The following is a 72089-nucleotide window of genomic DNA, read 5'->3' as shown; positions in this document are numbered from 1 at the left end:
ACCGTAGCGATCGCTCGGCTCCAGACTGTAGCGCCTAGAACCGCACGACCACTCCGGCCGGCAGTCCCCCATGACTATTAGATTTTCATCCCCCTTTACATGCTGTATTACCCTTTCAATATCCTCATATACTTTCTCTATCTCTTCAGCTTGTGACGTTGTCATGTATACCTGAACTATCGTTGTCGGTGTTGGTTTGCTGTCGCTTCTGTCTATATTAGAGGGAAATAAATCTCAGTTTATTTACGGGAAAAAAGCTGGCAGTTCTTATACTCCCGATTAAGAAAAGTTTGGGGGGTGAGGATAGATGCACAGATTGGGTGCGAGACCAAAGTGTAAGAGACGGAATATGAGTTTAAATCATTGTCCGAAATTCTAGGTCATGTAGTACAGTCTCAGACATAGGTGAGAGCAGGGCTGGACATTGTAAAATTGTAACTGGGTGGACTGCACAACGCTACGTTGAGGGAGGTGGAGATCAGGAAGAAGGAAATGACATCTGTAAAAAAGTACTTTGAGTAGTTACGTTATGATTCACGGAGGGGTGGAGGACTTAAGCTTCGTATTTTATGCTGAGTCTAAAATTAAAATATTTCAATGTCGAGAGTAAGTATCACGTGATGGACTTAGTAGCATCATGCAAAGATTGCCTCGTCGAAGGTTTGACAGAAGACGTGAAAATTAAGGTCGTCAATCGACAGCCTAATGGCAGAGATGGGCAAACTTAAACGCGGAGTCGTTTTGTGGTTACGCGACCTTTGAAACACTCCTATTGAACAGATAATTATGTCACGTTTGAAGCACTGCTGTGCTGTTGAACAAATACTGGAGGGTAGAAAAACAGCTGCAGTTGCGGAACGCTTTTTTTTGAGCTGCCAATGCTACAGTAAAAAGCACGGGATTATGTGTGATTTCTGCCAGGCTGAACTGCTTTAACTAGTGCATATGGACACTCTGATGGAGATATCAGCTTTTAACTGTAAAGAGTCCATAGCCCCACTGAAACAATAGACGATTTTATTGACTTTTTAGAACACATGGAAAACGCTATGTGCCACCGAATCAAGGGAAAATGGTATCAAAGGAACAATGGGAACAGTTGGGAAGAGAGAAACTGGCAGGAGGAGCAAAACGCAGCTGGAGAGCGTTTCCAGCGAAATGTAAATAATTACTAATAATGTTCCAACAAACGTGGTTATCACTGGAGTAATAATAGTAAGGAAACTATTTTTTTTTTTTTACAAATGGTGTTCGAAAACGGATCAAGGCGAAATTTCTAGGAATAGGGTCAAAGATGGGATGTGAAGAATGAGTAGTAGTAACTGTAAAGCAGAAAAAGAGGCACGAGTCCTACTGTAAAGCACTGGGCGGCGAATCTTTAAGCTCGTAATGAATGAAATTTAGTCACGTTTTCAACAACTAATGCTGGGCAATCACGCAAGTGGTTCGGTGTCCACATAAAACGGTGAAGACAATCTTATTTTTGGTGTGGCTCTGACTGAGGTAGTTCTGACGTCACGAAGTTTAACTGCTGGCGAACACGAAGTGGAAGCTGTGGCTGCAGAAACGGTAGTCAGGACTGCGAAGGAGTTTGTGCGCACTGACGCAATTATCACTGTGCAGAAGGTTGTTGCCCAGAATCTGACTGCAATACAGTGAGTCGCACACTGGAGCCTTATTGACGAGGTAGTAGTTTAAACACTGCCGACAGCCAAAATGAAAGCAGAACATCCGGCACTGATAATGAGAATGAACAATTTGTTGTTGACGATGCACACACTGAATGGCTCGGTAAAGATGAAAATAATGTCCAACCGTGTCATTACATTGTGCAAGTCATATTGGAAAGATATTGATACTACAGAGGTCGTTAACAGAAAAGTACGAAACAGTCAGAAAGTTGTGCAGTTTCATTGTGAACCAGTCAGAGGTTCAAGCAGCTTTTGATGGATTTTATTTAGGATGGCGAAGTTAAGCCTCCAAGCACGGCTTACATGAATAACATGTATATTGATAGCTTTACGGAGGCAGAGAGTAATTTGCTAGCTGAAACAGAGTGAATAATGGTCAGGAGAGAAAACTCAGCCGATAACAAGTGTATCTGTAAAATATGTTGGACTGTGATGCGTCAAGGGTTCTCCCTTTAATCATGACCGTAATAAAGCTAGTGTTGATAACCTTATGACTAGTATGAAAATTAAAACGGCCACTGGGAGCTACAGCAGACTAGTTAAGAATGAAGTTACTCTAGAGATAACGATTGATGGTGTTACCATGTACAAGATACTTTTGCAGTTCCACATCTGTGAATCACTATGTCGTTAGGAAATGATTTTATAATAAAGCAAGCCGGTGAAATTAGTTACCAGCACCAGTTTATTGAGCAGAACGCTGGTGCCAAGAGCAATCGAGCTACATTTAAAAATGCCCTTGCTGTAGAAAGAATGGTGGCGAGATTGTATATAGATATGCGATAACATTAATTATTATTGTGTGCTTATTTTGTGATTGATCCACAAGATGACTTCTTGTGTGCGGAAGTGGCGTTGGATTTTCATGTATTTATATGTTTCTGTAGTATGTGATATTATCTAGTTTTGCATTTAAGTTAATTTCTTATTTCGACAGCATACGTGTCAGGTCCTGTGTTTATGTTTACATTGCATATGGGAGTGCTTGATGTGAAATTCCGTGTCCTTACATAGGCAGTGTTGCGGCTGGTGTACTTTCATAGCGAAGACGTAGATCACAGCATGCTAGGTAAAAAACTGCGGTTGTACGTTCTGTTCTTCGTACACCAGTTGTGAACTTGAGACGTAACAGTTCATTGAAACCCATTTAAGATATATAAGTTCTGTAGTTGGTAGGAACATTTAGGATTAACGTAATTAGGTGAAATCTGGAACAAATGATCGAGTACATTGGTCAAAGTCATTTCTTTGAAACTGAGATGGATTTGTGTTAAAACAATAACTATATAAAAGTCTGTTCTATTTAAACGACAAACCAACTGAGAGAATCAGAACTGACTAGAAAATTAAAATGTAATCATCGAAAATATTATAGGTGGCGTGTAAACATAGACAGTTCTTTAGGTATTTTGTCAATAATAAATATAAGATCTATCTTGTCACACTGAATGGGAGACTTGAAAACATATATGTTGGTAGGGACATTTTCCGATCCCTGTATCTTTTGCATTTTATAAAAATAGTAAAAGTATTGTTAATATTTCATATTTCAATATTTTCACACTTCTGAAATATTAAATGCGTAAAATTCGATAAACGTATTTGCTCTATAAGTGCCAGTGCAACTGTTGAAATTTGTCGTTAATGTTTTAATTGTAATTTTATTAAAAAAACCTTTATAACAATACCGAGAATTGTTCGGATTTATGTATAAAGATGCTGCCATGTAGGCATGAGAGAGGAGTGCCTTATTAATTTCCGTGCAAGATGCATGTAATAACTTAAGGAAGATTTACGTCAGTGTTGTAAGCATGTCAGTATAATTATGAAGTGACAGAATAAAAGTTCTGTAACATAATGTATGTATTTATTATTCATGGTATAACAACCATTTGCAGTCGGCAACATGAGCCTGAGGCAGCAGCAGATTTAAAGAAAATGGATGAGTACACCCTACAAAATTATAAGCTTTGTTTAGTAATAATTTCACAAACTTATTTGTTTGCTCTCCTAATGTTTTTGTCACGTGGATTTGGGCTGCCAAGGATGGGTTTGAATAGCCTCGTCTAAGGAGAGAGTGATGGAGTTGTTAAATAAGTATCTCTGTGGCAGTATTTCTCTCTTTTGGAAGAGAATGATCTGGGTAGCTTCTGAAGCTTACTACTTTGAGTTATCTAGATGAGTTTAAAAATTGTTGAAAGGAAATTTTCGACAATTAGGTTCCTAATATTGCCAACGCCTGTTTCTACTATCGCCCCCCTTTATTAGGAGCACCGGTTTAAAAACGGAAGAGCACATAATTATTAGCGTGGTTTTATAAGTGAATTTGAAACTGGTCCTCTGAGAAAGGATTTAAGTTAAAAGACAAAAACCAAATGCCTTATAATTTATTGTAAAATTGAAACAAACTTGTACCTTTACGTGGGATTATCTACATCAGAATTAGGTAAAATAAAATTCAAGAGTTAGTTATTCAGACAGAAATAATACATAATCTTTTCCGCTCGCTACTCGTTGCATCACAAAATTCGGGATTCCAGTTGAAACATAAAGACCACAAAAAGCATTGGTGTCCACTGAAACCACCAGAAAATTCCCTCTTTCCTTCTTCCTTAAGTGTCCAATGAAATTAATTGTGACGTAATGGTATGCGCAGTGAACATTACTAATAAAATATGAGGGAGACCGCACAGCTAGACCGCACCAGTAGACCTAGAAGAAGGCCGCTGAAACAGTGGCCGAAACGTTGGTTTTCTCCAGCAGTAGTTTTATACAATATGACGCAGTACCACACCCAGAAAACTCTGATGTCGAGAAAACTTATTACAAAATGCATGGCGGCATCGGCAGAATCGTCATCAGGATCCAGACTGAGGTCGTCCCCGGTGTCTACTCGTGAAGGTGGTTCACTAGCAACTCACAAGGGAAGGCCACGACGTTGGGATCACGGATTTACTTCAAAGTTTGCACGCCTTTAGTAGGCTATTAAAATAACATAATGCGCAAATAGTTAAGTGCACTACTGTTCCAATTCGGAGAAAGCTGCAAGGGAAGGTTTGCTTCTATTATGTGACTGACGTATCTGTACGTTTGTGCCAGATGTTAGACTTCATGGTGGTCAGGCAGTTAGCGTTCGAGCTTCGCAAGACGAACGTGTACTAGGCGACGTTTCGACTTCCACTCAAACCTTCATTTTTGTAACACAAGTGTAAATTCTGTGATATGCAAAAAATTTGCACTTACACTATTCGTTATTGCTACGTTAGCAAAGTCTCACGCTACGCAGCTTAACTGTCAAATGGGGCCTGCCTCTGCGTTTGCTGCTCGAAGCGTCGAGGTGCAAATTAGTTCTGGGTGCCTTAGGAGAATACACGTATAAGGTATTTTGCAAATCAGGACAGGCACACATTTTCAGGAAAACTCTATGCGTTTATTTATTTACTTGTCGATAGTATAGATATGTTTGTTCCAATAATTAAATTTAACTAAAAACAGTAAGTAGGCAAATAATATGAACGGAGGTGAAAAAAATATAGATTAAAAAATACGTTTGAGTGTGAATCGAACCGACGCCTCGTACACGTTCGTCTTATGAACCTCGAAAGGTAATTACTTGATCACCATAATCTCTAACGTGTGGTACCTACGCACAGAAACATCAGTTACGTAACAGATGCGTAAAAATGCTCTTGCGATTTTCTCGGAATTGCCAGAGTAGTTCACCTTACTACTTGCACATTATGTTGTTTTAATGGACTATTAAAGGTTTACAAAGTTTGAAGTAAATCCGTGATCCCAATGTGTGGTCTCCCTTTGCCAGATTGAGGTTCACCTCCACCACCAGATTGAATTTGGCTGTCAACACTATGTGAAATAGGCCTGAGTGCTAGATCAACTGTGGCCGCATTTGCAAGTAATTGAGGCCCACACTGACCTTCAGAAGTAGGTTTTGGTAGGTTATCGTTTGGCTCGTGAATAAAATCAGCGTCAATAAATACTGAATCGTCCTAAGAATAGATACCAGTACCACGTGAACCACTTGATGCAGTACTCATGGTTAGTGTCCCAATGTAAACTTTCCCAACAGTTCAACGACTTCATATTGCAACACAATTTTATTCTCATTACTGGGAATTCACTTCACTGTGTCTTCATTTTAGAAAGTTCAGAATGGCATCATGAAATCAATATCCAGTGGCTGCATCCTATGTATGCCATGATTTGTAAGACAGATCATTATGTAAGTAGGCTGTTTAGGTTTTTATATTAGTAACGCCATGTAGCGCTCTGTATGAAAATCACTGGCTGTGCTGTGTGCAGTCTGTGGCAGGGCGGCATTGTTGCAATATTCGCTATTGTAGTGTTGGGCAGTTCGCTGTTAACAGCGCGTAGGGTTGCGCAGTTGGAGGTGAGCCGCGAGCAGTGGTGGATGTGGGGAGAGAGATGGCGGAATTTTGAGAGCGGACGATCTGGACGTGTGTCCATCTGAAAGAGTAAATTTGTAACATTGGATATCATGGACTGATATATATATATATATATATATATATATATATATATATATATATATATATATATATATATATATATTATGACTTTTGAACACTATTAAGATAAATACATTGTTTGTTGTCTATCAAAATCTTTCATTTGCTAACTATGCCTATCAGTAGTTAGTGCCTTCAGTAGTTTGAATCTTTTATTTAGCTGGCAGTAGTGGCGCTCGCTGTATTGTAGTAGTTCGAGTAACGAAGATTTTTGTGAGGTAAGTGATTTGTGAAAGGTATAGGTTAATGTTAGTTAGGGCCATTCTCCTGTAGGGATTATTGAAAGTCAGATTGCGTTGCACTAAAAATATTGTGTATCAGTTTAAGCGCAATCATTTATAATTTTGCTAAGGGGACGTTTCAATTATAATGTGATTTTCTCTAGCAAAGCTTATAACTTCTAGGTTACTTTTGTGTCTGTAGTGTCCACCCAGGATTAGAGCCAATGGGTATCGTACCTTAGCCTCTATTAAGGAGGCAAAACGGTTTAACCACGTACAAAATAAATTATAGTAGGGAGCACGTTGAGAAACAGAAGAGGCTTTCCTGGAACTGCAAAATATGCAGTAGGAGCATTTCGACTGAGGAACAGAATGAAAAATTCTGTGCCCTTACGGTACGGTTGGACGAAGCAAGGAAGGGACTATTCAGAATAGAGGGAGACGGAGGTGATGAAGGTGGTTGGGAACAGGCAGTTGATAGGAAGATCGGGCGACAGAGAACACAACCTGATAGTATTATTATCAACACTAAAACAGCTATCTAAGTGGAGAAGAGCCTTGGCTAGGATTAGGAGCTAGAAAGGGGCGGCATACTTCAACAGAGATCAGAAAGCCAGGGAGAAGGAAGTGATGCTACTAGGTAGTAGGCATGAGTGAGGTGCAGGCCATAGAGAGCTTAGGAGCAGCATTTTCAAACAAAATGCAGGGCTAAGTCAAGCGATAGAGTACTTAGGGTCTTGATGCAAAGGCTTTTCAAAAGAGGACCCTTTAGCGATAGTGTGTGGGCTGGAAATTTATTTGAACAGGTACAGAGCATATGACATAGGTGGTGAGCTGGACAAAATAGCTGCCCTGACTCGTGACTCGTGAACTAACGTACACTTCGTTGAGCTGTTCCACCGTCATGATACGCCACACCGTAACTGAGCTGTGAGGCGGATTAATGTAGACTTGTACACTGCCGAAAAATAATTAGTAGTCCTAGAAATCGACGTCGATTTTGATTCGATGATGGCATATGCCACCTGGGGGATAGTAGGTGTATTGGCAATGGTTTCAACGAATAGCGTAGTGCCATAGGTGCCAGAGCACAATTTGTCTCTACCATTTAATAGGGAATGCTCATAGCCAGAAGGCTCAGTGTAGTGCAGACGTGTGAAGCAAGCATGCAACCATGTCACAGAGATTCACTCTTGTTTCCTGCAGTCAACTGAGCGATTTTGGAAGCGGTCAAATTGTGGCCTTCCGAGTGGCAGAACGATCCTTTCGAAAAACTTCTGCACAGGTTGGACGTGCTGCGTTAGATGTGCAACAGTGATGGTATCAGTGGTCACGTGGACATTCTCACACCTGTAGACGAGGTTCCGGATGTCCACACAGTACAGACACGCGCCAAGATCGTCGTATTGCAAGGGCGGCAGTGGCAGATAGTACAGCTACCAGAGCACAGGTAAGAGGGCTTAAGAGCTGAGACACGTGACAAGGAACTGTCGCGTGCCAGTTATTAGCAGTGGGACTACGGGCACACACACGTCTAGTCCGTCTCCCAGTCGAGCCACAGCACCGACGTGACGGCTTGACTGGTGCCGTAAGAGGATCCCTTAGAAGATGGAAAGGCGTGCCGTAGTCTTCAGTGACGAAAGCAGATTCTGCCGTCATACAAATGATGGTCGTCTGTGAGTACAACGTAGACCTGGGGAGCGCTGTCTCGTAGGGCGCATTCCTCCAAAACCGACTGGCCCAACCAGGCCTTATGTGTTGGGGTGCTATAAGCTACAACTCTCCTTCGTCTTAGAGCTTCTGGATTGGACGCTAACCAGTGCTCAGTATGTGCAAAATGTTGTGAGACCTGTTCTTTGGCCGTTCTTGCAACGGGAAAGTGTTGTGTTGATCCAGAAGGATAATACTCACCCACACACTTCCTGTGAAACTCAGCGTGCTCTGAAAGACGTCCAGCAACTTACTTGGCCAGCACAATGTCTAGACTTGTCTCCAATCGAGCACGAGTGACATGGTGAGACGAGAAGTTAGTCGTGTGTCTCGTCAGCCAACATCTCTTACAGAACTACATGAGAATGTGCACTTTGGTCAATACTGCAACAAGGCTTACAACAGACACAGCAACAGTAATTGACCATGTAGCCACAAATACAGACAGGGAAGAGTGTGATGTAGTAGTAAAAGATCTTAGGGTATCAACCATTTCTGTCAAATAATAAAAGTAAAAGGGGGTATGGAAAGCTCCATAAACTGCAGGCCTACAAAAGACGTTTAACAGAAATCAAAACACAAAATTGTTCTAAAGAGATAGCAAACCAAAGGTGGGATGAAGTGTGAAGAGAAATCGATGTGTATGTCAAATGCCCTAAATTCTCAACTTTATTTAAATAGAACTATAAAAAGGCATTTCTAAAAGTACCCATATCAATATCAACGTCTCGCAAAGATGAATCGATAAAGCAGATATTAAGAAGTCGTCACAAACTCTGAAGTACCTTAGTTCCATGGAAAAGTCATAAGGCCCTTAAGTTCTGAAATTACTATCACAAGAACAAAAATATTTGCGAACTTCCAGCGTGCTACAGGTGAAAAATAGGTCAGCAACTTGTCTTATGATTGAAATAAATAATTGTAGCTCCGTCACAAGTTGCATTGAGAGGCATTTTTTAATTTCTTAATATTAATATTATAATCCCTCATAAACAACAGAACTCCTTACTGAGAAAGCATATGAAACTCTCAAAGAAGTTACCAGTTAGTCAACCGGCAACAAAGCGACACTAAACATAAAGGAAACTAATGCCATGAATTTCAGTCTGAAGAGGAATAGTTACACTGTTAAATTAAATGTTGCTGACACCTCTACCGACTGTGTAACAAATGCAAAATTTCTGGGAATGAGTATTCATTATCAGTTGAAATTATGTTAAGGCACAAAAATACTTGCAAGCAGAAAGTCATTATCGTCTTATGCGTTTAGAGTCCTGTCATCAGTGTGTAAAAGCCAGTGACTTTTAGTTACATTCTATTCATATGTACACTCACTCCTTCGCTATAGCATTCTTTTCCTGCGAACAAACACATAAAATATGAGAGCAATTTCTAAATTGCAAAAAATGGTCATAAGAACAGTAACCAAAAAATTATTTGAGCTCCTTCTAAAGATATGTTCAATGGGGATTTTAACTGCAGCATGCACATACATTTACCAATGATTTTTATGCATCGATCGATAAATCTGCACAGATAGCTCTGTCCATGATCATAGAACAAGATCTAGAATGAAGTTACATTTACCAAGAGAGAATTAAAATAAAACTCAAAACAGCATATTGTACCAATTGCAAATTGCCAAAGGAGATTAAAGAAATAGTTAAATCAAACGTATTTAAAAAGTCAGTTAACCTAAAACTGCTGTGCTCGTTTAGCAGCCAACACCTTACCTAGTCGCAGTGTCAAACACTGACTACTTGGCGCACTGGGCGCTCGACTATCGGTAGTACTTACTGCGACCTTTGTAGGGCAAAGATGTATCGTACTCAATACGTAAGGCGCGGTTGACACCTTACATCCCACCCCAGAAGGACTTGTTTGAAACCGGAGGTGGAAAAGAATGTAGACAGAGTTCACAGTGATAGAAAGAGAATAACCATATAAATACAAGAACAACGAAATTTACAAACTGAATGGGAAATCCTCTGACTCTGGTCGTAATCTGCCTCTACTCACATCTAAACTACGAACTATCCTAATGACACAACTCAAAAATTGTAATTTGCTGAAACAATATTATCACATACAGATTATATCAAAACTCTTCTCTACCGCATTTGACAAGCTATACAATTCTGGATATCTACTGAATCATAGGGTAACAGAACTATTTTCATTTCGCTTCATCTCAGCGAGATTTGCCGCTGAGTACACAAACAAAAGTTTATTATATTAGCACCACACATGACAGGAAATAACTATCTCTAATTAGACTATTACCTACTTAACCTAATAAATAATTATCTACAACATAGTACACAACAAATAATACTTAATAAAAATGCAGATAAACGCCAATAATTTACTCTCTACTCGATAATTTATATATGAATCTACTGTCAGTGTGGTCATTACAAGATCAATCTCTAAAGAAATGTCTAACAACATAGTACATAACAAATAATACTTAATAAAAATGCAGATAAACGCCAATAATTTACTCTCTACTCGATAATTTATATATGAATCTACTGTCAGTGTGGTCATTATAAGATCAATCTCTAAAGAGATGTCTTTCTTACTGGTTACAAATTGTGTTTCCTGCTTTTCAGCATCTATTATTAACACAGTTGACAGAATGCTCCGTATCTAGATCATATTAATACACATTACAATTTTCTAAATACTAATACTCCACACATTACAAAGGATAATTATATCTCAGTCCTTATAAGCAGTTCATCCCTTAAATATGGTTGAGCCTTTTCTCATAATGAAAACCCATAATCCTGAATAGATACAAATATAGTAACTTAAAGATAACAACTGACACTTGAACATCAGTTCTCATGATCTTTACTCTCCAAATGCACATAATATCCATGAAACATCCGTACATATTTATGTTTATGCCTGGCTAGGCCCTACTTCATCGTCCTGATTACTTCTCTCCTCTGGGTTGCCCTATCTTCACGCAGATAGTATCTCTCTATATTTTCAACATGCTCCTTGCCATGCACTCAATTGGTTTGAACATATACCAGCTCCATAGTATTGGAGTGTTCGATCTTCATAATTCTGTATGGTCCCTTGTATACATGGTTCAATTCATGTATTTCGGAATCTACACTCCTGGAAATTGAAATAAGAACACCGTGAATTCATTGTCCCAGGAAGGGGAAACTTTATTGACACATTCCTGGGGTCAGATACATCACATGGTCACACTGACAGAACCACAGGCACATAGACACAGGCAACAGAGCATGCACAATGTCGGCACTAGTACAGTGTATATCCACCTTTCGCAGCAATGCAGGCTGCTATTCTCCCATGGAGACGATCGTAGAGATGATGGATGTAGTCCTGTGGAACGGCTTGCCATGCCATTTCCACCTGGCGCCTCAGTTGGACCAGCGTTCGTGCTGGACGTGCAGAGCGCGTGAGACGACGCTTCATCCAGTCCCAAACATGCTCAATGGGGGACAGATCCGGAGATCTTGCTAGCCAGTGTAGTTGACTTACACCTTCTAGAGCACGTTGGGTGGCACGGGATACATGCGGACGTGCATTGTCCTGTTGGAACAGCAAGTTCCCTTGCCGGTCTAGGAATGGTGGAACGATGGGTTCGATGACGGTTTGGATGTACCGTGCACTATTCAGTGTCCCCTCGACGATCACCAGTGGTGTACGGCCAGTGTAGGAGATCGCTCCCCACACCATGATGCCGGGTGTTGGCCCTGTGTGCCTCGGTCGTATGCAGTCCTGATTGTGGCGCTCACCTGCACGGCGCCAAACACGCATACGACCATCATTGGCACCAAGGCAGAAGCGACTCTCATCGCTGAAGACGACACGTCTCCATTCGTCCCTCCATTCACGCCTGTCGCGACACCACTGGAGGCGGGCTGCACGATGTTGGGGCGTGAGCGGAAGACGGCCTAACGGTGTGCGGGACCGTAGCCCAGCTTCATGGAGACGGTTGCGAATGGTCCTCGCCGATACCCCAGGAGCAACAGTGTCCCTAATTTGCTGGGAAGTGGCGGTGCGGTCCCCTACGGCACTGCGTAGGATCCTACGGTCTTGGCGTGCATCCGTGCGTCGCTGCGGTCCGGTCCCAGGTCGACGGGCACGTGCACCTTCCGCCGACCACTGGCGACAACATCGATGTACTGTGGAGACCTCACGCCCCACGTGTTGAGCAATTCGGCGGTACGTCCACCCGGCCTCCCGCATGCCCACTATACGCCCTCGCTCAAAGTCCGTCAACTGCACATACGGTTCACGTCCACGCTGTCGCGGCATGCTACCAGTGTTAAAGACTGCGATGGAGCTCCGTATGCCACGGCAAACTGGCTGACACTGACGGCGGCGGTGCACAAATGCTGCGCAGCTAGCGCCATTCGACGGCCAACACCGCGGTTCCTGGTGTGTCCGCTGTGCCGTGCGTGTGATCATTGCTTGTACAGCCCTCTCGCAGTGTCCGGAGCAAGTATGGTGGGTCTGACACACCGGTGTCAATGTGTTCTTTTTTCTATTTCCAGGAGTGTATCTTCCTCGACTTAGCGTGCACTTGCACCAACACTAGGTCTCCTACCCTGTAGGTTACAGGTTTCACCAGTTTATCATGTCTTTCCTGTCTCCTTTCCCCCTTCTCCCTCATGTTCATGTCTACTAGTTCAAATTTTCTCTCCCAAGTTAGGTTATATCCTTGTGGATGTTCCACCAACTCATGAAAAACACTGTCAGGTTCCTGATTAAGTAAGATTTCGCATGGTGCTAATCCTGTTGAATCATGCGGTAGGTGGTTCCGAATACACATGATTTCTTCTAGGTATTCCTTCCAAGTACCGTGTTTCCTGTGACAATATGTCCGACAGAAACAATTTCACTCCTTCATCATCCATTTGGCCAGGTTCGAGGCTGGTCTGTATCTGCAGATGGCGATCCGTTCTATTTGATAGGATCGATTATCACTTAGTATTCGTTTCGGTTTCCATACATATCTGAAGTAATCTTTTTCAAATTTATTCATGATGGCGTTGCTGGTCGCATTCTTCAATGGATAAAACTTCACAAATTGAGATACTAATTCTTCTGCAACTATAATTTGGGTGCAATTTCCTTTTGCTGCAGGCAAGGAATCAAACAGGTCCACAATGTCTGTAATTGATTCTGATATGACTGAATGCAGGTAACCTTTATGTTGAACAGTGGTAGATTTAGTTTTCTGACAGGTGTCAGCAGTGCTCAGCAACTTGCGTATATGTCTTTCCATGATGTTGAAGATGCAGCCCAATTTCAGTTTCTCAAGACATTTTTTAGGTCCATAATGGGCATTTCATAATGTGTGTACCACATAAACTTGTCTATAATATCCTCTGGTATACATGATCTCCAGCTCTCTTCATCCTTTCTTCTTCTTCTCTTGTACAGTACTCTATGGTGGATATAATAGTATGTCCTAATATTTTCTTCACCAGCACATCTATACTTTTGATTAATTTCAGTGTTTCGTCCTGCTTCTGCTCTCTACAAATGTTCCTCAAGAACCTCTTCACAAAATCTTCATGCTGTACTCCCTTCATTAAATTTAACCGAACTTTTCCCCTTTCTGGTCTGCTCATAGCTGTTCTCCAAGAATCGAGTGGCAGCCTTGATAACGCATCAGGTATAATATGTAATTTGCCAGGCTTATATATCACTTCGAAGTCATAATCTTTTAATGCCAATGCCCATCTTATCAAGCAGCTGTGTCTCAGTTTATTCGTAGTTAAGAATGTTAGAGCTTTGTGGTCCGTGACCACTGTTACATGTCGTCCTGCTAGATAATATCGAAATCGTTTAAAACCCCACAGGGCAGCCTGTGCCTCTTTCTCTGTAACGCTATATATCTCCTTTCTCGTGCATTCAAGCTTCTGCTACCAAAGGTTGCAGTCTTTATCACCTCGGCATCTCCTTCTTTCTCGATCTGGTATAAGTGTACGCCTGGTCCATAATCTGAGTTATTTTCTCCCAAATAAAAGTCTCTGGAGAAAACAGGGTGGCATAATATATCTGCATTACACAATCCTTCTTTAATCCTTTCAAATTCTTCTTGACATTCGTCATTCTAGTGCCAGGACATTTTGGCTTTAGTAAGTGTCCGCAATTTGGGGGTAGTGAGTGCAGGTTCCTTCAGGAATTTTCGATAGAACTCACAGACGCTGAAGAATGCTCTCAGTTACGAGGAACTGGAAATTGCCTAATTGTCTCGAGCTTACATGGGTCGGGATAAGTACCTTCTTTTGTATTTATGAAGCCCAAGAATTTTATCTGGGATTTACCAGATTCTGGCTTATCCAATTTTGCTGTCACCTCAGCTTCCTCAAATGCCTGCAATACTCCCTCTAGTGTCTTTAAGTGTTCTTCCCATGTCTTAGTTGCAATTAATTTATCATCTCGTAAACAGTAACCTTCTTAAGTAATACTTCACCCAAAATCTAGTCCAACGCTCTAATTAATTCTGAGACCGACACTTTAAGCCCAAATGGCAATACTCCAAAATGGTAGCTTCTGCCAGCATACATGAGAGCAGTATACTGATGTGACTCAGGGGCCAGAGGTATCTGCCAGTACCCATCAATGAGGTCAATGCTATTAAGTATCTTTGCACCCATAAATCTTTTAACTAACTCTTCTATCGTTTCTGGCTTGTCTCACTCTCGTTCAATGATTTTATTTACCGGAAGTGTATCCAAAATTATTCTCACCTTCCCATATTTTTTGTCCGACACAAATAATGGACAATGATATTGGCTCTTGATTCTCACAGTAACCTCAAGGTCAACCATTCTTTGTATTTCCTCTTCTACCACTTGCCTTTTAGCCTGATGGATGGAGTATTGTTTAACACTGAAAGGCTTGTGTACCTTAATTTTCAATTTACATTCTACCCTTTTCATGATTCCTGGCAGCTGAGAGAAGACTTTTCTGCACTTATGTAAGACCTCTGCTAATCTCTTCCAAATCTCTTCATTCAAGTGTGTCATATCTTCTAGTTTGTTGCCTATAGCATCTTCACTAGGTAGATCTGCTTGTGACGATTTCTCAAACAATATCAATACTTCCTCATCATCCGGTTGTTCTTCTGTAGGCCCTTCCTCATAACACAAGTTTACCCATCGGAACTTTTCTTCCTCTTCTGACTTCTTGCTTTCTACCAAGATCAATTCTCTCCTTTGTCCCTCTTGTCCTCTTACACTCGCTGTGCCTTCATCAAAATTCATGATTGCTTCTACTCCGTTTAGCCGGTCAATTCCCAAAATAACTGCCATGTTAAGCCGTGGTACCGTCAAAAATGTCGCTTCATATACTTCTCACTCTACTTGAGATGCAATCAATGCTTGTTCTTAAATGGGCTTACTTTTAGCACCTACAGCATTTACAAATCAGACACCGTTTACGGGAGAACTAGGTACACTCGCCTTAGTATCCACTATCTGTTCATATAGCTATCGAGACGTAGCACACTCTTCACTCCCAGCATCAACTACGGCATCAACATCTAATCCACACAGCTTTATCCTGACTACAGGTAATCTCGGTTCTTTGGAACTCTGTTCCTTTTCCCTCCTGAGGTCTTCTCTCAGATCACCATCATTATGCCTAATCAGACTCATATGGGTACTCCATTGTTTCATTCCCGACCGGACCTCGTCAGGAGCGTGGTCTAGTTTACCGAACTCCCTTCCTCCTGATTTTGGGCCTCACTATTTCTTCGCATGTCACCTTCTTTCTCATATTCCCTTTTATTTTTATTTCTTCTAGAGTTACTGATGTCCGACTCCATGACCCCTACTCACATAATAGTCTCCTCTTCCTCGGTTGAACGATTGATTATTAAACTGATTCCGTTGGCAATTGTCTCCTCTTTGGTCCTGCTCACCTTCTTGAGTGCTCTCTTGCCCACATGTGGACTCCAACTGCTCCAGTATCTCCATTAGAGCTTATCTATTTTTAATCAGACTTCAGGACAAGGTTTCTTGCATCCTGACTCAGTCTCCTCTTGATTGCAGGAATCATGATCTCATCATTTAATGGTTGCTCTAAAGTTTCATTCAGTTCCTATAAATGCTCAGCAAATTCTCTCAAGGTACCTCTACAATTATTAAGAGACTTGCACTGGAGCAGGTTTTCCAATGTTGCACATTGATGGTTCTTTGACCAGTACTTCTTTAGGAACTCTCCTTCGAACTGCTCATAACTACTAACTTCGTCTTTCTTCTTAACCCCCATGTAAAAGCATCACCTTCCATTCTGTCTACTGTAAACTGAATTTTGTCTTTGTCTCGAAAATGTTTTGGAAAAATGCCTCTCAGCCACCTCATAAACATCGTCGGGTGCAGTGATCCATTAAGGTTATGTTTTTCTACCACATTAGCTTGCGGATGCCTATTATCCTCACTCATTAGCGTTACACTCTACCTTCCCCTATAGCTAGTGTTGCATATCCTGTGCAATCCTACAATTATCCTCTTCCCTGTGCACTGCTATTGCTTTTTGTATACACTCCTGGAAATTGAAATAAGAACACCGTGAATTCATTGTCCCAGGAAGGGGAAACTTTATTGACACATTCCTGGGGTCAGATACATCACATGATCACACTGACAGAACCACAGGCACATAGACACAGGCAACAGAGCATGCACAATGTCGGCACTAGTACAGTGTATATCCACCTTTCGCAGCAATGCAGGCTGCTATTCTCCCATGGAGACGATCGTAGAGATGCTGGATGTAGTCCTGTGCAACGGCTTGCCATGCCATTTCCACCTGGCGCCTCAGTTGGACCAGCGTTCGTGCTGGACGTGCAGACCGCGTGAGACTACGCTTCATCCAGTCCCAAACATGCTCAATGGGGGACAGATCCGGAGATCTTGCTGGCCAGGGTAGTTGACTTACACCTTCTAGAGCACGCTGGGTGGCACGGGATACATGCGGACGTGCATTGTCCTGTTGGAACAGCAAGTTCCCTTGCCGGTCTAGGAATGGTAGAACGATGGGTTCGATGACGGTTTGGATGTACCGTGCACTATTCAGTGTCCCCTCGACGATCACCAGTGGTGTACGGCCAGTGTAGGAGATCGCTCCCCACACCATGATGCCGGGTGTTGGCCCTGTGTGCCTCGGTCGTATGCAGTCCTGATTGTGGCGCTCACCTGCACGGCGCCAAACACGCATACGACCATCATTGGCACCAAGGCAGAAGCGACTCTCATCGCTGAAGACGACACGTCTCCATTCGTCCCTCCATTCACGCCTGTCACGACACCACTGGAGGCGGGCTGCACGATGTTGGGGCGTGAGCGGAAGACGGCCTAACGGTGTGCGGGACCGTAGCCCAGCTTCATGGAGACGGTTGCGAATGGTCCTCGCCGATACCCCAGGAGCAACAGTGTCCCTAATTTACTGGGAAGTGGCGGTGCGGTCCCCTACGGCACTGCGTAGGATCCTACGGTCTTGGCGTGCATCCGTGCGTCGCTGCGGTCCGGTCCCAGGTCGACGGGCACGTGCACCTTCCGCCGACCACTGGCGACAACATCGATGTACTGTGGAGACCTCACGCCCCATGTGTTGAGCAATTCGGCGGTACGTCCACCCGGCCTCCCGCATGCCCACTATACGCCCTCGCTCAAAGTCCGTCAACTGCACATACGGTTCACGTCCACGCTGTCGCGGCATGCTACCAGTGTTAAAGACTGCGATGGAGCTCCGTATGCCACGGCAAACTGGCTGACACTGACGGCGGCGGTGCACAAATGCTGCGCAGCTAGCGCCATTCGACGGCCAACACCGCGGTTCCTGGTGTGTCCGCTGTGCCGTGCGTGTGATCATTGCTTGTACAGCCCTCTCGCAGTGTCCGGAGCAAGTATGGTGGGTCTGACACACCGGTGTCAATGTGTTCTTTTTTCCATTTCCAGGAGTGTATTTTGAGCTACTTCCGTCTGGCTGTTGCCTAGTCCCTTACTAGCTACTACACATTGTTGTTTCTTCTGCGTTATCTCTTCGATTCTTCCCCCCAAATTCTTCCTTAACTTCTTGAACTTCTTCCTTTCTCTGGGAAAATAGGACGAATATTGAGGAAACACCGAGTAGGAACTGTCTTTCGCTCACCAAATACAACACGAGCGTTATTGGGAAGTGTTAAAGACGATCTCGATCTGCGGAAGGCCGGCATATACCAGATTCAATGTCAATGTGGTAAGACTTACATTGGACAGACAGTGCTCTCCATCAAATATTGTTGCCGAGAAAATCAGAGGCACACTCGACTTGGGTACCCCAACAAGTCGGCGGTCACAGAGCACTGTTTGTCCGAAAATCACGAAATGGGCTACCAACATAACAGGGTCCTGGCACAGACATCCAAATACTGGGACAGCGTCGTTAGAGAGGCTATCGAAATTCGTACCAGAGACGGGCTCATCAACCGAGATTGTGGCTACAACCTCAGCAGGGCATGGGAACCAGCATTGAGTCTAATTAAAAGGACGCTCAGCACTGGAAACGAACGGGTGACTAGGGCAGACGAGGCAGTTACACCGACGACACCACAGAAGCCGACGCCAGCGTCTCGCCGACCGCTGACGCGCGGGCGCGGACAGCGGAGAGAACGCCCCGCGACGGGAGGGGGCTTAAGACAGCCGCCCGCCCTCAGGAGCTCAGTACTCCAGCGCACCTGACGATGGCGACGTGTCTGATCGCCGAAATATTGTGCCCGTCGGATGCTATGGACCGGCAGTACACCCGTGGACTATTCGAGCAAGAAATATGCCGGGAGGAACTGAAGAATCACATAATGTGAAGTTTTCGTTACCATTTTAACTTCTGCCTATAGTATTAACACTGCCAATGTTCTTTCGCTAACAGCGCAATTAAAACATTTATTATTATCCCCCTCCTCTTATCGTCTGTCCGAAAATTGCACTATGTCCATTCACCAAACGCTAAGACGAAACACTCTCTAAATTAAACCCACCGTTATTGACTACTGGAATATAGCCTAACAGTTTAGAATAGTTTGGCCGTGTGTAACTGGTAAAGGCTGATCGGTTAATGTTTTCACGGGAGTTATTTCATATCAAATCCAACAAAAGTAATAAGGATGTCGGGTACCAATGATCGGTAGATACTTCGTTGTTAAGTTTCTGCATATACTGTCTAAACAGCGTGAATGAGGCAGTTACTCCCTTCGTCTGACAAAATCATAACGGGTAACTCATCACAGGTCGCCTATTAATATCGCCACACGCCAATATTCTTCATGTAGAACTTGAAACGTCCCCTTAGAACAATTATACGTGATGTGCTTAAACTGACACACAATATTTTTTTGCGCAACACAATCTGACTATCAAAAATCCCTACAAAAGAATGGCCCTGACTAACATTAACCTGTACCTTTCACAAATCACTTACCTCACAAAAATCTTCGTTACTCAAGCTACTGCTATACAGCGAGCGCCACTACTGCCAGATAAATAAAAGATTCAAACTACTGAAGGCACTAACTACTGATAGGCATAGTTAGCAAATGAAAGATTTTAATAGAGAACAAACAATGTATTTACCTTAATAATCATAATATATATGCCATCCAGTCTTACAAATTTCAAATCTCCGCCATTTCTCTCCCCACATCCACCACTGCTGGCGGCTCACCTCCAACTGCGCAACGCTACGCGCTGTTCACATCCAGCTGCCGCTGCCCAACACTACAATGGCAGACAACAATGCAAACTAGCCACAGACTGCACACAGCACAGCCAGTGATTTTCATACAGAGCGCTACATAACGTTGCCAATAAGAAAACATAAACAGCCTACTTACAAACTGAAAGCAAGATCCTCACTGGAGTCCAAATCGTGGGTGCCCGGCGCGGTTGTTGCATAATCACAGTGCAAAAATAAACCCTTAAACACATAGACAAATCACTCAATTAGTGCCATTTTCGTCTTTGCTGAAGGTCCAGCCCACGGCGTTGGGTGACACACACAGTCCTGCCGGAAACTGCTCTGCTCGCTTAGCAGCCAACAACTTACTTAGTCGGAGTCTCAACACTGACTACTTGGCGCACCGGGCGCTCGACTATCGATCTTACTGCACCCTGCGGGAGGCAAAAATGTGTCGTACTCAATATGTAAGAGGAGGTGGACCCCTTACACACTGTATCATCCCACTTTCCCCCAAATTTCTCTTTAGGTCTTCTGCCTTGTTTGCGGAGGGGGAGGGGGGGGGGGGAGTAGGAGGTGTGGCATGCACTAGGCCACCACAGCACCACAGAGCACTGAACTGCCTTGTACCTGATGGTGGGGTGCTGTTGGGTGTTGATGATTTCAGGGACCTTCGTTTCCAACACTGCTCATAAAGCACAAAATCAGGTATCCATATCTCGATACTCCACATTAGTGTCTTCAAAGTGGGATTTGCAGAGATCTTATCTCCAAAGGCACCAGCAACTATGGAGTAGCTCGACGCAGCTGCGCAGTCTACCTGGCACTCATTAACGAGGCGGGCTGTGGGACTACTGCTGCTGCTGCTAGACTAGAGAAGAGCCGTGATGACCAGTTGAAGTGTGAAGCTGCGTTCCAAAATTACAGACTTGCCACATATTGTGTCGGCGATGCGGTCATAAGCATAGTTTGACTTTCAAATGTAGGCGAAAGGAGTCGCAGGCGGTGGCCACCAGTTTGGTAGTCTGGGCTGTGGTGATGATGGGTGCATCACACGCGGCTCCAGTCAGAGTATTGTAAGCCCAGCCTCCATAAGGCACCAATGCTTCTGCAAACACACACACATACACACACACACACACACACACACACACACATATATATATATATATATATATATTTCCCACGTGGAATGTTTCCCTCTATTATATATATATATATATATATATATATATATATATATATATATATATATATATATACGCACACAGGTATGCACATATGTAATAGACATATACATCCGTCATTAATAATAATTTCTGGAGCTTACATTGTGGTTCACTGGCGATAAGTGATTTTATCCACTGTCACCTTCATCATCTGCTATAGTGCATACACAGTCCGATATTTTATGCTAAAATTCAGCCTTCACATCACCCACTATCTCTATGAAGCGCATTTAGAACAAACACAATCATAAGTATTACATGGAAGGGTAAAAATAAAAGAATATGTGTACAAGTCGAAGTAATACTACTTATGCATTAATACCTCTTATGCATCCGAATCTTCTCAATCGAAGCAAAACTTCAGGAACTTTGGGTTGAGAATTGCGAATCCCAATCGCATGTTATAGAATCTGGAGCACGACCACCTTCCTACAAATGGCTATGTGGGAAGCCATTATCTGATCATTGTAAAGCAGTAATGTTATGCTCGGAACCACATGATCAACTTCCGACAAACGAGCGTCTCGCCACTGCCAAAGTCAAACTGTCGCTTCATACTGGTGCAATAGTCAATGCTGCCAATGAAGTGGGATTGGAGCAGTTCAACACACTTTACTTATAGACGACACCAGCAGGTGTGTCTCGACTTGGTGTCGCATAACACCCGCGGTACACGTGATTGTACTGCGTCATTTCCCTGGCTTTCGTGCACATGTGCTGCAGATATTACGTTTACGCATGCTCTGTGCATTATCTCGTTGAACTTGAGATGCGATGGATTGATGGCGCTTTTATCGCCAACCAGGACAGCGGAGTCTGCTGCTAAACATAGCCTAAAATACCTATTATGTAAGCGCTGAATGATTATATACACGATATAATTTATTGATAAGCCAGAGTAGCGGAACATGGAGGAGAAGAAAGTTCATTTTCCTAATGAGTAGTGTAGCAGTTCACATATTAAACGATTGGAGTTCAAACTGCTTGTTTTTATACATTGGTCAGAAGAAGCAGTAGACTGATATGAAGAAAGGGATATAAACTAAAATCTTCATAGGGTCGAAAATTGTAGAACACCCGGTTCTTGTTAGTAAAGTATCCGCGCAGTTCTTCGGGTGGTCTCAAAGAACGGAACAAGTCACTATAGTACTTTTTTTTGCGTGCACAACCTAATGAGTGCCATATTGCCCTGCGACGTCTAAAGTGACAATCCCACATTCCCTCTATTTCCACATCGTCTCTGGCAATGTACAGCGCATAAACACCACTCCACGAAATCTCGGTATTTAGTTTTCTTACGAATTTAAGCAGATCTGTATCAGTAAGGGATCCATCCGCTAGTATAGTGAGGAGGCATTTTTATAAACACGCCACTGTTTTAAGCAGAGTCCTGCAGCGATAGTTATAGCACCCTTTGCCCTTTTATGCCTGTTAATTTCCTGTAGTTGGTGCTCTGCGTTTTGTGCTTTATTCACTGTTCAAGCTACGACGACAGTTCCCCAAGCCCAACATTCAACTGCTGACAGCCCTATAAGCGATGGTATTAGAAACAGAATGATTCAATCTAATGTAGGGATTGATGGAACCCTTGTCGCTTTAACTCGATTTCTTCTTCTTCGTCTTCTTCTTCTTCCTTACTGCCTCGAGGCCTTTTTAGCCGATAACACCGTTGACTTCATCGAATTATGTTTTTGGTTTTTTAAAACCTTACAGGTTTCTTGTTTAGTGCATGACAAACTGCACTCATATTTTGAACGAAATTTATTCCAGCACCCAATTTAATTTTGGCACACATCGGTCTGTCATCTACAAATGCTGCAATATGTTGTCCTAAGCCTGTGTCCTTTCTTCCTCGTATTTGCCTAGCTTTATCCGCTAATACTCGATCTACAATGTGAGGATCTTTACTTGTAGAGTAAGCTATCTTGTACTCCTTGCGGACGTTGTGCACTATATTAATTCTCGTATTACCACAAGGTAGCCGCTTTTTCAGTTTCGTTCCAGGTTCACGTTAATTATATCAGGAATATGCATTTAAGTGGTAATTTATCGAGCACACTGCCACCGCCTCCGATGTGCTTCCTAGCACTAATGTCGCGTTACTGAGTGGTTTGAGGTTTATGTGCCCTGTTTATATACCAAATTGTGAATGTTCACCCAGCTGTTGTGGTTTTGTGGGAAACCGAGCCACTTCGCTAAAGGCTTGTTCCCTTGATTTCTTATAACACGCTCTGTGGGAAAATGTGTATTTGAGAGTCTTTCTGTAATTCCTCTGCGTAAAAGCTTTCAACAATTTCTACACCTTCGCTGTCCTTTAAGATGTAAGTTCTGTTTGTGTGTTGCGCCTTAGAAACTGTGAATATCTCTGTTGACCAGTTCGTTACGTAAGACATCCCAAACGCAGTTTTTTATTTCGAAATACGCACCAAACCAGCCACAATGAATTTCTGCTGGCATAGATCCACCATTTTAATACGAAGCTGTATTGAGAAGTCCATTACCATGAACATCACTAGGTTTCATCTTAATCGTAACATGTCTAGTTCGATTATACTGCTCAGTTATTTGTGGGAGAATGTCAAACCATTTATATGATCCCATGAAGATTACATCTCATCCACTTAAGTTTTTGCCTTCTGCTTCCATCCATAGTTTGTGAGAGCCTTTTCAGGTTTGCTGTTAATGGGATGAGCATTTCTGGAAGAGATTGCTCTCATTGATACTGTCCTAATTTCAGCAATCGTAATTTCCATGAAATGGTGTTTCTCACTTGGGTAACTTGATGTTTCATTGTCAATATGATGTATATTAAACCATTTTCGAGATAGTGTAGAACATACATATATACTCTCAGACTGCTAGTGATTTTCAGAGTCAAGTACCATAACTATTGCTTTTATATATTCATATATATCGATTAGCCTTGTGTTGACCTCTTCAATTTTCTCATTGATTCATGCATTCTGGATTCTACCATTTAACTGCTCCAACACCTCAGCACTTCTAGCTACTGCCTGAGTTCCATTCTTTAGCACTGATTGCCTCAACTTTTGTGTCAACGTATAGATGTATGTGCTTCACACCCTTGGAACGTGAAATGTGACACACATGGGAAATTGTCTGTAGTCCACAACGTACTGGCCTGAGCTGCCAGAGCTGGCGGTCATGTGTGTGTGGGGTGTGCTTGCTTGTGTGAATGAATGTGTATGCTTCTCTTTTTCTGATGAAGGCTGTGGCCAAAAGCTTATCTGTAAGTGTCTTTTAGTTTTTCCCATCTGTCGCTTAGCGTGTTGTCTTCAGGGTAAGTAGCAATCTATCTTTTCCTACATTGTTGATATGTCTACAATATGTTGATTGAGCTGCTTGTTAGTACACTGCCTTCTAAGCAGAATCTTCAGGCACTTTCGTTTGTGTCGACCTTCACTCACTTTCTTCGTTTCATCAATCACGAGAAAGCCATACTGTGTGTGATTCCAGCAATCCCCATATATGCTGACAAATTCATTGAACGTCATGTCAGTTCCTACATGCGCTTGATTATTGTGTTTTAAATTCGTGTTTTCTTGTTTCAATGTAATGATACAAGGTGTCCAGAAAAGGACTCCCTGATTTCAAAATTAAATATCTCGAAAACAAAGATCGATAGAGGAATGCAGTAACCGGTATGTTTATTGTGAAAGCTGTAAGAAGTTTATACAGCAGTTTGAAATAATAGTTACAAAAGCTGCTAACAGATGGCGCTGTACGCTGTACACCCCATATCAGCATACATAAGTGAAATAATCGTATGAAAACAATCTTTGCAAACAATCACATCACAACGTTTTCAAATTGTTCACCATTGGCACTACAGAGGTGGCGCAAACGAAGAATGAAATTCGCCATCACATTTCGTAGTGTTTCAACCGAAATGGATTCACATGCCACAGAGATCGCCGATTCAAGCTTGTCCAGCGGGGCGGGATGCTTCGGGTAGACCATGTCTTTCACTGTGCCCCACAAAAAAAAGGTCACAGGGAGTCAAATCCGGTGAATATGGAGGCCAATCCATGCCTGCACCAGTAAATTTGGGATATTCCAAAGCAATGACTCGATTCCCGAAGTATTCCTCAAGAAAGCGAAACACTTGTTCGGTCCGATGTGGTCGGGCTCCATCTTGCATAAACCATTCAGTACCTTATCGATCCTCTAACGCTTGCTGTGTGGCGACAAATTGTTCCAAAATTGCAACGTAACGTGCACCAGTGACCGTTTCTCGAATGAAAAAAGGGCCAATAATGCCTCTGCTGCATACTGCAGCCCATACAGTAACTTTAGGAGAATACAGGGGTTTCGCTTCACACCAATATGGCTTTTCGGAACCCCAAAATCCCCAGTTCTGCTTATTCACGTATCCATTCAGGTGGAAGTGTGCTTCATCTGTAAACCAGATGCAGCCAACATCAAATCCTTCACTATCAATCATTGTGAGCATCTGATTAGCAAAGGCAACCCTTTGTTGCACAACTCTTAAAGGGATGGCCTGGTGCGTTTGAATTTTGAATGGAAACATGTGTAGGCTCTTTCTCAGTATTTTCTGCGTGCTGGAACGCTTCAAACCAGTCTCAGATGCAATTCTACGGACGGATGACATCGGATTTCGCTGAATAATTCCAGAAACTGTGGCGATATTTTCAGGCGTAACTGCAGTTTGCTTGCGGCCAACATGCCCCACTAGATCATCAGTTACGCTGCCTGTTCGTGGGAATTTTGCGAAGAGCGTACGAATGATTTTCGCATCGGGTCCTTTTGGAACATTAAATCGTGCTTGAAAACTTCGCCTTGTTGCCGTAGGACTCTCTTCTAACCTGTGTACTCTAGCACCAGAAAAACGCGTTGTTCAATGGAGTATATGGTTTTAATCTCTTCCTTCGGTACGCTAACCTCCTTTCACGTTTCAATAGTGGAACTGATCGCTCTGGGCTTCGGATCACTAGGCATTGCGTATGGCGATTACAGCGCCATCTGTTAGCAGCTTTTGTAACTATTATTTCAAACTGCTGTATAAACTTCTTACAGCTTTCACAATAAACATACCGTTTACTGCATTCCTCTATCGATCTTTGTTTTCGAGATATTTAATTTTGAAATCAGGGAGTCCTTTTCTGGACACCCTGTAAGATTTGCATTATCCTGCTCCAACTGCTGTGGAATCCTAGAAAATATCTGACTCAATTACATGACATCGACTTCCATATGATGCTACAAACAATTCTGTTGGCGCTCGGGGGCCACAGCACTGTTGCAAAACCTGAGGATGGGCTTATGAGAGCCCGAAACCGATCGTGATAATAAAACAAATTTACAACTGAAGCGGTATTTTCAATCTCTAGTTTCATATGATGACCAAAACAAAAGTATTTGCATATTTGATCCTGGTATCCCACTGAGACAGCGTCAAGTACGAAGTCACTGTTCGGCTTTACTTTCCCAGGTGGTGGAATATCAGTAATTTCACCAAAACTGTGTAAAATCTCCTGTAATAGCTGGTGTATTGGGTTGACATATAGAGTTTTTGGAAATAATATATGCATGCTTGAAATGAACCCCCTCAGGGTGTTTTAACAGTCACAGAACGAGATTAGTCTTTTCACAGTCAGAAGACCCATCAATCAAAGCATATACGTTATTGAGCGATATTGAACCATTCTTTGTCCCTTACAGTTTCCAGTATCATTGTAGGATTAGTAGGTTAGTACAATGCTCTTGTGATGAGTCTGCTTCATCCGTTCAGTCAAAGAGACGACTATACAAATACATTAACATGTAAGGGGCTTTTATAGCTACAATTCTTTGTTTGTAAACTCTTACACATAGCAGAATGTATGAAGGCCTCTTTTATGGGTCTATGTAATGAATAATCAATCTAATATAATCTAAGATTGTAGTTCTGTGCCTATATGTACGTAATTCATAGATTCCCTTTTCTTCTTGCATCAATGTGCAACATGAATCATAGAGTTAAGCGATGGTTTCTTCTGATAGATGAGGACTTTTGCACGCCACCTCCAACTGTTTGCTCTATATCCTCTCGTAGAATCGATAGACATGTGGTTGCCAGCTTTGCCTATAGTCTAGAGCATGTTGAGTTACTTTACAGGAACACATAAAATTCTTGCAGGTATGCTCGTGTAGATGAATGCACTCTATCTTGTTAAATAGTTTAATTGTTCATGGGAAGCGTCGTACTGTGATGGTCTGATCAGCTAGTATTTCTGAGGACAAGAGAGTATTTACATGGAATAATGGCTCTGAGCACTATGCGACTTAACTTCTGAGGCCATCAGTCGCCTAGAACTTAGAACTAATTAAACCTAACTAACCTAAGGACATTACACACATCCATGCCCGAGGCAGAATTCGAATCTGCGACCATAGCGGTCGCTCGGTTCCAGACTGTAGCGCCTAGAACCGCACGGCCACTCCGGCCGGCTTACATGGAATAAAGCAGCAATCTGCACTGAGACACAGCACAGACGATTCCACTTATCTATGGTTAATATAATACTAATGTCATCATATCACAGTGTGTCGAATACCACCACTGGATACAACTTATTATTTGACACCATCCCTATGCTGATACTTTCACGGACACTATAAGTTGCGACTGGCCATAGAGAGTGAAGAGTGCCTTTTGGTAATGACCACTTGGACACCACTCTAGAGGGGGCATTGGTACTCATGGAGGTGAGTAAGTAGCGATGACAGGCCAAAAGGCCTAGTGGAAACACTTTTGGCAGTAAAGAATGGCTTTGTTTGACTGTAACACATGATGTGTCACAGCTCAGCAAGGCAAACGTATGGATGACAGCTTCCACCCTGGCTGCTGGGTAGACATCCTGTGATGCTGACGACAGGCATGTGGTAGGCTGACAGCATCTGGGGCCACAGATGTTGACGTCAGTGGTGTGCTACTTGCTGGGTGGCATGGAGCCCCGCTGGCCCCTCTACACTGCAAGCATCGTCTGCCGCGGTACGTGGAGACAACTGTGTGCTGCTTTCGACTTGCTTCTCTCTGGCAAGAGTCGAGCAGATGGCTTAACTCTGTCCAGTGGGGCTCTTGCGTTGTGGTGTTGCTGCCGGACTCTGTAGATAAGAATGCCGCTGCCTCAAAATCCAGATATATTTATATCGCCGCAAGGCACACATGTTTCACTAAAACATGGCACCTTGTTACATTGCCCATAAGAAGAGACTTGCGCTGGTGTGGTGACACGCCCCAACTGCTACTGTCATTACCACTGTGTGGTACAGATTTCCGCTGAGCTTGGCTAGTCTCATCCATTCAGTCATAGAGACGACTACACAAATACATTAGCATGTAAGGGGCTTTTATAGCTACAGTTCTTTGTTTCTAAACTCTTACATATAGCAGAGTATATCTCATTAGATGTAATTCTGACCCTCATGTCACCACATTCGTAGCTACCAGTCTGCAGCTACTAATGAAATATGTCACAGTGTCTTTCTCACTACTTCATCTTCCTTTTACTAAATGACTTATTACGTTTGCGGAAAGAGTGACCAGCGACTCCACACCAACATTATTTACGATATGGTTAGCCTTTGAAAGTTCTCATGCGACTAGTTGAGCGATTTATCGATAGCTGTTAACATATAATTTAGCAATGTTTTAAAAACATTTGCAGAAAATTATGGTATCGATTGAAATTCGTTATTAATGTAGAATAACTTCATTCATTCTCACAGAGATGCTGTAATACACGCATTGGAAGATGCATAGCGAAGCGACCTTGTCTCTTTACCCAGCATGTTATCTCACATCACATATCGGGTGTCAAGGATACACGTGCCGGCAGCTTTTCAAAGGTACGTTGCACGGTACTATGTTTGTGAGAAAATCGCAACACGTGTACCCCAAGGTTAGGGCGCACAGCAGGAGATATGCTTCTGAAAAATGATTCAAATGGCTCTGAGCACTATGGGACTCAACATCTTAGGTCATAAGTCCCCTAGAACTTAGAACTACTTAAACCTAACTAACCTAAGGACATCACACACACCCATGCCCGAGGCAGGATTCGAACCTGCGACCGCAGCAGTCCCGCGGTTCCGAGATATGCTTCTCATACAGCACTGGCCTCCAGTGGAGAGCAACAGTGACGTCGGCGCGAAGCCAGTGATACACCGATGCAATCCCAGCAAAACCCGTGTGCAATACCCTCTTACTGTTTAGACACTTTTGGAGAACGTAGAACTTAAATGGTTCCCATTGGACGAGAGCAGCGCGGAAGGGGGGATGGAGCTTGATTCCCATTGGATGTCCCCCTCAACCTTCTCCATTCCCTCCCCATCCATTCTCTTGCCACATGTCACTAGTGACGTTCAATATGACATGCACGATTGCATCAGCTGTAATATGACACCGAAGGTCATTGAAGTATATCTTATTTTATCTTTGACCCCGTGCTGTCAACACTTAGACTTATTTTATTTGAGATTCTGTGTAACTTGTAATTTATGTGTTTTCAACTGGTTCAGGTGTAGATCAAAATTATACAGAGTTGATGCTTTTTCGGATTGTTTAGTGGAGACTCTCAGTATTTTATCAGTGGTTAACACTTTCAGTAGTTTTACTTTTATTTTGTCATGTTTAGTGTTGATCTGAAGTCCATTCTGCTATTCAGATCGTGAAATTTGGAAATCTTTGGTAAGGTCTTATGGGACCAAACTGCTGACGTCATCGGTCCCTAAGCGTACACACTATTTAATCTAAGTGAAACTAACTTACGCTATGGACGACACACACACCCATGACCGAGGGAGGACTCGAACCTCCGACGGGGGGAGCCGCACGGACTGTGACAAGGCGCCATAGACCGCGCGGCTACCCTGCGCGGCTCAGATTCTGACAAAGCTAAATAAACAGTTCACATTAACTTTAAAAAGGACAAGTTTGCAAACGTTATTCTGCATACTCACCTATCTACAACTCAAAGCTTATTTATTTTGATTTAAGCATCAGGGATAATTACTTATTTTTATTTAATAAAGCGACAGGTATGGTTTCTGCATCTCCTACGATAATGACGACGAAGTCACTAGTTAATGAAAACATACGGTCGCAGCTGTTAACTACCATGGCAAATATTTGTGGTCAACAGCAACATTTTTTTGCACGAACGCCAGGTCTAATATTGCAAACCACATTTCTGGTTAATCAGTTAGGAATTTCGGAATTTGCACCGTCATTCGCAGTGTGGAAGCCGTGCGGGTGTCGGCGGGCGTTTTGTTTGTCATATTTGCGGTCTGCACAGCTCGATGTCACAGCATGTAGATATTTGAGTTTGGAGATCACTTACCCGCTGTCGTAAAAGTTATCTCTGAATTTTAGTCTACTGGAAGTCATGATGTGAAGTCGTTGAACTTTGTTCATTAACCACGATTTCTGTGTTCCTTTTGAATCCAGAAAATCACCAGTTTACAGCAGGCTTCCATAACACACACAGCAATAAATCACTTATACTCCCGTAATCGAATAAACTGGTTCCATTTCAGCCACGTGACTTGCTACAGCTTTACCGATTTAGATCGTAGCAAACATCATCAGGAAGATAAATCAATACATCAGATGGAATGCGATTCATCTTTCCTTTACATGATTTGGAAGTCCTCAACATTACTGGATATTTGCATAACTGTATGTAATAAACCCTGATCCTAAATAGTATGAGACTGGCCTCACATTAACTCACAACCAAGTATGCAACAAATAAGATGAGGACTGATCTCATTTAAATATGGTTCTGTTTAAATGTTATCAGTCCTCGCTCTTCTTGTTTCATAATGGGCTGTGAATCCATGTGAGGCCAATTTTATACTTTTTAGCGTCATGGTGAATTACGTCCGTAAGTACAGTCCTGGAAGTCTTTAATTTGTCCAAACGAAAGATGAACAGCATAGCCATCTGATGTACTGCTTTTTCTACCTATGATGCTCGTCACTACTACCAAAACCGGTAAAAAAAAAGCCATCACATCAGCAAAATTAGGTCAGTGAAACAAAGCCCAACACAGACTTTTTATTCGTTGGGACAAGTCGATGTTTCCCATAGTGTCCTATCACACGAAAGGCAAGATCTCTGTAAAACAAAAGCAGTAATTTCGGGAGGGGCGGCGGTAGCAAGCAGGCGCGGACTGAAATAAGTTTACTATGTATGTAGCCCATGCAGAAATCACATGAACCTCGCAAACAGCCGGTCTCAGCCATCCTTATAACAGAGAAAAGACGATGCAACGACGAATTGTTTACGTCGACCTCATGTAATGCAAATAAAAGAGTGCGTATTCCAATGTTGTCACTGTTCTTTAGTGTTGGACCACGAAGTATTTATTATCACGGATTCAAACAGCTTTAACTACTACACACTTTATTCTAGCTTTTGCGTGATGATGTTATTTTTCATATTCTTTTATCTCGTTATTACAATTTGGAAGGTACAGATGAAATACTGGGGGAGGTAAAGCTATGAGGACGGACGGTGAGCCGTGTTTGGGTAGTTCAGTTGGTAGAGCACGTACGCGCGAGAAGCAAAGGTCCCAGCTTTGAGTCCTAGTCCGACATACGCTTTGAACCTGCCACGAAGTTTCATATCGGCGCAGTGCAACAGAGTGAAAATTCATCCGGGAAACAAGTGATTATTTTACTATCGACTTTTTTCATAACTGGAAGATATAAAGAGATAAAAAATTTGCTTCAATATGAAGAATTTATTCTGAAAGGATGCATATTTTAGTGCTGTGATTTCTGATAGAATTTTACGGTACATGTTTTAGCGACCAGTGCTTCTCTTTTAGTTCCCCGGGATATTCTAATGCTGTTTATAGATCAAAGTTCATTTACTCCCTCCTTTAATCTATTAGGTTTTTAAGACAACAGTTTTGCAGAGTATCTTAAGTCTATGTTTCAGGAAGTGTTATGAACGTTTTAGTCAGCTGTGATATACTCCATCCAGTATATATTTCAAAAATCATTTTTGAATTCATTTATTACCTACCATATACAGGTTGTGTCATAATCATTAACGGTAACTGGCGTGGGTGAAAGCAAAAACGCTGCTGTATAAATGGCTCTGCAAGCGACCAACCTGCGAGATAACTTCGAATGCGTTGTTACGAGCTGCCACTGGCTTCACTATTAAATACAGGTGATGGAGACCGTGCAATATAGTACATCTTGTTTGCTCGTTGCCACCAAAGCGAACATGTAAATAGTGCGACGCAGCTGCAATGCACTGTTGACATGCTAAGTCTCGGAGGTTACCTTTCATTATAGGTATCCGCTTTGTTCTGCGACGGTTAACACAAGCGATCAGACTTCCTAAAAGAGCAAGTCGTTCGTGCGCGGCTAGTGGGAGCTTCTGTAACGAAAATTTGATCGCGTTGGAATGAAGTCTTATCCGTAAAGAGAACATTTGCACTGAAATGAGGATTGACACATTGTTGGATGAACCATTCGCAGAAGTGTACCCGTGGAGGCCAATCAGCTGCTGACAGTGCCTGCACACGCTGTACATGGTACGGAAACAACTGGTTCTCCCGTAGCACTCTCCATACAGTGACGTGGTCAACGTTACCTTGTACAGCAGCAACTTCTCTGACGCTGACATTAGGTTTATCGTCAACTGCACGAAGAATTGCCTCGTCCATTGCAGGTGTCTTCGTGGTTCTAGGTCTTCCCCAGTCGCGAGTCATAGGCTGGAATGTTCCGTGCTCCCTAAGACGCCGATCAATTGCTTCGAACGTCTTTCTGTCGGGACACCTTCGTTCTGGAAATCTGTCTCGATACAAACGTACCGCGCCACGGCTATTGCCCCGTGCTAATCCATACATCAAACGGGCATCTGCCAACTCCGCATTTGTAAACATTGCACTGACTGCAAAACCACATTCGTGATGAACACTAACCTGTTGATGCTACGTACTGATGTGCTTGATGCTAGTACTGTAGAGCATTGAGTCGCATGTCAACACAAGCACCGAAGTCAACATTACCTTCCTTCAATTGGGCCAACTGGCGGTGAATCGAGGAAGTACAGTGCATATTGACGAAACTAAAATGAGCTCTAACATGGAAATTAAGCGTCTCCGGACACATGTCCACATAACATCTTTTCTTTATTTGTGTGTGAGGAATGTTTCCTGAAAGTTTGGCCGTACCTTTTTGTAACACACTGATCTCTTCAGTGCAGATGCGCGCCAGACTCGAACTCTTACAGGAATCAGCGAAATGCCGGTAGTAATGAGGATAATGGACAAGGGCACTACATTAGTAGTCTGTGGATAAGTTGGGAGTTTGGGTCTGCCAGGAAGCATGCTAAAGTGTTCCGTGCTGTTGCAATGACCACTGCGTCCAAAAGAACAGACCCCGCCCCCCCCCCCACACACACACACACACAGAGATATATATACACTCATGTTCAGAAAAAAACAGTACACCTTGGACGTAGGACGTTCATATTCACAGGACATGTACATCAGCATGTTTTGCAGAAATGATTAGCACTACAGGCACCTCGGTTCAGAATGTATCCTGTTGCCTAGTAGGCACAGGGACTCCCATGGGCCCTGAGAATTTGTTCCACGCGCGGTGGCATCGGTGTGTATAAGGTGCGAATGGCTTCCCGTGGTATAGCCATCCATACTGCATTTACCTGGTTCCAAAGTTAATATGTGGTTGTTGGTGTTAGGTCATATCCCACACATTTTCGATTGGCGACAAGTCCGATGATCTAGCGGGACAGGGCAAAAGGCTGAGATCCTGTGACACCAAGAACGCAAGTATTCATGCAGCAACATATGTTCACGCATTGTCTTGCTGAAAAATGACGTCTGGAGTGTTGTCCAGAAGGCCTATGGCTAACGGCTGCAGGATGTCATTCACCTAGGTCACACTCGTCACAGTGCTCTGGACACGTACTAGTTGTGATTTGTGGTTGTACCCAATAGGATCCCACGCCATAGGGCTGTGTGTCTTGTGCAAGTGGCAGCCGCTGTGATGCCGCTCCCCCTGTCTGTGATGAACCAAAATGCGGCCGTAATTTTCAAGTAAACACAACCTGGATTCGTCCGAGAACATTGTCTGACCCCAATCCTGTCTCTAGCGACGTCATTCCATACACCACTGCCACCACATTCGTCGATGGTAGGTGGAGAAGTGAATGACGCACACTTAACTAGAGATGGGGGATACGCTCTTGAACTAATTCATAGAGTTGAATCTTTCAAAGGCGTGAACAATCAGTGATTCAGAAAAAAAGAACGGTAGCTCCAAACTATGCCGTGCTGTCTCTGCGCGTCGTCTGCCGCGTGCAGTGTCTGGCGCAGCTTAACTTCGCATCGCACTCTGTCGGCGATCGTTTCAGTCGCACGTCCTGCCCTCTGGGCAGTTGATGCGAGCAACAGAACAGAAAGCCACCTAGCGGATAACATAGGAACTACTTGCAACAACCTGCTCGCAAGGGAACGGACGATTTGTCTCGGAGCGGGTGAGTTCACCGCTCCCCCCACCCTCGGAACTCGCCCTCTCAACGCTCACCCCACCGTTCTCGACTCTAGCCAGAGCGTTGAGCAAAGCAACTCAAGTGTCACTCTGGTCTCTGCGGTCTTAGCTCACACAGTAATACAGCTCGCGGCTCGACCTGCTCGACTCAGTGCTTCTGCATCGGAGTTCGTCTCTACTGGATATTGTTCTTCGTAGTAATACCGCTATGTATATTACATTATTATGTGATCTATACATCATTTGTTTTTATTTTATTTTTATTTGGTTAAACTGATCAGATTAGGTTCCTGACGACTCCTTTTACTATAGGATTTTTATTATGGACACTCGAATTTACGCTTTAATTACGAGCGAACCGATAAACGTATCGCAAAATGTGATACACCAGTATTTTCCTTGTTTTATTCTGCGTAAGGCTATATGCAGCACTTTCGTTTTACAGTCAAATTTATATTTTTTTTTCTTATTCTAATACGGATTTTGCGATTTTAGGCGTCTTAGGAAGGAAACGTTCACTTTAAAAATATATGGCTTGCGATGTATTTGTATGAGGTTAATGAAATTTTAATACATTATAGCCAAATATATTGTTAATGTAAATCTCAAGTTACAACATTTTCCGATCACCCAAAAAACCACGATAGTGCAAAATAAATCAATAATCAAAAACTTTATCATATCGTGGAAATTTCAATAAACAATACAAAATTCTTACTCATTATCTGTGTTACTTCAAAATAGGATCAAATAAGATCAAAATACAGGTATAGTACTGGAATAAACCAAGTTTAAAGGGCAATGTGCCTTCCATTTATTTTCTATTGTAAATGAGTGGTGAGTCATGAAAAAGAGCTAATTCATTTCAGGGAGTGAACAGTTCTGATGCGATCTCTGAAAAGAACAGTTTTGCCCATCTCTACACGTAACCCATGCCTTAATAAATGGCGACGGACTGGCACCCCTGATAGTGTAAGATATGTTACACTGTTCCACTGTTGCGCCAGACCTGAGGAGAACGCAGATCTGTCCTGCAGTGCCATTCGGATGAGGTGTCGATCTTCTCGGGGGTGGTCTGGGTAGTGCGACCTGACCCATTTCATCATGTTTTATGGCGTTACATGAACCATTCTGCACACACCTGTTGCACTGCCATACACTTCGTCCCACATGAGCTGCAACTCCCCTGATGGATGCATTACATTCTCTCATGCCAATAATGCGCCCTTTTTCAAACTCACTGATTTGACTGTACGATTCGCGCATACATCTTTGAGGCATCCTGCATGTCTGCTCAAGTCACACTGATCCATTACTTTCAGTTTATAGCGACAACGAGAGCCGCAGGCACATTCCACCGGTAGATGGTGTTCCGCTGTGATATTGATGTTGACCTCAAACCCTTGGGCCGACGTGGTTAAGATGCCAATCATTTCTGTATAAGATACTAATGTGCATGTCCTGTGAAGATGGACGTCCTGTCTCAAGTCGTTCGATGTGTTCTGTTTGAAGCGAGATGACCATTGATCTCTTCAGTGCAGATTTACACCAGGCTCAAACACCTACGGCAATCAGCGAAATGCCACGAGTAATCTGGTATAATGGGCAAGGGACACTACATTAGTAGTGTGTTGATAGTTTGAGAATTTGGGTCTGACAGGAGGCGTGCTAGGGTAGTTTGTGCGGTTACGATGACCTCTGTGTCAGGATAACATAGTGGACAGAGCATCTGCCCAGTAAGCGGGAGATCCGGGCTCGGCTGCCAGTCCGGCACAAATTTTCAACTTTCCCCATTGATTTCGAACAACGCCCACTCGCAGCCAATGTCTGTAATTCCCTTGTGTCTTAATGTGGTGATAAATCATCGTTTACATCGTTTCCTACAAAAGGCCGGTTTCATGTAAGAGGAACCCCAAAAGAAGCCCACAATTCGGCCAACCTGTATCCTACAGTCAAGCATGGAGGAGGTACCGTTGTGACTCGGGCGGCTATATCGTGGGATTCAGCTGGTCCTGTCAATACCCCGGATTACTGCGAATGAATATCTCGACATCCTCGACAATGAAGTGTTCACTACACTAGCACATTCTCCGCCAAGCATTGCCTTATTCCAAGATAGTAAAGCGCCCATACACACAACCAAAAAGGGTCAGGCGTGGTTTGTGGATCATCATAATACCTACAAACATCTTCCTTGGCCAGCACTATCTCCAAATCTTAACATCAATGAACCGTTGCTGGGAGTTAGAGCAGAGAGTGAGGATCAGATTTCCAGATTTCCTCCTTTTGTTAAAGCAATTGGTGGATGTTTTGGTACAAGAATGGGAGAACGTTTCGTGGGAAACTATTCAGACACTCTACGAACCGGTTCCGCTAAGCTTTGCAGCAGCTCTCAAAGGCAGTGGTTGTCCAACTGCTTGTTGTTGTTGTTATGGTCCAGTCCAGAGACTGGTCTGATGCAGCTCTCCATGCTACTCTATCCTGTGCAAGCTTCTTCATCTCCCAGTACCTACTGCAACCTACATCCTTCTGAATCTGCTTAGTGTATTCATCTCTTGGTCTCACTCTACAATTTTTACCCTCCACGCTGCCCTCCAGTACTAAATTGGTGATCCCTTGATGCCTCAGAATATTTCCTACCAACCGATCCCTTCTTCTAGTCAAGTTGTGCCACAAATTTCTCTTCTCCTCAATTCTATTCAATACCTCCTCATTAATTATTATATCTACCCATCTAATCTTCAGCATTCTTCTGTACCACCAAATTTCGAAAGCTATTTATCGTCCACGTTTCACTTCCATACATGGCTACACTCCATACAAATACTTTCAGAAATGACTGACACTTAAATCTATACTCGATGTTAACAAATTTCTCTTCTTCAGAAACGCTTTCCTTGCCATTTATTTTGCTCTCCAAATAGCAAAACTCATTTACTACTTTAAGTGTCTCATTTCGTAATCTAATTCCCTCAGCATCACCCGAGTTAACTCGACTACATACCATTATCCTCGTTTTTCTTTTGTTGATGTTTATCTTATATCCTCCTTTCAAGACACTGTCCATTCCGTTCAACTGCTCTTCCAGGTCCTTTGCTGTCTCTGACAGAATTACATTGTCATCGGCGAACCTCAAAGTTTTTAATTCTTCTCCATGGATTTTAATTCCTACTCCAGATTTTTCTTTTGTTTCCTTTACTACTTGCTCAATATACAGATTGAATAACATCGGCGATAGGCTACAACCCTGTCTCACTCCCTTCCCAATCACTGCTTCCCTTTCATGCCCCTCCACTCTTATAACTGCCAACTGCTTAGTAATAAATAAATATTGTGTACCCGCCAGGTGTTCCTACTATTGTGTACACGCCCTGTATTGTCCTAGTTAGTACAAACATATTTGAAATGTAAACTTTTCATCACGTCCTTACCTAAGTACTCTTTCATTATGAGGGCAAAAGGAAGGGGTGTTCCATCCTGATGAAACACAACAGTGTAAGCAATGCCTTCTTTCTTCGGCTGTGCTCCCAGGGATTGCTCTTTGACACTCATTTGTAGAACGAGGTGGCTCCTTACCCTATCCATGGCCTACCTTAACAATAAATACAGTACTACTGCAGCACGCTAGTACTGTACTCTCTTACTCACTGAAGGACCTGTTCCATCTGCGGTCCTCACATTTTACTGAAATACTCGTCTCTTCTTTATGTTAAAAATTCTTTCAAACAACACCAGACTGTAACGTACATCTCGAGAAAACGGTATAATTCGCTGCTCCAGTTCTTCAATTGTTTCAACGGGAGTGCTTTACACTCTATGCTTGAGATGACCCCAGACAAAAAGATCCAGATGATTGACGTCGTGTGATGTTGGAGGCCAAGATACAGACCGTGTTCGGTATCTTCAACTTGAACCGTATTGGCGCGTTAGATGTCACCTTACATCACGAGCAAAAGTGTCAGTGATGCATGTACAACAGTGTCTCACCATGAGTGTAGTATGAGTCCAGATAATTAGCGCCTTATGTGAAAAGTTCACATTTTAAATACATTTGCCCTAACATGTGGTGGTTATAAAGTCTCGATCCATTACACCAAAAGCATGTTTGTATATTTTCAATAAAATTCTAAGCTTCGCCCGAACAGCCTATGAAGGGCCAACGGTACCGACCGGTCGCCGTGTCGTCCTCAGCCCACAGGCGTCACTGGATGCGGATATGGAGGGGCACATGGCCAGCACACCGCTCTCCCAGTCGTATGTCAGATTAAGAGACCGTGTTTATTCTCATTGTATATATGAATTTCCATCGTACTTCAACATTGACTCCAACCATTTCGAAGCATTATTCGAATCGTTGAAGAGCAGACAGGAATACAGTCTGACTCGTATCTTGTGTAGTAGCTGACGGTGCATCCTGGATTCGAGCACTTAGATCTTGCCAATCACTTACCTTTGTTTTCTACGGTCTTGAGTTTATGTATCTCCATGCCGGTCGGAGTGGCCGAGTGGTTTTAGGCGCTACAGTCTGGAACCGCGCGACCGCTACGGTCGCAGGTTCGAATCCTGCCTCGGGCATGGATGTGTGTGATGTCCTTAGGTTAGTTAGGTTTAAATAGTTCTAAGTTCTAGGGGACTGATGACCTCAGAAGTTAAGTCCCATAGTGCTCAGAGCCATTTGAACCATTTTTTTATGTATCTCCAAGGGAAAAAAAAATCAAGTGTGTCAAATCAAAAGTCGATACAGTTACAGTCTTGCTAAACCTCTACTAACCACCTCTTAGCGATTCTTAGATTTAGATACTCTTTTAATATTAGGGCAATCTGACTGTGGGCTCCATCCAGATGGAACACAACAGTGTCAGCAATGTCTTCTTCCTAAAGTTGTGGTTTCAGGAATTACTCGTTGACATTCAGTAGTAGCGTGAGGTGGCTCGTTACCCCATCTGAAGCAGATACGTTTCTTAACAATTCCGTACATGTCGCATGTGGTTTTATCAGTAAACAAAATGTCATATATAAGCTGTGCAGCTACCATCAAATTTAACGCGCAATCTAATTTGTGAAGCATCTGATTGTCGCACACTTTTTTCTTTAGTGCAATGTATAAAACTTCCATACTCGTTGATTTTTTCTCGTCTAACTCATTGCTTAAACTACTAGTTGATGCCGTCACACTTCTTTCGATTGCTTCTCTGATTCGTTGAACAGCCTCTTGTGGTATAGGAGATCTCCTTGTGCGTGATTCCTTGGCAGATGTTTGTTCTTGTTGGTGCTGGCTTCCGAAATTTCCGAGTAAACTGCTGCTGCATCTCAAGATAAGAAAAATCTTGAAATCGCACACTATCAACAGCGACACGTGGTTATATCTCAAGCATTCTTATTGACGATCTTTGAAAAAAAAAGAATTATTATTTAAATTCATCCATTATTTTTTGGAAATGTATCGAGACTTTATGACCACCCTCTATTTCGCACTGAAGACAGTAAACATGGATTCGCAGTTATCAGGCAGCTGACTCTTTTGCGGATCCGTGTTTATTGAAACCGTTTTGCTTATATTATCGTATAATTTCACCCATTAAAGTTTTCGCTTTTAATTACGATACATCCCGTATTACCTTTGTGGTTTTTGACTTGCTAAAGATCATTATTTAAACATTTGCTGTATGATTTACACTACGGATTTCTAAAGTGAGTGTTTAAATAAAAATGTAGTCAACACCAGTGCTGCTGGTTCCCTTAGCGTCGGTTACAAACAGTACGAGGGGAGTTGGTTAACATGTAATTGCAAGTAACTCTAATATATCTCTAGGAGTGATGTCCTGCAGAAAACAGCAGTTTATGGATCTAATTAGAACTATTTGATACTATGCAGAAACTAAAATAATTAAGTGATTTTAAGAGTAACGCAAAATTAACAGTGAGAACCCTACGTGGTGTTACGTATATATTTGTCATTTCTTGAATTTTTACTCTTGTGGAAGATGCTTCCGTGTGCTGATAGTCACGAAAGATGAGATGAGGAGTGCCTTTACATTTCTGTCTCTCTATAAGGTAAGCATTTTCACATCCTCTCTCCATGCATATCTGTTCTCTGTGAAGATATGGTTTAACATCCAAGTAAATTAAGGCAGAAAATAATCGAAGAAGTCGACTGTGAAGGTAATATATGAAATATCAGGCAGAATGCACTTAATGTTCTTCCAGAGGATTATGTTAGGCATTTTCGTCGGTGGGAGTGTTAACATTTAGCTTATACCACCGTCTTGTAAGGACCGTTGTTTATGGGTGTACAGTGAGCCGTCTGCAGTGCTTTTAGAAGAGGTCAGCAGCGGCCGCTTTCTGCAGAAGTAGCGAAGAAGCCGGCGAGACGTGTCCAAACAGGCCGGTCCCTGGAGGGTCTGCGCAAACAACGCGCGGGATGGAGGCAGCAGAAGCAGCCGCAACACTACACCACACTACCATTACACTACACAGCACTCTGCCAGACTATGCCACACGCGTCTCTCTCGCAACAGAGTTCAGGATCTGAAAAACTGGCTGCTTCTTTTTGCACATAACACGACTAAAAATTGGATATCTTGCAGTGATTAAATCGTGTTAAATATATCATTGCATTCAGTGAACAATGAGCAGTCGAGTCTCTGCGTCGTGTTGTCGCAATGTTTCGACGAGTTTCCTACATATCATCCTCAGATGAACCTTCGTCTGAAGATGACACTGTAGGAAACCCCTCGAAACGTTATGACAACACGAGGCCGCTATTCGGGTGACTGCTGGAGAAGCTTTCATCCATAACACTAGCCGCGAAAGCCTACATTCCCAAGTAAGTAGCAAATATTTCCATCGATTGGCGACTCCATGTTGTCTTGTGCACTACGACCAGATAACAGGTATACTTGAAAAAAGAGACAGCATTGGTCGTATATTTTTTACTATCGCAAAATCGATTTTCTGTCACTGAGTGACCATCTTCAGTGCTATATTGTATAACTTAAATTAGGATGCACTGTTGTCACTAAGCTTACGGCAATCACATAGACCTCAGATGGTCACTCAGTGACAGAAAATCGATTTTGCGATAGTAAAAAATATACGACCAATGCTGTCTCTTTTTTCAAATATTCCATCGTTATGACATCAAAAGTTATTTACGGCTGCCACCGCTTCTCACTCGCCATTTGCCTCCGAATTGTATTTGAACAGTCTTCTTACAGAAGACTTCTGTCTCTCATTGCCTCATGGACAGCTCATCTGTTCGTCCTCCATTTTAGAGCCCAGTTACAAATCCCTTTGTCCACCTGTCGTCGTCCTTTCTAGACGGCTGAGCCTTAGCAGCTTTTTTGCTTCTATTGCAATTTTCGTCAGGCTAGCTGTTGTAATTTATCTTATTGCATTATTCATCACATGGTCCATCCTCAAAGAGCCGCATATTCCTGTCCTAAAGTCTACTGCTGATGCCAGTAGCCTCTCTCTCTCTCTCTCTCTCTCTCTCTCTCTCTCTCTCTCTCTCTGCCTTTCATTCAAGTCCCATGCCTCTGCTGCATATATAGCAATTGCTATGCCAAAAGACAGGGTTGAGCTCTTTAATTCTTCTTTCCTCTTGGTTTATCTTGTTATTTATGTCTAATGTGCTTCTGCTATTAGATGAGGTAGATACGCGCAAGTGTATGAACGCGTCATATCCTTTGAGTTCTGACAGTTAAATGCCTGGTCGTCTACATTTATTTCTCTTGCTGCTAAGTACTTAGTTTCCTGCACGTCAATTGTCAGTGTCGAGTCTTCGTGTTCTTCCTTCAGCTTACACAGTATGCAGCTTGTATCTCTATCTACAGTAACCCGATCGTCACCAAAGAGATGGAACTACGAAGTCTTTCTGTCGGTATTCCCATCCGTAGCACCTTTTTCTCGACCTCTCAAGAGTTTCCTCAAGTTATATTTCAAATAATTTTGGCACCATAGAGTATCCTTAACGCATTTCTTATAATACTGTGGTTAATCTAAAACGCACTTTTCCAAAGACAGAAATTTCGTCTAGGATAAAAGGAAGTTTTGCAGTGCATATCACTTTCCTCTATAAATGCGTGAAATCTTTCGCACAACAAGCAATGTCACTATCTACACGCACATTCGCAACACTGTGAAGTGCTTTGCAGAGAAGGTTGGCTATAGGAAAGGCATCTAGCCACTCTACACCAATAACATTTCCAATTCCAAACATTAACATGCGGACTCCGTAAAGATACGGGGCAATGGCCAGGGAAAACAAGTATATTCTAGCTGCAAAATGGTTCAAATGGTCCAAATGGCTCTGAGCACTATGGGACTTAACATCTGAGGTCATCAGTCCCCTTTAACTTAGAACTACTTAAACCTAACTAACCTAAGGACATCACATACATCCATGCCCCAGGCAGGATTCGAACCTGCGACCGTAGCAGTCGCGCGGTTCCGGACTGAAGCGCCTAGAACCGCTCGGCCGCAACGGCCGGGCATTCTAGCTGCAACTTGTGTCAGTATTATCGATCATACAAGGAATACAAAGGGGATATCGTCACCTGTTTTGGCATACAGATTGTGCTCAACCACCAATGACCTCGTCGTCGATGGAAAATTACATCCTAATCTTCCTTCGTTCCCATGTTAGAAAAACACCTTCAACGTACTGAATACAATGCAATAGCTAACCATGTTAGGACCTAGCAACAACAGGTTGACTATTGTCTGTCGCTCCCAGCCATTAAGTAACTATAACACATATTTATATATTTTCTAGAATAATGACTCATTCGCCTGCAAAAAACATAAAAAATAATGAAAAAACGTGAGAGGTTGAGCATACCTTCTTCGGTGGCGTATAACGAGTTACAACAACGAATTACTGTTAGAAATCACGAACAGCAGTGATATAAAAAGGAAAGTTTGGCAGTAACTCTGTGATTCGCAACAAGATACACTCGACAGCTTGAGAAGGAATAATTTTGTCAACAATGAGCAGCAAAAAAGAAATAATATCCCAACTCATTCAACCTATATTCAGTGAATTCTCAGTATTAACGTAGGTTTTGCCCTGCTGAAAAACAAAATCGCCAATGTTCGGTCAGCTTTTCCGTACCTCTGCTTGTGGGTAGTCTACAGTAAAACTCCGTGGAATTCGCCGCTTTAAGTTCAGCGTCGACAGCTTTCTGCCACACAGTAAAACAGCAACTATAAAACTTGGATGTGCTGGAACGGTTACTGTCCGTGAAATAGCTTAGTGATACTTTGATGACACTACGCATACCAACAGACTATTTTATCATCTTGTACTGACAGTCGTGTGTAATATGAATGACGCTGTGATAACACAAATACGAGTACATAACGGAAAAAAAGTGTTTGTCTTTTTCCACCAGTGGACGTCAATAATAACAGCCCTATGCGCTGCCTTTAGATCATCTCTAAACCCGAGGATGTGCTACATTCGACAATATTACTGAGAACGTAGGAGCTGCACCGTAACCACGCGCTTATATCGTCCACACATCGGGTCCTCTTAGCTTTGGGTCTCCCGACGTGGCTGGTGGACGGCTGCCGTAACAATGCGGTACTGAACCTAAGTTTTACACGTTTTTGCTGCACTTTTTATTTATTTACTCATAGCGATACAAGTTACACGACGAGTTCGTTTCGGCGTTATCAAGTGTACGTCTTAGCTGGTATGATGTGGTCCATTTGGCATCTTGGAGCGTAAGTGTCGGTCGTCGTTTTGTTATGATATGATCACGTTACTTATATGTTTACTTATTATTTGCGTGAATTTGTAAAGTTATTTGTTTGAGAGCTTTACTGACAGCTTCGGCTCCCGCGACGATTTACAACGGAATTGTATACGTATAGTATCGTTATACACTGAAGAGCCAAAGAAACTGAAGCACCTGCCTAATATCGTGTAGGGCTCCCGCGAGCACGCAGAAGTGCCACAACTCGACGTGGCATGTACTCGACTAACGTCTGAAGTAGTGTTGGAGGAAACTGACACAATGAATCCTGCAGGGCTCTCCATAAATCCGTAAGAGTGCGAGGGTGTGGTGATCTCTTCTGAACAACACGCTGCAAGGCATCCCAGATATGACCAGTAATGTCCATGCCTGGGAAGTTTGGTGGTCAGCGGGAGTGGTAAAATCAGAAGAGTGTTCCTGGAGCAACTCTGCTGCAATTATGGAAGTGTGGGGTATCGTGTCGCATTGTCCTGCCGGAATTGCCGAAGTCCGTCGGAATGCATAATGGACATGAATGGAAGCAGGTGATCGGACACGATACTTACATACGTGTCACCTGTCAGAGTCGTATCTAGACGTATCAGGGGTCCCATATCTCTCCAATTGCACGCGCTCCACACCATTACAGACCCTCCACTAGTTTGAACAGCCCCTGCTAACATGAAGGGCCCATGGATTCATGAGGTCGTCTCCATACCCGTACATGTCCATCCACTCGATACAGTTTGGAACGAGACCTTTCCGACAAGGCAACATGTTTCCAGTCAATACTCCAATGTCGGTGTTGACAGGCCCAGACGAGGCTTAAGCTTTGTGTCATGCAGTCGTCAAGGGTACTTGAGGGGGCCTTCGGCTCTGAAAGCCCATATCTATGATGTGTCGTTCAGTGGCTCGTCCGATGACATTGTTGATTGCCCAGCATTGAAATCTGCAGCAATTTACGGAAGGGTTGCACTTTTGTCACACTGAACGGTTCTCTTCAGTTGTCGTTGGTCCCATTCTTGCAGAATCTCTTTACGGCCGCAGCGATGTCGGTTTGATGTTTTCCCGGCCTCCTGACATTCACGGCACACACGTGAAATAGTCGTACGGGAAAATTCCCAATTCATCGCTACCTTGGAGGTGCTGTATCCCATCGCTCGTGCACCGACTATAACACCACGTTCAAGCTCCCTTAAATCTTGACAATCTGCCATTGTAGCAGCAGTAATCGATCCAACGACTGCGGCAGACAGTTGTCTTATATAGGCGTTGCCGACCACAGCTCCGTAACTTGCCTGTTAACTTATTTCAGTATCTGAATACGCATGCCTGTTCCACTTTCTTTGGCGCTTAAGCGTATACCATGTATATACCGATGTAAATCCATATGGTATAGCTACAAGTTGCCGGCAGCAAAGATTTCCAGTGAATATGTTGAATGGGAAAGTGAGCAATGTCGAACATTTTCCGTCACACAACTGGAGTATTTAGGAAGAAACACTCCGACTAATTCGTCGACGTACTGATGTTTCACTAAATACAGCAAGTTTCAAAGTTTTTGCATCAAAAGGCTAAAAGTGATAGATCACGTCATGGAGAACCAAGTTTGCTTGAGTCAAAATGACATCTAACGTAGTCTGGAAGCATCGGCAGACATTTGACTCCAACGAAAGTTGCTCCCCATAAGGTGATTTATCAGCCCCAGACGTTTAATGCAAAGACTTCAGTCAATATAGTAGTAAGTTCCAAACGTCAACCACGACGATACATATATTATAACAATGTGGAGAAACACCAAACTGATCTGCAACAAATCAAAATAGACACTAAAACGTTATTGGCAGTGAACAGCGAACAGTGGCTCAGATGTGCAAGTAAATCAAATCTGTTCTACACACATGTTCACGTTAACATGCAGACGTAAGTAATTTCGTTTTCGGTGGATTATGGCCTCGTAAAATCAGTCAGTGCAACATCCGTCCTGGTAGTATTAATTTATCGTGCTTCACTGTGGAAACAATCGCTGCTTTATGACAAACAAATGCGTTCGTTATTATCTCCGAAATATCGCCGAACGCACAATAAGCGCAACTTCAAACAGCTTCACGGCTTTGTAATCGGTTTCGCGTCTCAAACGAAGCGTAACTGGAACGCAGAGTGGGCCGCAAAGCGTATCTGTCGACGGAACAAAAAGACTCCTCCTTCCTCATTCACCGGCAGCATTCGGGCTATCATCTCGTTATTTTAGCCACCAGAAACGCGGCAGACGCTTTCATTCTGTAAACTGATTTCCGTCTTCACTGCAGCTCAGTCATTCAGATCCAAAGTCAAAACGCCGTCTGCAGTTGTCAGTTTAGAACCAAAGTTAAACAAAACTAAATGCGGATCAGTCAATTACACAGCTCTACAAAATAAAATTTTGTTTTCGTTGCCAGGGAAGTTTGAACGAAAATGGGATATTGTTATGATACTCATTCCGAGTATATTTGTACTTTTTCCAAATTGGCTCTGGTTTTTGAGATATAGGTTATTTGTGGAAATGAGAGTTTCATGTGGATAATATCGACTGCAGGGCCCATATATGGTGTAATGTATTTGCTACCTGTTTTTTAATTAGTGATATTGTACTATCTTTATTAAACAATTGTGCTCAGGGAGTTCATCTGTGTGGTTGAGGATTACATCATGCAAACATCACACTGTCAGCATCTGTTCAGTCCTGTTGTGCGGTGCGTGTGTTGAAGATATTGAGGGTTGTGCAGATTTGAATTCGGCGGTACTCGACATTCATTTGTTGGCCGAGGTAATCCCCGCAACAGCCGATAGGTAGCGTTCAGTGTAAACAAGAAAAATGGCGATGGTCGAAAGTCAGACACATGTGCAGTGCAGCTTCAAGGAGATAGAACCTTTTCATCGTGACGTAGCAAATAAGAGGTGAGTATTCATTTCACACAAAACAATTAATGATGTTTGTTGGATGTGATTGACATGCAAATACAAGAAAGTTCTGCATAATATGTAGTATTTGTGCAATTTTGTTTTAGGAAAACATGAGTTCTTCACGCCGTCTTTGCGTGAACCATCCAGATGAGTTCTGCTACATTTGTGGTGAATACGTTCTTCAAAAGAACAGGAAGAATATCACTCCTTTTGTGAAGGAAGCGTATCTGGCATATTTCGGAATTAAACTTGGAGATCAAGACAAGGCGTGGGCACCCCATAAAGTTTGTAAATGCTGTGTGGAGTGCTTACGGCAGTGGACAAAACGAAAAAGCAAAAGCTTAAACTTCGGAGTGCCTATGGTATGGCGAGAGCAGAAGAACCAAACAGATGATTGCTATTTTTGCATTGTTAATGTGAAAGGTTTTAATAGGTTCAAAAAACGAAAGTGGGCATATCACGATTTGGAGTCAGCAAGAAGACCGGTGGTGCACAGCTACGATGTTCCAGTACCAACCTTCACAACATTACCCACGCTAACATCATCAGATGACGAGGTGCACGGCGAGGAATGTACAAGTAGTGGTTCGGAATACGAAGGACGTGAGAGACAACCCCAGCAGTTCGACCAGAAGGAGCTCAGTGACTTGATACGAGAACTCAATCTTTCAAAGCAAGCATCAGAACTCTTAGCATCCAGGCTTAAGGAAAAGAACTGTCTTCATCCAAGTGTTAAAATAACAGCTTACCGGACGAGAAAAGAAAACCTTCTTCCATACTTCAACCAAGAAGAGGTTATAGTGTATTGCAGCAATATACCTGGACTTTTACTTGAATTGGGGCTGCCGGAATATAGACCAGAGGACTGGCGTCTCTTCATAGACAGTTCCACTAGAAGTTTAAAATGTGTTCTCCTACACAATGGCAATCGTTACGCATCTATTCCAATTGCCCACTCAACAAAACTTTGTGAAGCATATGCTAACATCAAGATGGTTCTGCAGAAAATTCAGTATATGCAGCACCAGTGGTTGATTTGTGTTGATTTGAAAATGGTGAACTTCTTGCTTGGACAAAAAAGTGGATACACAAAGCACCCATGTTTTATCTGCATGTGGGATAGTAGGGCAAATCACGAACATTGGAAGCAGAAAACATGGCCTCCAAGGGAACATATGGCTGTTGGTGAAGCAAACATCATTAATGAACCTCTGGTTAGTAGGGACAAGATTGTTCTTCCACCATTACATATTAAGTTAGGACTAATGAAGCAATTCACCAAAGCTTTAGACAGAAATGGTAATTGCTTCACATACATCTGCAATACGTTCCCTGGACTCAGTAGTGAAAAACTTAAGGCAGGAATATTTGATGGTCCTCAAATTCGCAGGCTCATCAACGATACCAATTTTACGAGTGTCATGACTGGCACTGAAGCATCGGCCTGGAACAGTTTTGTCGCTGTTGTAAAATGTTTTTTGGGCAATCATAAAGCTCCCAATTACGAGGAACTGGTCAAAAACATGCTCACTAACTTTCAAAACTTAGGAGCTAACATGAGCATAAAATTGCACTTCCTTCACAGCCACTTGGATCGATTTCCTCGTAATCTAGGTGATTTCAGTGAGGAACAAGGAGAGCGGTTCCATCAAGATATGAAAGGAATAGAGGAAAGATATAAAGGAAGATGGGACAGGCATATGATGGTAGATTATTGCTGGAATCTGCAACGTGACTGTTCTGAAGAGACCTATAAAAGGAAAGCGTGCAGGAAGCGGTTCGTCATGGACGGAAAATGATATACTTATAGAGAAACTTTTCAATTATGTTTTATACGTGGACAAATGCCTATCAGGTTTTCATAGAAGCTATTTATAAAGATTATTTTCTTTTTTCATTGTAGTTTGTAGCGCTCGAGTTCAATATTAGCAATTTTTTCTAATTTTTTGAATAACTCATGCATTATCTCAAAAACTAGAGCCAAACTGCATAAATGGTTGCTATATTCGTCCTCAGCACCACTAACCCATCCTAAAGCCACTCAAATATCCTTGGCAAGAAAATGAGTGTTGACCAGTGTTATTATTCTTATCATCAGTTTTCGACTGATTTTTCTATGATCAGTCCTACATGAAACACTGAGTGCGCTGCTGAAATGATGAGTTACTCCGTTTTCCACTACTTCTGGGTACTCTGTATCCAACTTCTACATCAATACTCGTCTCTCATACCGTGAAACGGCAACGCTGGAAGTTCGTATTCTGCACACGAGTTTCAACGAAAATTGTTTTTGTATGTTGGTACCTTTTGAGCAATAATACAAGTTCGGTGTCAACCTTACGTACAGAGTAATTTTGTTTTTCCACAGCAAAACTATCAGTCCTGTGCGTGTTCTTTCAAACACAATACTGTGCTGTATAGAATTCGTCAGGCATTTCATCACCAAGGAAATTCATTCAAAGCTAGTCGAGGTTTATTAGGTCCCTGCTCCCTGAATTTCAATGTTTGGAGACTAGATCGCTGTATTCAGACGTAGCTGCACTTTTGTGAAGATCGTATACGTGACGGATATTCCAGTACTAAATACATAAACGACAACGGAGGAAGGAAAGAAGATTAGAGTTTAACATCGCGTCGCCAGCGCGGTCATTAGCGATCAAGCTCTGATTATGAAAAAGATAGGGAAGGACATCGGACGTGTCAAATCTCGATGACCAGACGGGGATTTGAACCGACGTCCTCCCAATGCGAGTCCTAGCTATGTGCTACCCACTGCACCACATAACTAGCCAAAACGAAAACGAGAGTGTTTTGTGTGACATATGCATCGCATTTGTTGAATACTCACAAAAATAAAAGGAAAAATGTATTTCAATGTGAAACTTGAACAGTTCTAAAAAGAATACAGTTGATTTTGTCATTAGATTTGTTAACGTGAAACAATCGTTAAGCCTAGCACTTAACGCTAAAATCGAAACAACAGTCGAGAAAAGGAATCGAAACTGACTGCTGAGCGCAAAACACGGCAAAGCGTTCGCTTCTGTGGTAAAAATTATGACCAGCGTTTCATGCGACACAAATGATATTTTTCTTACTAATTACCTTGCAAAGGGTGAGAAATAAAAGTCCCAATACAACAAATGTCGTCTGGGGCCTCTGGACGAAAAAATGTTTGACAATTATTCTGGAATGAAAATGAAAAAAAAATCAGTGCATGTGTCTATGAAGGCGCTTTGACAAAGGGAAATGTGAGAGACTGAAGTACTGCACGCATTTTTTAAACATTCAACCAAACCGCGTGAATCAGTGGCCTCTACCTTCCACCTGTTCCCTCGTCCACTGAAGTTTTGAGCCCCATGGAGAGATTTTTGCAGTCTTAGGTGAGTATCTTACAGACCTTTCAAAATCCAGACGACGTAACCCACACAGCAGAAAAACGTGGAAAAACAGACTGAGAGATGTGTACGTGTGTGTGTGTGTGGGAGGGGGGGGGGGGGGAAGCAGGGGGGAGGAAGAACAGAGAATTAGAGATCCTGTTTCCCAGAGGTCTGGGTAGTTCATCAACAGTTACCTTTTAGCTGTTACTATGTCGCGCAAAAAACACATAAACAGTAAGAATTAAAACTCAAAATGCGCACTTTCTTTTACCAGTAACAGTCATAATGTCAGAACTAGGATTAATTAGGTTTATTGTGTTCACCGCAAAGGATTAACTGCAAAATAAATATTAAGGTATGTATTTAATGAGCTGTTAACGCCATCAAAGACGGAGCGTTAATTCATTAGGGTAATAACTGCGTGAAGAAGGTGGGATAAGTATTACTGAAAAAAAGAATCTCAGAATTGACCATACTACTAATTTGGGGAAACTGAAGGAAACCTAAATCAGTACTTGGTAAAAACTTTCTAAGGCCAAGATCGTATTAATATTTCTTTATTTGCAGCAATCGATTTCGATAGACTTTACAGATCGCTGCTTCCGATTTCTCAACGTGAGAAAATTCAAGTAAATGAGTACGCTCAGATGGAGGTACGAATCCCCTCCCATCCTTCTTGAATACGATCCAATGATTTTAATCATTCCAAGAAGCGCCCGCTAACAGTTAAATAAACCTCATCGTACAGAATTGTGTTCATAAATTACTGACAAGACTAAGACTGGCTTATAAAGATGCCTCTCCCTCGGTTGACAATTGGCAAATGCAGTAATTCACGACGTTATCATTCCAACGAACAATGCTCTGAGAATGATTAGATAAGTAATACACGATTGAAAGTTAAGGGAAAATTGTCATGTTCTGGACATATGTGAGCTCGTCGATAAGTAGAAGACAGAAATATTGCCAATGTTCCGCGTTGACAATTTAATAACACATTTATAACGCAGGCAAAATTACATGCTGTTCGAAATTATCAACAGATAATCATTTCAGCGTAAGAGCTTGCGTCCTCTCTCGGGAGATAATTATCTGCATGCTGTGATTCGTTTCATTTGAATGTTATCACATCGGCAATTTTTTGCCATTGTACGCGCCTGCGAGCGATCGACAAGTACACAACAAAGGTTCCCCTACAATATCAGAGATAACATTTTAATGGAGCAGGAAACTCGTTTTCCTTTTTGAAGATGATAACTGAAGTGACACCCCGCTTAATACTTTTGTCTTGCTCTTCAGAATGCGGATTGCTCCGCTGTATGACGCAATTTTCAGAATAAAAAATGGAAGATGTTTCGTTCGCTCGTTCATAACCCAACTCGAGGTGGCAATAACACAAGAACCAAAGATATTTTGCTATCTCTTTTTCGACAGATTCAGTTCAGTTTCAACTGCGCAGCGTGAAGGGGCTGCTCAAGGGGCTTGCTTATCTCGCACTGCACCATTGATCTCAAAGGCCGCACACATTTCGTGACATTTTTTCCCCTTCCAACAACTCCGGAAGAAATTCGACGTCGCAGAGCAGCAACAGCGAATGCAGCAGCTCCAGATATGATCGCAAAAGTATGGGACGGGTCTGCCTACCGTCTAAACGTTTGTCTTGCGGCCGATGGAGGACACACTAAACATTTGTGAAAGATAAATGAGACCATTCATCCTAGACGTAATTGTAAAAAGTACCCCAAGGTTGTATATGTATGTATGTAAAACCGGGTGGTTCTGTTGGAAATAAAAACTTTGTAGTGCAATACTTAGGTTAAAATCAATCTCAGCTTAGTGTCTTCATTGATGTAGAAGATATATTCTCTTGAAACGGGATGAATATTTTTGAATCATCCTGTATTACTACCCAGTAGTTTTGAGACGGAAATATGTTACCGAGATGAATTCCCACTCAGCAGTTATTTTTTAAACTACAGCGGGGAGAAAATTCATCATCATCATAATCATCTACATTCATGGATTAGGTTCGAAGTAGCACTGCTTACAACTGCTCGCCTTGCATTTGGTACGATGGAGGCTCCATTCTTCATTCAGCCGTCCTGATTTAGGTTTTCCATAGTTTCCCTAAATTATTTCAGAAAAATGCCAGGACGATTAAGCCACGACCTACTAACTGTCCCATCCTTCTTATTCTGTAAGCCTGTAAGTCTGTAAATGTAAATATTTTAGTTGTTCTTAAACTGTAATACCAGAACATGTCCAATATTCTTGTGTAAAAAATCTGCAGATGAATTAAAGTACTACTACTACTACCACTACTACTACTACTACTACTACTACTACTACTGCAACTACTACTGCTACTACTACTAAGAACCTATCTCCCTCATTTCCTATGTCGAACTACGTCCTTCACACCCTTGGGGATACATACATTGCAAAACTGTTATCAGATAGCTGCCTTGTTGCATTTTATTCATATAATCCTTCCAATTTTATTTACATGTCGCGATTTTTTGCTGTTATTTTATGTAGTTCAAGCTCATTTCTAAAACCTTCCTTCCTTATTTCTCTTCTTGATCTTATGAATTTCGTTTCTTACTTCACTATTCCTTGTTTGCTATCCAAGCTTCAGATCCGTAAATTAGGCAAGGAACAGAAAGAATTTCTGTTGCTTTTCTTTATTTGTCTTCTTCTTTAATACTGTTTTTATTGTTCCATAGACAAAACTTTTGCTGTTTTCTTCTTTATACCTTAACACGATCAAAAGAAATGTCGCAGCCCAGGTAGTTAAAACCACTTACTTGCTCGATTATTTTATTTTATATCACCACTATATTTGATCTCTAGTGCTGTTTTCTTGAAATGCTATTATTTTTGTCTTTTCTATAGATATTTTGACATTAAAATTTTTCAGCAATTTGATTTTAAAAAAAAAGTGTGTGACATCTTATGGGACTTAACTGCTAAGGCCATCAGTCCCTAAGCTTACGCACTACTTAACCTAAATTATCCTAAAGACAAACACACCCCATGCCCGAGGTAGGACTCGAACTTCCGCCGGGACCAGCCGCACAGTCCATAACCGCAGCGCCTTTAGACCGCTCGGCTAATCCCGCGCTGCAATTTGATTTAATTTAAAAATATATCTTTGTAATTCTTCTCCTGAAGTGGCTATTATAGTCTGCTAGTCAGCATACATTGTTGTTATGTAATGGTCTCTACCTAGATTTATTGCTTTGTTGTTTTTGTTTCCTCACTCCACTTTTTAATCATGCCATTTATATGTAAACTGAATAAAATTGTGGAAAGACTGCAACCTTGTTTAACTCCTTGGTCAGTCATGGTGTAATCCTTACGTATTTTGTTCCCTGCTATTATTACACATGCCGCTGTGTATTGTACTAGACTTTTTCTCATTTATACGTTACGTGCAAGCAAAACACACGGTGGCCTTAAAAGTATTTTGCGACAAATAGCACAGAAATTGAAGTAATTAAGTTACTGAAGTATAAGACTTCGCACTGCTGCCACCAGATGCAAGACATAAAGGAAAATTTTGGGATGCCAAGTCCAGAAAATACACTCCTGGAAATTGAAATAAGAACACCGTGAATTCATTGTCCCAGGAAGGGGAAACTTTATTGACACATTCCTGGGGTCAGATACATCACATGATCACACTGACAGAACCACAGGCACATAGACACAGGCAACAGAGCATGCACAATGTCGGCACTAGTACAGTGTATATCCACCTTTCGCAGCAATGCAGGCTGCTATTCTCCCATGGAGACGATCGTAGAGTTGCTGGATGTAGTCCTGTGGAACGGCTTGCCATGCCATTTCCACCTGGCGCCTCAGCTGGACCAGCGTTCGTGCTGGACGTGCAGACCGCGTGAGACGACGCTTCATCCAGTCCCAAACATGCTCAATGGGGGACAGATCCGGAGATCTTGCTGGCCAGGGTAGTTGACTTACACCTTCTAGAGCACGTTGGGTGGCACGGGATACACGCGGACGTGCATTGTCCTGTTGGAACAGCAAGTTCCCTTGCCGGTCTAGGAATGGTAGAACGATGGGTTCGATGACGGTTTGGATGTACCGTGCACTATTCAGTGTCCCCTCGACGATCACCAGTGGTGTACGGCCAGTGTAGGAGATCGCTCCCCACACCATGATGCCGGGTGTTGGCCCTGTGTGCCTCGGTCGTATGCAGTCCTGATTGTGGCGCTCACCTGCACGGCGCCAAACACGCATACGACCATCATTGGCACCAAGGCAGAAGCGACTCTCATCGCTGAAGACGACACGTCTCCATTCGTCCCTCCATTCACGCCTGTCGCGACACCACTGGAGGCGGGCTGCACGATGTTGGGGCGTGAGCGGAAGACGGCCTAACGGTGTGCGGGACCGTAGCCCAGCTTCATGGAGACGGTTGCGAATGGTCCTCGCCGATACCCCAGGAGCAACAGTGTCCCTAATTTGCTGGGAAGTGGCGGTGCGGTCCCCTACGGCACTGCGTAGGATCCTACGGTCTTGGCGTGCATCCGTGCGTCGCTGCGGTCCGGTCCCAGGTCGACGGGACGTGCACCTTCCGCCAACCACTGGCGACAACATCGATGTACTGTGGAGACCTCACGCCCCACGTGCTGAGCAATTCGGCGGTACGTCCACCCGGCCTCCCGCATGCCCACTATACGCCCTCGCTCAAAGTCCGTCAACTGCACATACGGTTCACGTCCACGCTGTCGCGGCATGCTACCAGTGTTAAAGACTGCGATGGAGCTCCGTATGCCACGGCAAACTGGCTGACACTGACGGCGGCGGTGCACAAATGCTGCGCAGCTAGCGCCATTCGACGGCCAACACCGTGGTTCCTGGTGTGTCCGCTGTGCCGTGCGTGTGATCATTGCGTGTACAGCCCTCTCGCAGTGTCCGGAGCAAGTATGGTGGGTCTGACACACCGGTGTCAATGTGTTCTTTTTTCCATTTCCAGGAGTGTATTACTAATAAATTTCAAAAAGTAGCTCCAGATATCTCAATGAAAGTCAATAATCAGCTGACTGAAAGTAGTTAACGGTCGGTTAGTCATGTATAGATGGTATTGTCGTACTTAAAAAACTAATAGTAGCATCTATTGAAAGAGAGGCATTTAACATTAGTATAGCTAGATAGGGCATTTGACACACTGCTATTATTAAGTTGGGGCTGAGCATGAGGAATAATGGTATCTTTATACCCTACATTAATGAGTATTAAATTTTCGGTTCACCAGCTCAGTAAAAATATTAATGGGTTATAAGAGGAATTCCAAATTAACAGAGGCTTTGACAGGGTAGTACACTAGCTTCTCTCCTGTTTAAAATTTATCTGAAAGAAGTATGGAAGATATGTAGAAAAGAATGTAGCTCTGTTGAAATGTGAGGGGACTTAATAAATTGTACTTATTCCAATTCACCGATGAGCAGGTGGTAGCTGATGAAAATAGTGACGATTCTAATAGTATGTTGAAAAATCTGTTTGACGAATATGGCAAGTGGTATTTAAAAATAAACACAATTAAAACTGAGTACATGACAGAGGGCGAAGAGATTTATACATTTTCTGGGAATTTCAGTATTAAATATAGTGTCTTTTAAATATCTATATGAATAGAAAAACTGTGGGCGATATTGAAAATAGTGCAGGGCAAGGGAAATGTGTTATTCAACAGTTAATTTCAATCCCTTGGAGAAATGTGACCACGAATAAAACAGAAAGGTTACAGTCAACACAGTAGTGGCACGCATGTACATTGTGAAGTTTGAGGAACACGAAAGAGAGGCAAAGACTACTGGATTAGTGAGGACTAAATGATGCAGTCTCCAGAAGATTACATTGCATCAGAAATGAAGAAATCAGAAAAATTGTGGAAGTTATTGATACAAAGAGGTCAGTATGGTACGGTCATGTAGAACCAATGTATGATGGAAGGCCAAAGAAATTATGGCGGTTGTTTCCTGACGAAAGAAAGAAATGAGGCGAAGATGGATAACAAACGGCACAGGCCAACGGATTCCAGTAATCCAAGAGAAGGGAATGGAAAGACAATAAAGAATGGCAGCTGAGGAGATAAAAATGGCTTAAACCACTACATACTACATTGCTGGCCGTGATAATTGAAACATCACGAAGGCTGCATCGAACATAATTCAAGTTGGCATTATGTCTGCTGTATGCTTGGATATGGAAATGATTATTTCAGCGTAGTCGCCCAAAGCAGTACCACTAACACCATCTACGTTCCGCACATACAAGTAAAGATTAGAGTTTTTCATTCAAAAATCGTGTTTGAATGTTAGACAATCGTGTTTTCCCTCGTCTAGCAGCATCCGTCGTAATTCGACAGGGCAGGATCGTAGCCAATCGCGACTGTGGTTTATCCTTGGTTGATAGTGCTGGCGTTGGTCTAGATCCCACGACTGTCATGCGAATATGCAATCGATGGGTTCAGGAGAGCCATACTCAACGCCTTGCGGGATCTCAGCGGCCCAGCAATACTAGCGGCTGGTAGGGCGGGCATACTGTCTGCTCGGCAGGGCAGGATTTTCAGCTGCATCAAGTAACAGTATGTCAGCACATGGAGTATGGTATGGTTGCCACACGGTACAGAGCACCATCACATATGGTTTACATAACAAGTAATTTAGATAGCAGCAGTTGTGTTAAGGGCAGTAACTACATTCATGCTCATAAATTAAGGATAATGCTAATACACGGTGAAACAACTCTCTGGTGGGCGGTTTGCTAGTTTAAATCGCCTCGGGGTATGACCATGCGGTTCATTTGGCCTGTGGTCGTCGCACGGTGGCGCTGGCAGCAGCCCACATACACAGAGGTGTGTTGGTGCATGTCAGAGTACGGTGCAGCGAGTAAGTGTGCAGACGTTCTCAGACGTGCTAATGGTGACTATGCGTTGAAAGTGGCTCAAAGAACACATATTGATGACGTTATGAGGGGTAGAATACTAGGACGACTGGGAGCCGATCAAACACAGCGGGTCGTAGCACGGGCCCTCTGTGTGCCACAAAGTGTGATCTCAAGATTATGGCAACAATTCCAGCAGACAGGAAACGTTTCCAGGCGCACAGTACGGGACGTCCACAGTGTACACCACCACAAGAAGACCGATATCTAGACCGATATCTCACCATCAGTGCCCGCAGACGTCCACGGAATACTGCAGGTAGCCTCGCTCGGAACCTTACCGCAGCCACTGGAACAGCTGTCTCCAGACGCACAAACAACTGAACAGACATGATTTATTCGCCTGGAGACCTTCAAGGTGCATTCCACTAACCCCTGGTCACAGGAGGGCCCGTAAAGCCTGGTGTCAAAAACACAGTACATGGTCATTGGAACAGTGGTGCCAGGTTATGTTCACGGACGAGTCCAGTTATAGTCTGAACAGTGATTCTCGCCGAGTTTTCATCTGGCGTGGACCAGGAACCAGATACCAACCCCTTAAGGTCCTTGAAAGGGACCTGTATGGAGGTCGTGGTTTGATGGTGTGGGGTGGGATTATCATTGGTGCACGTACACCCCTGCATGTCTTTGACAGAGGAACTGTAACAGATCAGGTGTATCGGGACGTCATTTTGTACCAGTATGTCCGCCTTTTCAGGGATGCAGTGGGTCCCACCTTCCTCCTGGTGGATGATTACGCACGGCCCTACCGACGTGCCATCTGGAGGTGATATCAGGCGAATGGAGTGGCCTGCCTGTTCTCCAGACCTAAACCCCATCGAGCACGTCTGGGATGCTCTCGGTCGATGTATCACTGCACGTCTTCAAACTCCTAGGACACTTCAGGAGCTCCGACAGGCACTGGTGCAAGAATGGGAGGCTATACCCCAGCAGCTGCTCGACCTCCTGATCCAGAGTATGCCAACCCGTTGTGCGGCCTGTGTATGTGTGCATGTGTGATGTCGGGGTACATGTGCGTTTTGTAGCGCATGTGTTTCGGAACGGTTTTGTCAACTTATTACCAATACCGTGGACTTACAGGTCTGTGTCGTGTGTGTTCCCTATGTGCCTATGCTATTAGCGCCAGTTTTGTGTAGTGCCACGTTGTGTGGCACCACATTCTGAAGTTATCTTTAACTTATGAGCATGAGTGTATATCCTATCTTCTAGGTTTCTGTGACGTTACCTTCCAAGAAGACAGTACCTGTTACCTGCGCTGTCGTGAGTCACCGTGATGCAGGGGGTGGCCAGAACGTTCTCTAGATGGCTCACCAACTGAAAACATCTGGTCATGGAGATCCATGAGTCTGTGAAGCGGTACTCTTCCTACGCTCCATTTAAGCCCTTCGGCATGGTAATACACGAGATCGTTATGTTGATGTTCGGAGTTTGTGGTAGCACAAGGAGCTACGAGGAATAACTCGCTCAGACGACGGCCATTTGGATCTGATAATGCACTTAAACTGTGTTTCATTTTACTAGTCATACTTCCCTAGTTCTCTCTTTAGCTTCACATGAAAATGAGTGAATGGACTTGTGATTGTTTGGGTTAAAGATATAGGATTAACCAGAGATGAGTAGAGGATCGTTGTTTTGCGAAAAGAAATCTGAGGGTAAGGTTGAGCAAAGACGTTTGGAGAGGTCTTCACAACGTATCGATAGTTTAGAGGGCGTCAGAGTGCACCATTTTCATGCAGTATGTAGCTGGAGAGCCCAGAGTACCGACGTCTCCATGTTGTGTGTACTGGTTTGGTAAAAATGTGCTACATTATCTTGCATCATGCCCAAAATAGGGAAATGCACGAAGACGTGGTGATTTTTGTGTTCTGACTATTTTGATGATTGTAATATTGTAGCTGCAATAGTTAGAGTGTGGTACTGGCCTTCGTGGTGACCTCTTTGTGCTTGGGAATCAGAAGTTAAAATTTCTTCAGTTAAGAGAGCGGATAAAATGACTCATTTCTACACTACTGGCCATTAAAATTGCTACACCACGAAGATGACGGGCTACACACGCGAAATTTAACCGACAGGAAGAAGATGCTGTGATATGCAAATGATTAGCTTTTCAGAGCATTCACACAAGGTTGGCGCCGGTGGCGACACCTACAACGTGCTGACATGAAGAAAGTTTCCAACCGAATTCTCATACACAAGCAGCAGTTGACCGGCGTTGCCTGGTGAAACGTTGTTGTGATGCCTCGTGTGAGGAGGAGAAATGCGTACCGTCACGTTTCCGACCTTGATAAAGGTCAGATTGCAGCCTGTCGCGATTGCGGTTTATCGTATCGCGACATTGCTGCTCGCGTTAGTCGAGATCCAATGACTGTTAGCAGAATATGGAAACAGTGGGTTCAGGAGGGTAACACGGAACGCCATGCTGGATCCCAACGGACTCGTATCACTAGCAGTCGAGATGGCAGGCACCTTATCGGCATGGCTGTAACGGATCGTGCAGCCACGTCTCGATCCCTGAGTCAACATATGGGGACGTTTGCAAGACAACAAACATCTGCACGAACAGTTCGGCGACGTTTGCAGCAGCATGGGCTATCAGCTCGGAGACCGTGGCTGCGGTTACCCTTGACGCTGCATCACAGACAGGAGCGCCTGCGATGGTGTACTCAACGACAGACTTGGGTGCACGAATGGCAAAACGACATTTTTCCCGATGAATCCAGGTTCTATTTACAGCATTATGACAGTCGCATCCGTGTTTGGCGACATCGCGGTGAACGCACATTGGAAGCGTGTATTCGTCATCGCTATACTGACGTATCACCCGGCGTGATGATATGGGGTGCCATTGGTTACACGTCTCGGTCACCTCTTGTTCGCATTGACGGCACTTTGAACAGTGGACGTTACATTTCAGATGTATTACGACCCGTGGCTCTACCCTTCATTCGATCCCTGCGAAACCCTACATTTCAGCAGGATAATGCACGACCACATGTTGCAGGTCCTGTACGGGCCTTTCTGGATACAGAAAATGTTCAACTGCTGCCATGGCCAGCACATTCTCCAGATCTATCGCCAACTGAAAACGTCTGGTCAATGGTGGCCCAGCAACTGGCTCGTCACAATACGCCAGTCACTACTCTTGATGAACTGTAGTATCGTGTTGAAGCTGCGCGGGCAGCTATACCTGTACACGCCATCCAAGTTCTGTTTGACTCAATGCCCAGGCGTATCAAGGCCGTTATTACGACCTGAGGTGGTTGTTCTGGACACTGATTTGTCAGGATCTGTGCACCGAAATTTCGCGAAAATGTAATCACATATCAGTTCTAGTATAATATACTTGCCCAATGAATACCCGTTTATCATCTGCATTTCTTCTTGGTGTAGCAATTTCAATGGCCAGTGGTGTATGTACCGGTTTACAAATTTCATTTGGTTTTGATGATCTTTTCGTTGTGTGATAGTGGTGAGTGCACTTCGGGCTGAACACGTAAAGGAGCTGATACTGTCAACAAGGCCGCACACCAAGGTAAAGGATACCAACAGTCAAGTCCTAGAGGAAGGGCTGGAGAGCTTCCTGAACATCACTTGTTACTTAGCAATCATTATAATCAATTTAATGAACATCACAACTCTTTACTAACATGTTACAAGGTCCAAGCAAAAGTCTCTTTACCTTCGAACAATATATAAGCTTTTAAAGAACCTAAATCATAAATGTCTCTTTTCTTTGGAACAATATAAACTTTAAAGAACACCAAGAACAAATATCTCTTTTCTTTAGAACCAACAAATTTTAAGGAATACAATTTTATTCGAGCATCACTTTAATCTTTACCCACGTTTCAAGATGTTCTTGTCACAAGAAGGAATGTACATCAAACATGAATAAATTACAACTGATCAGGCCGACGTCGGATTGTGGCTCAAGCTCACAGGTGACATAATAGAAGTATATTTTGGGCACCATTCCTCGGTCCCAACGAGACAATCAAAATAGTGATGTAACTACAACGTACAAGATTCAAAAATCCGTGATCCGACCGATATTCGATCCAAGACCTCTCGGTTTCCAGACATGAGCTCTGCCACTGTACCACCAGGCCCGACGTGTCTCCAGATAGTTCATCTATAGATTCCGATCAACGAAACTGTGAATATCAGAATATGTGATATATATGGCCTTATCTTTTTGATTGCGTTGACTTAGAAACTTAAATTATTTACATCGCCAAGCGACCGTAGATCTTATTATTTGACATAAATTGGAACTTGATACCTCTAACCCGTTCTTTTAAAGATAAGTCTTGACAGATGGACAGACAAAAAGATGGATAACAGGTGGAAAAAAGATATTTTGTGTTTTATATTTTCAGATTAACGGTTTTCGGATTTCTTTAATTACTTTTACTGTGAAATCTTAATTATTGTCGAATTTCATGATTCTAGGTAAACGGAAAGTTGAGTGAGTTTGTGAATGTCGAAATATTTGACATAAATGGTGGAATCTTTTGAGTGCATTAACATAGAAGTTTAAACTTTTTACACCGACAAGAGTATTGAAAATAAGTTTATCGTGATATCTACAGCCGTTCATGAGAAAGATGTAGCCGAACAGACAAACAAACAGATGGTCAACAAAGCGATCATATAAGGCTTCCGTTTTTACAGATTGAGGTACGGAATCCTAAAAGCATGTGTAACTGGGCTGTCACAGTTTATTGGTATCAGAGTATATTTTTTGTCCTAAATCGTACATATCGAGTCATGTGTTAATTCCTGCACCTCTTTAAGGCTACCGTTTAATAACCTCTTTGACGTTGCAGTATACCTGCTCCTCTATGATCCGTAAGTACCTCTCAGATTTCAGTAGACTGAGCGAAAATTACAAGACAAACATAAAACTGACACATATCACTGCATATAGCATCTCTCCCCGTTTGTAGCTCACATAACAGGTGGTCAATAATGGCACTATCTGTGACACGACAAATGTCAATACGTGCTTGCAATTCATTGAAATCGCTGGTCCGAATATCCCGGAAGGTGCAACTTCAGCTCGCTTTGGAAATCTGTTCAATGCGTTTCCTGTCTGCGGGTTCGATTCAACAATACAGAGTAGATCATTTGTCCACACATCCTGACACGCTTGCCCCTACTCACCTACGTAACGGCGGGCGCGTATTACGCTTTGGAACTTCACTATGCACTGATTTGTGTCATTTTTCTGTATAGCTTTTAGTTTTCGCACAGCCGTCTTCTGAAACACCAGAGATACTTACGAATAATCCGGTAATTGTTGACAACAGGTAGTCTCTGAAGGCAACCAACTGTAGCCATACAGTGAACACAACACGTAGAAGCAAGCCATACATGTTGAGCGCTTCCTTTCCTTAAATTCAGAAAAGCATCTACTATTCTGCAGCACATATTGTCAAAGGAGTTCCGAAAGAACCGATAGAGCATTGAGACATACAGCATAATATCAAACCTAAGATGGAGGCTTTTATCTTAACAAACTCTATGACAGGACTGTGTAAGATCCATTATTCCACGATTTTTAGAACAGCGAATCGAATTGAGGATACACTATTCTGGTTCGAACTATTCAGGGCTGAAAGTTGATAGCTGTTATATTTTAGTGTCCTACAATTTTCCCAAATCCTTTCATGCTTTAGAGAAGCAGTTATTGGTATTTAACTGCACAAAAGGCGACACTAAATATAGCAATATGGGATTATTACATTCTATTTAGTATTTTTTCGCCAGTTGAATAGCCCACCTCTTTTTCGCCGATTCTGTAGTTCCCTTTAATAGTAATGCTCACGATCTACACTTCGTTTCTCTCCATAATAGTGTCGTGTTCCAGTATTCAAGCAGCCTGAAATCGTAAATCTCACAATAATTTGACTTGTTCAGTTTCGATCACTTTCTTCTGGCTAATGATCACCAGTGACAGATAGTATTTGAGGCATAAGTTCCAGTGTATCATTTTCGCCACAACTTTGTGTTTCAGCTTGTAATGCGTCTGTAGGATGTGGTCAATTTTTGATCGCTCCTCTGCAAAGCCTGCACTTCAGCGCTACTACCGATTCCTCAATTATAGTTATGATAGTTTTCGATCTGATGGTTTGCTGCTTTGCTGCCAGAATCAGTTCCTCCGTTTCCATTTTTAGGGTTCCACTAATCGCCAGGTCTGTTTCCTTGTCTTCTCTGCCGCCGTCCCGCTACAAAAGTTATCCGCGCAGTGCTTTACTGTACCCGTTGTCGATCCGAGTTTGCAAGGTTGTTTCTGATATAATTCTGACGTTCATAGACCTTCTGTAGAGTCTACATGTTAGTTTACAAAGGTGCAGTTCCCTCATTTTCTTTTACACAATTTAGTAGTGCAAGTTGTGCTTCGTCCACTGTCTATCTAACATGCAGAAATTCTCTGGCACCCGATTTTCTGGATAAGTAGAACCTGTGCACATTACTGCGAGAGTGAAAAGTAGGGAGAATGGTCATCAGTTTTCTGGGTTACTTCCCCGCGTCCAGTTCAAATTACCAGCAACTGACCTGACGTCAAGTATGGCACAAGTATTCATGTCCTTCATGGTATTAGCGCCATTCAGTTTATTTCCCATGATTTTCTTATAGTCTAATTGTATTCTTTGTTGACCATGTTTCTTGTCCAGTTGCAAAATGTCTAGACATTCAGGCTATATGTCACTATGATATAAGAGCTGAAGATTCGGGTTTGTGTTAGACAACGACTGGATTTCAGCAGCCGATTTTCCGAACAGCATAACGTCATCCATGTACTGTAGATGAGACATTTAGTCATCTCTGGCTGTTTGATGATCCAGCTTTGGTTTCTGTAGGATATAAAACTCATTCTTGTGGTGGTCGTTGTTGTTACTGCTGCCGTCGTGTGACTGGGGCCTCACGTCGGGTAGACCGTTCGCCTGGTGCAAGTCTTTCGATTTGACGCCACATCGGCGACTTGCACGTCGATGGGGATGAAATGATGATGATTAGGACAACACAACACCTAGTCCCTGAGCGGAGAAAATCTCCGACCCAGCCGGGAATCGAACCCGAGCCCTTAGGATTGACAGTCTGTCACGCTGACCACTTTTTTTTTTTTAATCTCATTTTGTTCGTTTTTGTTCGTTGCATCTGCTCGGCGCGGACGTCGTAAGACATCCATTTAAGTTCGTTGTTGATCCAGTGACTCAGTTTTTTTTTATTACAGAGGGTAGCTAACCCTCTGACCGAACACGCTGAGCTACCGTGCTGGCAAGTACCGGGGACGGACACTGCTGCCGTATAGTGTGCTGACATGTACTAAAACCGTATGACAATGTGAAAGCGACCCTACATAATAAACACAAAGTAAATAAGTACACTCCTGGAAATGGAAAAAAGAACACATTGACACCGGTGTGTCAGACCCACCATACTTGCTCCGGACACTGCGAGAGGCCTGTACAAGCAATGATCACACGCATGGCACAGCGGACACACCAGGAACCGCGGTGTTGGCCGTCGAATGGCGCTAGCTGCGCAGCATTTGTGCGCCGCCGCCGTCAGTGTCAGCCACTTTGCCGTGGCATACAGAGCTCCATCGCAGTCTTTAACACTGGTAGCATGCCGCGACAGCGTGGACGTGAACCGTATGTGCAGTTGACGGACTTTGAGCGAGGGCGTATAGTGGGCATGCGGGAGGCCGGGTGGACGTACCGCCGAATTGCTCAACACGTGGGGCGTGAGGTCTCCACAGTACATCGATGTTGTTGCCAGTGGTCGGCGGAAGGTGCACGTGCCCGTCGACCTGGGACCGGACCGCAGCGACGCACGGATGCACGCCAAGACCGTAGGATCCTACGCAGTGCCGTAGGGGACCGCACCGCCACTTCCCAGCAAATTAGGGACACTGTTGCTCCTGGGGTATCGGCGAGGACCATTCGCAACCGTCTCCATGAAGCTGGGCTACGGTCCCGCACACCGTTAGGCCGTCTTCCGCTCACGCCCCAACATCGTGCAGCCCGCCTCCAGTGGTGTCGCGACAGGTGTGAATGGAGGGACGAATGGAGACGTGCCGTCTTCATCGATGCGAGTCGCTTCTGCCTTGGTGCCAATGATGGTCTTATGCGTGTTTGGCGCCGTGCAGGTGAGCGCCACAATCAGGACTGCATACGACCGAGGCACACAGGGCCAACACCCGGCATCATGGTGTGGGGAGCGATCTCCTACACTGGCCATACACCACTGGTGATCGTCGAGGGGACACTGAATAGTGCACGGTACATCCAAACCGTCATCGAACCCATCGTTCTACCATTCCTAGACCGGCAAGAGAACTTGCTGTTCCAACAGGACAATGCACGTCCGCATGTATCCCGTGCCACCCAACGTGCTCTAGAAGGTGTAAGTCAACTACCCTGGCCAGCAAGATCTCCGGATCTGTCCCCCATTGAGCATGTTTGGGACTGGATGAAGCGTCGTCTCACGTGGTCTGCATGTCCAGCACGAACGCTGGTCCAACTGAGGCGCCAGGTGGAAATGGCATGGCAAGCCGTTCCACAGGACTACATCCAGCATCTCTACGATCGTCTCCATGGGAGAATAGCAGCCTGCATTGCTGCGAAAGGTGGATATACACTGTACTAGTGCCGACATTGTGCATGCTCTGTTGCCTGTGTCTATGTGCCTGTGGTTCTGTCAGTGTGATCATGTGATGTATCTGACCCCAGGAATGTGTCAATAAAGTTTCCTCTTCCTGGGACAATGAATTCACGGTGTTCTTATTTCAATTTCCAGGAGTGTAAGTGAAATCATTTAGTGACATGCCATGCAATAACAGGCCACGTACCGATCCTGAGTGAAGTCTCTATAACTATATTGATTCGAGTACAGCAAATGAACCCCAGTCGGAAAAACACCATAGTTCTCCATAACTTTGATTCCATCTTGTCTGAGGTAACGCATTAGTAGACACCAGAATACTATTTTGAACAAGAAACGACGAAAACCTGACATTATCATAGTGTCGTACCGGGAATTGACGTCCCAGATGCTGACACGCCAGTAAAAAGCACTCGTATCGGCGGGCATTCTGAGGTCGGGAGAGAAATACACAAAACGGCAAGTACGTTATTCCGCGGAATCTAGTGGGGTGGAACGGACGAGGTGGGTTTAGTGCTCGTCTCCCTGAAATGTGGTCACAAAAGCAGATCGTATTTTATGGCGATAACGAGGCCAGGGCCCATCCCGAAACAGGTCTGGAGCTTCGAACATAAAAGAGGCTGGCGAAAGTTCCGGGCAGCGCCATACGGGGAAAGGCCGTACGAAGCCTGAAGTATTTATAAACCGGGTACGACATAAAAGTGGAAACGTGTTAATGCGCCCGGAGAGTTTTAGTACTGAAGCGGCTTAGTTAACGACGCTCGCTCATAAAACGGGAGCCGGATGGGACGCTCCCTACCTGCAGCTGCGGCCGTGGACATGTTCTCCTTGGGGACACATCTCTAGGTTCCAACCTGGTCCTCTCCTCTTCCTGACACCGGCAATCGCACACAAAGCTTGGTGTGTGGGACGACATGGAAGTATCCAATGGTCGATACTTCGTTATGTTGTTATGAAAGGACACTTAAATTGTCAATGTGTGCTTTACATCTAGCTTCACCGTTTACAAGGAACTGAAAACTATATTTTCGGTTAGCCGGAATACGATGGAAAACATATCGACCATGATTTCCAGTCTGCAAGTCCACATTACTCCTTGTGCTCACTAAAAGAAAATGTTCCTTCTTGCTATTTATTCAACGGGAACAGGAACTACGACTATAAATAAAAGTTGTAGGGTTTTACTGTTTTATGTATTCTGTAAAAGTTCTCACGCACAAAACATAAGAATAATATTCATAATGACAATAATAATATCCCTTTCAAGAACAGCACCGTTAACAGCTCAGAGGTAACCTCTACGCAAGTTCGAAGTAAAATGGTCTCTCACCCTGACTTCTAAGTACCAAAAGTTAATTCCTCGCCTTAAAAATGCAAAGTAATGACGACCAGTTGCCACGTGGTTTCGTCAACAGAATGGGCTGCACACAGACCGTTACTTCCGTGAAATCTAAACGATCCAGGACACGTACAGTCCTTGCGACTTCACTTCCTGCTTTTACCGAAAACGCATTCAAGTCTTCCCAGCTCTGACATTAAGCGAGGCATAATGCACACGGGCGTTTGACTGACACGAACGGATTAATTTCTCCGTGTGAAGTTCAAATGTGTGTGAATTCCTAAAAGACCAGACTGTTGAGCTCATCGGTCCCTAGACTTACACACTACTTAAACTGACTTATGCTAAGAACAATACACATACCCATGCCCGAGGAAGGACTCGAACCTCCGTCGAGAGAAGCTGCGCGGTCAGTGTGAAGTGTCTCTTCTTACAGCCTCGGCTGTATTTATAAAGGGGCGCCGTGGACCGCCAAGCAGAACATTTGCTATCAACCGCCCTAGGCACAGGTAGTAGCATCTAAATGGCCCCTTTCTCAGACTCGTATTAATTAATATCTATGCCGTTTAATAATTTACAGTCTTCTTGATGTTTATGTAAATATAGTTAAGTTTGCTTTATTTACTTAAAAAGTTTTGCTCAACTGTACTTAAAGTTCGTCGGCTAGAATTTTTAGAAGTGAATCGACAGTAGAACATGACCTCTGAACTGCCTCTGTAAGATTCCTTGTAATCCTTGTTATTTACAATACACTGGTACAGCTGTATTATTGCATGAATGTAATCGAATGCTCCAATTAGAATTTTCTGTTACAAATACAAAACAATACTTAATCGACCATGAATAAGGACATTTTAGTTCCAAATTTGGTTTTTAGAAAATAACTTGAATACTAATAGAGGTAGCTCATTGGTGTCACCTTTTTAAATTTTTATACTAAACTGAGGCTACATACAAATTTCCATCTTTCTGAACCTAATATTTAGCGACTTAAGTTTTTTATAAAAATGCCGATTTTAACCAAAATATTACTCTCATCAAATTGAGATGCATAATTTTTAATTGTGACGTACATTCACGTATTCCGACAAATTTTTTGCTTCCTAGTTTCATTATTTAGTGTCACTTATTTCTTCTTAAGATCCTATAATATGCCTACGCTCGCTTTGATCATTCTGAGACTTAACAATGTTAACATTAACATACTTAAGCACACGCAGACGAAATCTGGAAAAGTTATTTTCATTTTTAATTTCACTCTTAGATTATGATGCAATCATTTGTATGTTAACCATAGACATGATATGGTCGCATGGCGCTGGTAGAGACGAAATCGTCTCTGTAACCCTTACAGTCATACAGCACTTGTTTCGTCTCAGGGATACGATATGAAATCTGTAGGATCTAAAGTCATTAACGACTCGTTAAATGTTAAAAACCATGGGTATGCAGCGACTGAAACGTTTTGCTAACTTTTGAAATTTACTGACATATTAAGCCCAGTCACTTTGCCCTTATTTTCATAGGCAAGCTTGTGTCACCTGAATATTTTCTGCGAACTGTTTACACTCACCTGCCACGTTTATTCTGTACTCACCAAGCTGTAGAGTTTCATTGGGTAATTTACTGAAATGGTGCGAAAAAAATCCACTTCCCCCTCAGTGCGCAGCTGGAGAAACTCTTTTAATGAGAGGACATTCGATGAATCGACTGACCTATCCGTTCCCCCACTTAAATCCTTTAGTGCACTTTTGGATAGCGTTGGGGAGACTTGTAGCACCGACAAATATCAAGCAATTGTCAACGGCATTGGTGAAGGAATGGAACGCCCTACCGCAAGAACTCTTTATCAACCTTATGGCCAGCACGAGACGACGTTGCACAGGACTCATTGCTGTCCATGGTGATCACACACCCTATTAACAACCGTATTCCGCCTTTTGTTATTTCCAGGAAATCGTCATGAATCGAGGTCTTTATCTTTAAATAGAAGTGATATTTCCGCCCGTCTCATTGCGTGTTTCTTCCAGTTACCTTCTGTAGTACATAGTAGAGATACTTTCTGTGTAGAGACCAAGTTTCATCAACCTATATTGCATTACCTAGGCAATTCACACTTCCGAGCCATTCCGTACTCCATCTGAATTGCACTACCACCTATTCCCAAAAATACACTTCCATTCTACTCTGGACAGCAAACCACATCCCACTGCACAAGCACTCCATCTTTGTCAACACCCAACCGTTGTTAACAAACTACTTACTCCCATACACATCTCAAAAATCTGCTCCTTGCCCACATGCGTCTCGCTCCTGGCGGTCTCATTCTGACCACAAACTCGAAGCCGCCCACCTAACTTCAGACTATCGCCCTTATTCCCCATCTATCAGCAGCATCATCACAGTACAGAAGGAATCAGCTCCACGAAGATCTTCGTTGAAGTCATCATTATCGTCAAAATGAGATAGCTTTAGAAGTATCATCTATGTTTTCCGCATTTTACATGTTTTCTCACATTTTTAATAACAAAATGTCTACATGGATGAGGAGCAGCTACTTTTCTTTTGCCTAACCACACCGTCAAGGGAAAGAAAAACAATAAAAAACACATTTCCGACAGTTGATAAATGATCTGGTGAATTTACGCGTTGGTGCTGTGTTCTTTGAAGATGACGATCATTTAGCATCTCTAAAATACTGTAGAACTGTCGATATTGAGGAAAATTCTCTAATTGTTCTGTTAACCACCGACCAACATGTATTACAATACATATTTCTCAAAATTGTTGAGACATGTGTAAGTAGAATGGTGATGAAACGTGAGTACATTACTGGGCAAAGATGACGGAGCATCGAATTGTGGGTGAAAAAACGCGAGCCAAAGGCAGAAAAACGATTCTATTTGTAGGAAAATTCAAGGCTACCATTTCCTGAAGTTCTGCTGTCATGGAGCTCACAGATTATCTCCGCAGTGGAGGAAGCATGATGTGGGAGGATTCCGTTTCACTGGTGGAAAAATTTCAAGATGTATTCTGTCTAAACGTTCCACTGAAGTCATCATTATCGCTTTAGAAATACCGTCTATGTTTTTCGTATTTTACAAACATATGTTTTCTCACTCGTCTTTTTATGGTTCATCACAATAAGGGGGCTTGAAACAAGAACAGTAGTGAGCTGTTGTCACGAAAGTGCAGAATAACCATTGTAAGTTCTCACCATCCAAATGATGTGACGTTTTCTGCAAATTACTTGAACAGTCTGTTGTTACTTACTGCGTCCTGTTTCTTAAACAAGAGCTAAATGAGGCGTGTGCTAAATCATGTATTCCGTAAGACGCAATTGTTCTAAAAGACTGTTATTACTTACAATATGAAAATCCTTTACGCCAATCGGCGATATTTTGCCATTTAAAAAATTGTGTATGTGCTCAATGTGCATGTAAATTTGTAGACTTTCTCGTCGTATTAGTATATCAAATTCTTGTCGGGTTTCCAGCCGGATCAAACTGTCATCTGAGCACAATATTTCAGCAGTCCACCTGGCCGACATCATAGGTGAGAAAAGCTAGGTTGCTCTCGCCGATAACTGATTCCACTCGCAAATCACTGCACCTTTATATGCATCAGAAGTACAACAGCGCAAGCGCTAGATACAGTGCGCATGCGCTCAATCATACCTGCTGCCCCTGGAGCAAAAAGAGTTGCAGCACCTCCTGTGGTGAATACTGTTGGAAACGATATATCGTAACAAATGATTATTTACAGCCGGCCGATACAGATGCCGTTGTTTCTTCATGTCTGATAAAAGAGGCTTCCACGTTTTACTTAGCGGGAATCCACTATCACGATTAATGATATTATCTCTAGTCTGATTTCAACAGATTCTTTTAAAACACAATCCCAATACCGAGAAGCCTATGCAACTACTTGCGTCTCATTGTATAGCATCCTCTGTCCCTCTGAAAGGCAATGCTCAGCCACTGCAGATTTATCTGGTTGTAATAACTGCGAAAAGGTGCAGTCATTTGCGAGTGGTATCAGTTATCAGCAAGAGCAGCGAAGCTTTTCTCACCTGATGATGGCGGCCAGGTGGACCGCTGAAATATTGTGCTCAGATGACAGTTTGATCCGGCTGGAAATCCGACAAGAATTTGATATGCTTGTAAATACTTTTACTAGAAGAGCGCCTCTTCTGAAATGTAGATTGTAAATGATATTACTTTATAGGCGGGTGACGTCCTTGAAGACATCATTTCTCAAATTTTTGGAAAATGGTGTGAGGAGAAACACGGGTCGGTATTTGTCGACATCTTTGGCTCCCCTGTCTTCTTCAGAGGCTTGATGATGGCGTACTTTGATTTCC

The sequence above is a fragment of the Schistocerca cancellata genome, chromosome 6 (assembly GCF_023864275.1).
Source record: "Schistocerca cancellata isolate TAMUIC-IGC-003103 chromosome 6, iqSchCanc2.1, whole genome shotgun sequence".
Classification (NCBI taxonomy): domain Eukaryota; kingdom Metazoa; phylum Arthropoda; class Insecta; order Orthoptera; family Acrididae; genus Schistocerca; species Schistocerca cancellata.
This window is presented reverse-complemented; position numbering follows the sequence as displayed.